General features: G+C 43.2%; 1 protein-coding gene across 1 annotated transcript; it reads right to left on the reverse strand.

The window, feature by feature from the left end:
* Positions 1-21,058: 21,058 nt before the first annotated feature.
* LOC121980232 (protein YIP4b-like) lies at positions 21,059-38,302 on the reverse strand. The gene is made up of 3 exons (XM_042532202.1): positions 37,716-38,302; positions 21,627-21,701; positions 21,059-21,507 (listed from the first exon to the last, which is right to left on the reverse strand). Exons 1-3 carry the CDS (start codon positions 38,202-38,204, stop codon positions 21,247-21,249), a joined length of 825 nt encoding a protein of 274 aa, XP_042388136.1. The 5' UTR covers positions 38,205-38,302; the 3' UTR covers positions 21,059-21,246.
* Positions 38,303-72,089: the final 33,787 nt, after the last annotated feature.

Below are 72,089 nucleotides of genomic sequence, written 5' to 3' on the forward strand. Positions count from 1 at the left end.
TGCGCTGCGCACGGTAAGGGGAGTTCATTAAATGCGGCTAGTATCCTGCTAACACGTGGTGATCGTGCGTTTGTCAGCGTATGGCGGTGGCGTCACTTCCGATGGGACAGCCACCTTTTGAAATGAACGGCTGGATGACGACCTTGATATCGGTGACCTGAATCGGACGGTGGAAATTGATGGCGGCCGCCCATATAAAGCTCCTAACCCCTGCTCTTCGCCGCATTTCGACCTCCTCGTTTCCAGACATCCCGCTGCTCCTCCTTTCGCCGGCGACCCTGTGTTTCGGCTTTCCGGCGACCCTACAGCTTCTTCAGACCATCTTCCTTGCTCGTAAGACCCTTTTTCTCACTCCCAACGTTTTCTTCTTTCTGTTAATCGTTTCCTTCAGTCGGTTTCCACCCATTCCTTGCTTGAACCTTCCCCTTTTGTCCCGCATTCTTGTCTTTCGACCATGACTAGCACCTCGCAGTCGACCAGCGGTGCTCCGGGTCTATGGTACTCGACCATGGAAAGCCGTTTTGATGAGGAGGACGTGTTGCGTCTCGCTCGGACTTACGACATTCCTTCCGACCACCAAATAGTATTAGCCACACCGGCCGATCGGCCTCATGAACCGCCGATCGGCACAGTTCTTTTTTTCCAAGACCAATTTCTGGCCGGACTACGCTTCCCACCCCATAAATTTTTCCTGCAAGTCTGCAATTACTTCCGCATTCCACTCGGCCAGGTAGTTCCCAACTCTATTAGGCTGCTGAGCGGAGTAATAGTTTTGTTCAAACTGAACGGCATCCCCTTAGATCCAAAAATTTTCCACTACTTCTACTATCCCAAGCAGGCCGAGTGGGGAACTTTTGTTTTTCAATCTAGGATAGGTTTCGTCCTCTTCGATGGCATGCCGAGCTCCAACAAACATTGGAAGGAGCACTTTTTCTATATACGTTTTCCCGAGCGGCCAACTTTTCGTATCAAGTGGCAGACGGCGATGCCAGCGCAGCCGGAGCTCGGCAAATTTAGAGACGACACGGCCTACCTTCATGCAGCCGAACGGCTGGTTGGTCAGCGTTAGCATATTGACAAGCTGCTCCTTCTGGGAGTAATGCACATATTTGGCTTGTCCTCTACCACAGCCGATCTGCCCTGCAGTATGAGTAAGTTCCCTTATCTTCCCGTTTGTTTTGTTCTAACTGATTTATTTTTTGCTTCTGCAGCTGAAGTCATGTGGCGCGCCAAGGCGACTGAGAAGCTCAAATTGAAAGCCGCTCAGATTGAGGCGGTGACGAACGAAGAGGTCGCCGAGCGGGGCCTTGGTCTAGCTGATCCGACCGGCGAAGCAAGTGAGGGGACTCAGAATGCCCCTGAAGCCGTAGCAGCTACTACCTCCCACGAGGAGGCAGCGGGCGACACAGAACCTCATACCCAAGCCGAGGTGGAGGGTCGTTCGGCCGACGATGTTCCGCTAGTCACTAGGAAGCGTCGCCGACCGGAATCTGCGTCTGCCTCCACTCCACTTGATGAGCCACCGCCCGAGCGGGGCGCGGATGCTCCGATGTTGTCCGGGACGGTTTCCCTCGAGAGTACTCCGACCCCACATGGCTCTCCGAGGGCCAGCTCTGAGGTGCCGTCATCCAGCCCTTCTAGAACTCTGCGCCGTATCAGGCGTTTGGGCGAGCTTCCCTCCTCGTCCACCGGTAAGGCCGATGCCTCTCAGAGCGAGCCGAGCGGCTCGAATTTAATTAAGACCGTTCTGCGCCTCCCCTCAGAGAAATACATGGCTGCTGCTGATCGGCCAGTGGTCCCCGAACAGCAGATCACCTTGACGGGCCCCCTTGCGAAAGATTGGGAGGACGCTCGGCGTCGCATAAAAGCGATGACTCCTGGGCAGCTTGGCGACAGCAACCTCCAACAGGCCACCGGGGTATGCTCTTCTTCTTTATTCGTGTAGTTGAATTAAGTTTTTAACCTATTCACCTTTGCTCGTAGAACTGGGTGGAGCAGATTGCCATTAGCAATCGGTTGGCCGAGTTGGAGGACGAACTGAGAAAACTTAAAGCCGCCGGGGACAACCAACAATCAACGGCCGCTCTGGAGAAGGCCAAAAAGTCACTGGAAGCCGAACGAAAAAGGGCTTCCGATCTGGCGAGCAAGGTCGTTCGGCTTGAGGCGATGATCAAGCAACGAGATAAGGAGATCAAGACGGCGACCACCCGGAAGCTCCAGGCCATCGATGATATGGACCGGATGAAGGTGGAGATCCGAGGGCTGGAGCAGTGCATCAAGGATCTGGATGCTCTGCTGGCTACCGAGAAGGAGAGCCGCTCGGCCGATCTCCAAAGATTTGATGGAGACTTGAAGGATCTCCAAGCCGCCAGCGACGCTGCCCACGCTACGCTCAAAGAATATCAAGAGGGGGAGTCGGCCCGTTCTGACGAAGTGAGGAAGGCGTATCTCCGCTCGGAAGATTTCGGAGAGAAGTTTACCGACAAGATATCCCTCACTTTCGAAGAAGCGATCAAGGCGGCGGTGGATTACCTGAAGACCAAGGGCCACCTGCCCGCCGAGCTGGCCATCCCCCCCCCCCCCCCCGAGGACCTTGCGGCCGTGATGGGCGCCATCCTCGACACTCTTTTTGACTTTGACGCGTGATAAGCGTTTTTTGTGTATGAACTTTTTTGTATTCCAGCCGTTCGGCCCAACTTTTTTGGTTCACCCAGTATAATAGATAATCTTTCCTGTTCCTTCAACTTCTGTTTTGGCAAGAAATTTTCCTCTCGTCACGACTGAAGTGTTCTTTAAAACTCTTCCGCCCGGCACCACGCTCGGCACCACGCTCTACCAGACAAGTCGATTGTTTTTAATGTCTTTTATTATGCGACTGAGCAGCCACTCGGCGCTCTAACGAAGCCGCTCGGCGTTTACACGCTAATATTTTTTAACTTCTACTGACCAACTTTTGCTCTGTGCCTTACCCCCAAAGGGGTTTTCCGTACACATTGGATAAGCGAGCCGCTCAGCCGTATGTTGGTCTTAACGACCAGGCTATCGTTGATCGTATCATGTGAATGGCTATCCGCTCGGACGTTTATAGACGCCGGCTCGTCTCTCGATATTTAACGTCGGAGCTCGATGGTCTTCCGCTCGGACGTTTATAGACGCCGGCTCGTCTCTCGATATTTAACGTCGGAGCTCGACGGTCTTCCGCTCGGACGTTTATAGACGCCGGCTCGTCTCTCGATATTTAACGTCGGAGCTCGACGGCGTCTCTCGATATTTAACGTCGGAGCTCGACGGTCTTCCGCTCGGACGTTTATAGACGCCGGCTCGTCTCTCGATATTTAACGTCGGAGCTCGACGGTCTTCCGCTCGGACGTTTATAGACGCCGGCTCGTCTCTCGATATTTAACGTCGGAGCTCGACGGTCTTCCGCTCGGACGTTTATAGACGCCGGCTCGTCTCGATATTTAACGTCGGAGCTCGGCGGTCTTCCGCCGACGCTTATAGACGCCGGCTCGCTCTCGATATTTAACGCCGGAGCTCGGCGGTCTTCCGCCCGGACGCGTTTATAGACGCCGGCTCGTCTCGATATTTAACGTCGGAGCTCGACGGTCTTCCGCCGGACGTTTATAGACGCCGCTCTCGATATTTAACGTCGGAGCTCGACGGTCTTCCGCTCGGACGTTTATAGACGCCGGCTCGTCTCTCGATATTTAACGTCGGAGCTCGACGGCCTTCCGCTCGGACGTTTATAGACGTCGGCTCGTCTCTCGATATTTAACGTCGGAGCTCGACGGTCTTCAAGGTTAATTTTGACGCTGCCGATCGGCAAATCCATTGGCCATCCTTTGCATTAATTTTGCTTCCTGCATTACAAGGACATGGGCGACTAACATATACAAAAATGATTTACATTCGTGCACCTTTCACCCCGCTCGATAAGGCTGGAGATGATTCGCACTCCACGGTCGATCCAGCTGCCGCCCGTCTTCATCCTCCAAATAATATGCTCCCGATCGGAGCTTCTCAATAACCTTGAAGGGGCCCGCCCAGGGAGCTTCTAACTTGCCGACATCGCCGACCGGCTTGACTTTCTTCCAGACAAGATCGCCGACCTGGAATGATCTGGGGATTACACGGCGGTTGTAATTTTGCTTCATCCGCTGCCGGTATGCCATCAGCCGAACGGACGCCTTGGCTCGCTCCTCGTCGACCAAATCCAGCTCCATGTTCCTCCGTTCGGCGTTGCCATCATCATAACTCTGAATCCGGACGGACTCGACGCCGACTTCAACCGGAATAACTGCCTCGCCACCATACACCAAATGGAATGGTGTGACGCCCGTCCCTTCCTTCGGAGTCGTCCGGATGGCCCACAAGACGCCCGGCACTTCATCCGGCCAACTTCCTCCCAAATGGTCGAGCCGAGCGCGCAGAATACGAAGAATTTCCCGATTGGCTACTTCGGCTTGACCGTTGCTTTGGGGATAAGCCACGGACGTGAAGTGTTGCTCGATGCCGTAGCTCTTGCACCAATCCTCCAGCACCTTCCCTGTGAATTGCCGTCCGTTGTCGGAAATCAGTCGGCGAGGGATGCCGAACCGACAAATGATGTGTTGCCATATGAACTTTTTGACCATTTGTTCGGTGATCCTGGCTAGCGGCTCGGCCTCCACCCACTTGGAAAAATAATCTACCGCCACTAGTAGAAATTTCCGCTGTCCGGTCGCCATAGGAAATGGACCAACGATATCCATTCCCCACTGGTCGAACGGACACGAGACTGTAGATGCCTTCATTTCCTCTGCCGGTCGGTGGTTGAAGTTATGGTACTTCTGGCATGAAAGGCACGTCGACATGGTCCGAGCGGCGTCTGCTTGTAAAGTCGGCCAAAAGTACCCGGCCAGGAAGATCTTCTTGGCCAACGATCGTCCGCCCGGATGCCCTCCGCACGATCCTTGATGTACTTCTTGGAGGATGTAAGCCGAGTCCTCCGAGCTTACGCATTTCAACAACGGGCGTGAGAAAGCCTTTTTGTAAAGCTGATCGCCGATGAGTGTGAACCGACCGGCTCTTCTCCTTAGCAGCTGAGCTTCATACTCATTGGATGGTGTGGCGCCCGAGCGGAGGAACTCTATGATGGGTGTTCTCCAGTCGCTCGGAATCGTGAGGCCTGCCATCCGGTCGACATGCGCCACCAACAATACTTTTTCAATTGGCTGCTGAATGGCGATCGGCGTTATTGAGCTCGCGAGCTTGGCTAACTCATCGGCCGCTTGATTTTCTGCTCTGGGTATCTTCTGAACAATAACTTCTCTAAAATCGGCTTTGAGCTTTTCGAAGGCTTCAACGTAGAGCTTGAGTCGAGCATTATTAATTTCGAAGATACCAGAGAGCTGCTGAGCGGCCAACTGCGAATCCGAATGAAGCGTTACCCGACCGGCTCCTACATGCCGGGCAGCCTGCAAGCCAGCTATGAGGGCCTCATATTCTGCTTCATTGTTGGTAGCTTTATAATCCAGCCGGACGGATAAGTGCATCTTTTCTTCTTGAGGGGAGAGCAACAATATTCCAATCCCGCTTCCAAGACGAGTGGGCGACCCATCCACATATATTCTCCACATAGCTTCCGGCTCCGGCCTTTGCACCTCCGTCACGAAATCGGCCAAGGATTGCTCTTTGATCGCCGAGCGGGGCTGGTATTGGATGTCAAACTCACTTAATTCCGTCGTCCATTTGATGAGCCGTCCGGATGCCTCTGGATTTAGTAGGACACGTCCGAGCGGGCTATTGGTTTTGACAATGATCGTATGCGCCAGGAAGTATGGACGAAGGTGCCGAGCGGCCAAGACCAAAGCGAAAGCCAGCTTCTCGAGCCCAGTGTAGCGAGATTCAGCATCTTTTAAAATGTGACTAAGGAAATATACAGGCTCTTCTCCGCTCGACCTCACTAAAGCTGAGCCGATTGCATGCTCGGTTGAAGACAAGTACATATGAAGTGGCTCACCCGCAGTCGGCTTGGCTACTACCGGGAGAGAGTTCAGAAATGCCTTCAAATCTTCGAACGCCCGGTCGCATTCTTCGTCCCAGTGAAGATCTTGAAAAAAGGAAGGCTTCGATTGGCGGTTTTGGAGATAAACCTGGACAGAGCGGTGATCCAATCGGTCAAACGCTGCACTTCCCTTGTATTTCTTGGAGGCGGCATATCTTGTAGAGCTTTCACCTTGCTGGGATTTGCTTCGATTCCCCGCTCGGTCACTATGTACCCCAGAAAGCACCCTCCTTTTAGCTTGACTCCATATTTGCGCAGTGTTCGGAAGGTTTCCTCCATGTCTTTGACGAGATCGATCGCTCGACCGGACTTAATGAGAATGTCGTCCACATAAACTTCTAGATTCCGCCCGATCTGCTCTCTGAATACTTTATTCATCAAGCGCTGATATGTGGCCCCCGCATTCTTCAATCCGAACGGCATTACATTATAGCAATAAGTGCCGTCGGCCGTCACGAAGCTAACCTTTTCTTGATCTTCACGGGCGGCACTTGGTGATAGCCCTGGTAGGCGTCGAGCATACAGATTAATTCGCAGCCGGCCGTAGAGTCCACCAGCTGATCTATCCGGGGCAGAGGATAAAAATCTTTCGGGCAAGCTTTGTTGAGATCCCGAAAATCAATGCACACTCTCCACTTGTTGCCTGGCTTGGAGACTAACACTACGTTAGCCAGCCAGCTCGGGAACTGCACCTCGCGTATATGGCCGGCTTTCAAAAGCTTTTCCACCTCCGCCCGGATGATGGCATTCTGCTCGGCGCTGAAGTCCCTTTTTCTTTGCTTCACTGGCCGAGCGTCCGGTCGGACATGCAACTCGTGCTGCGCTATGCTCGGCGAAATTCCGGGCAGCTCATGTGTCGACCAGATGAAGACATCATGATTTCTTCGGAGGCATTGGATCAGCTCATCTTTCTGTTTCTCCTCCAGATCGGACGCAATAAAAGTCGTGGCATCCGATCGGGTTGGGTGAATCTGCACTTCCTCTTTTTCTTCATAAATTAAAGAGGGTGGCTTTTCGGTGATGGCGTTTACCTCAATCCGGGGCACCTTCCGAGCGGAATTGGCTTCTGCTCGGACCATCTCGATGTAGCATCGCCGAGCTGCTAGCTGATCTCCTGGTACCTCTCCCACTTTGTCCTCCACGGGGAACTTGATCTTCTGATGGAAGGTTGAGACGACAGCTCGGAATTCGCTGAGCGCCGGTTGTCCCAAAATGACATTGTAGGAAGAGGGAGAGTCGACTACCACGAAGTTTGTTGTTCTTGTCCTCCTGAGCGGCTCTTCTCCCAGCGAGGTAGCCAGCCGGATCTGTCCGACCGGCTGAACTTCGTTACCAGTGAACCCATAGAGCGGAGTTGTCATGGGTAACAGCTCGGCTCGATCAATTTGCAACTGATCGAACGTCTTCTTGAATATGATGTTGACTGAGCTCCCTGTGTCAACAAATACGCGGTGAATAGTGTAATTGGCTATTACCGCTTTGATGAGCAGAGCATCGTCATGGGGTACTTCAACTCCTTCCAAGTCCCCGGGCCCGAAACTAATTTCGGGTCCTTCCGCTCGTTCTTGGCTACAGCCGACCGCATGAATCTGGAGCTGCCGGACGCTCGCCTTTCTAGCTCGGTTGGAGTCTCCTCCGGTCGGCCCGCCAGCAATAACGTTGATCTCACCTCGAGAAGTATTGCTTCTATTTTCCTCTTCCCGAGCGGATGGTCGAGACCGTTCTCTGGACGCTCGGCGATTCTCCTGCCTTGGAGAACGATGCCGGTCGGGGATCTGTTGTCGTGGCCTATCAGCTCGCGTCCGATCGGCGTCATGAGTTCTCCGTTGCCTGTCGACTGAGGGAGACCGTCGTCCGGCATTCCGGGGCGCAGGATGAGCCACGAAGGGAAGACTTCGACAATCCCTTGTGTTGTGCGTATCCGTCCGGTGGAAGGAGCAGAACATCGGGGTCCATTTCTTCTTTGGCTTGGGCCGGGCGGCGGCTACCTCTTACACGTGGGCCCTGGCATGGGGGGATCGGATTGATTCGGCCCTTGGTCCTCTGGGCAGCTGATGTGTGGCGTGTGGTTTCCGCTCGGCCGGAGGAGCCCTCTCGGTTGGAGTTTCTTTTTTCCTAGCCGCTTGCGCCTCTTCCACGTTGATGAATTTGTTCGCCCGGTGTAGCATGTGATCATAGTCTCGGGGCGGCTTTCGGATGAGCGATCGGAAGAAATCCCCATCCACTAGGCCTTGTGTGAAGGCATTCATCATGGTTTCCGAGGTGGCCGTTGGAATGTCCATCGCCACTTGGTTGGACCGCTGGATGTAAGCTCGAAGCGATTCACGGGCTTCTTGCTTGATGGCGAACAGGCTCACGCTCGTTTTCTGGTAGCGTCGACTGCTCGCAAAATGGTGGAGGAAGGCCGTTCGGAAATCTTTGAAGCTCGTGATGGATCCGTCCGGCAATCTCCGAAACCACCGTCGAGCCGATCCCGAGATAGTGGTAAGAAAAACTCGGCATTTTACTCCATCTGTGTATTGATAGAGAGTAGCTGTGTTATCGAACTTACCCAGATGATCATCTGGGTTGGTTGTCCCATTGTACTCGCCGATCGTCGGAGGCGCGTAGTGCTTTGGCAGAGGGTCTCGTAGAATAGCCTCTGAAAATTGGCGATTGATCCGCTCGGGCGATGCGTCCGCTCGGGGGGCTTTCCCCTTTCTGTCATCTCGCCTAGGCATTTCATCCGAAGAAGATCCCCTATCCCTATGAGCTGGTACGGCTTCAGGGGTGCGGAATAGAGCTCGATGAAATGCAACGGTGGTCGGTGGTGCTTCCGCTCGACCACCAGACGCCGATGTTGCTTGCTGCTCAGGGCGCTCGGCTGTGGCTTTTTGTTTTTGATCCACGAGCTTGGCGGCCCTTATCTCGATCAGAGCGTCAAGTTCCTCGTTCGAGAGCGTCACCACGTGTTGTCGTCCAGCCTCGTCCATGGCTGCCGATCGGATGCAGGAGCGTTCCCACAGACGGCGCCAAATTGATCCTGTCCGAATCGCCGAACCAAAGGACGCTGGGCACGTGGCGCACTCCTAGTCGAGGGTGTAGGCCTCCGTCTGGTCGCACGAATCTCCGGCGAACCTGCATAGAAGTCGGGCCGGGAAGGGGTTCCCGGCGGCGGGCCCTCCGACGCTCAAGTCAGGCAAGCAGATGGTGGAAAAAGTAGCTCCAAAGGCCTTGAACGCGTACCTCCAGCGAAGTAAGAGGCTCTTTATATAGAGCGGTGAAAGAACTAATGCACGTCCACCGAGGCGCATACGTGTCCGCAGCCCATACCTCGGTATGTACCTGTCAGAGAGTTTACCTGACACCATACTGCTACAGTCCCATCACGTCTTCGATGGGACAACAGAACACCTTGTTGTCAGACTTAGAATATGGCCTAGCCATAGGACTTGACGGCTGTCAAAAGATATTCCTATCCTTCACCCACCGCCCGGCCGGGACGTCCGTCCGGCCGGCCGGCGCGAAGAGCGTCGTCCGTACGGCCTTAATTCCCTGCGCCAGCCGGCCGGCACGCCCATTATGTCCTGCCTTCTCTTAGGTCTTCCGCTCGGTCATTATTTACTATTTCATTGAGCGTCGGAACCCCGACCCCTGTCAGGGCATCTTTCACTATCAGACGTTTACGGGCAGGCCGATCGGCCTGCCCTTTTCCGGTCGGCTCACCTTTCTTCGACAGACCACCTGGCCCTTTGACCTCCACGTGGCGTTGACCCCTCGTTAGGGGGTCCCGGGCTCTTACCACCGGATCAGAAGGAAAAGGAAGTTCGGGGTCAATACCAAATTATATGGGGGTTTGACTCAATCCTGCAACAAGGGGAGGTGCAGCCAGAAACTCCTTGGGAGCAAGATTCTCTTCCACAGCTATACATTTGTGTTGATACAATTTGCACTATTAATCAAACTTAGATTTTGATGTATGACAAAGGTTAAAGTTAGACTATAATTTAACCTATTTACTAAGTGTGCAGGACTAAAAGACTTGATAGGACCTGACACCAAGCTGAAGTCCAGTTAGGTCTGGAGGGTCTGATACCTGGCACAGGAATACTAGATAGGTTGATATCTGACAGGAAGTTCATTTGGGTCTGCGGGACCTGCCAATTGGCTGAAGTCCGGATGGAACATGTGACAGAAAGACCTAGCGGGTCAAGAGATCAAGGTTAAGTAAGTCTGCAAAGGGTAAGTGAGGTAAGCAACTATAGGAGAAATCCAGTGAAGATGAGTTCCCTGAGAATTTTAATAAAATTTGAAGTCAGGACCAAACAATTCTGAGACTATCAAAATATTTTTCATATTGTGCTTTTTGTGCTAAATTTGTGATGCATGAAATTGAAAGCTAGAAAAAGAACTTCCAAGTGCCCCGGAAGGGTCCAAGCACCCGGATGTCCAGGCACCCCTAGTCAGTCCAAGCTCATGGATGGTTCCGAACCCAGCCACTTGTGCAGATGAGTTGGTGCACTCCAATTGGCTGACGCACATTAGCATCCAGGCGCCCGGGGCTGGTCCAAGCGCTCAAGAGTGAATAGAGATGACTTGGATAGAGCTTCGCCGAAGTACAGTCACGTCAGCATTCTAGATGCCCGGAGGTGATCCAGGCACCCGAAGGTGGATAATCTAACGATGAATCAGGATCGGATAAACCTCAGTCCAGGTGCTCGGGGGTTTTCTAGGTGCCTAGAAAGGCTTATCAAAGAAGCTTTGACTAGCAACATCAGTACATCAATTGCTACAACTTTCATATTCGAACATTGCTCTGAAAAGCTCTCTACAACACCGAAACGTCATTCCGACGACTACGCCCAATCTTTAACACAAAGTCATCGGTATATTTGTATTTACTTGCACTGTAATTTTTTATAGCATTGTAATTATTTAAGTTTATAGTGGATTGTCTAACGAAAGCACTCAGCAAGTGCATACTTTGGAGTAGGAGTCGTAGAAGACTCCGAACCAAATAAAAAAACTTGTGTTAATCATGTTCTTTTTGTGTAATTCTTTTCTACTACTTTCTCTCATGTTTTTATAAAAAAATAAAAAAAAATGACTTGCACTATTCAACCCCCCCCCCCCCCCCTCCCCCTCTCTCTCTCTCTATCACTTTACGATCCTATAATTTGTATCTGGTTGCTCATTCTTTTACCACTGTCTTCATTGATAATAACCAAAGGAAAAAAGTAGATAGAAGTCAACAATTAAGACATGCAAGTTAATTAAAACGAAATCGAGCAAGAAAACTTACTCAAAAAGGTTTCGCAACTCGATTAAAATAGGGTGGCAATCAAAAAATACCACTTGTGTCACAAAAGTAAAGAGACGAACAATGGGATTTGGTACTCTTTGTAACTGAGGAAAATCTTAGACAGCCAAGATTTCACTTGCCTTTTCACTCTACCATATCAAACAGCTGTGGCGATGACTATTCAGAAACGGTGTCTTCCACATGGCAAAAGCAGAGGGCAAGAATATGAAATGGTAGATCGAACGGCCAAAATGGAGTGTATACAATGGAAACGTATTATGGGGTAGAACCTTGAACTCCGAGCTAGCTAACGCCGGCACCATCGACACCCAAGATTGAAGGATGGACATATGTGACATCGAAAGTCACAGGGACTCAAGCTGTGGGCACAAAGCAAGTAGTGTCCGAATGAGTAACATAAGAAAGACATGGTATACCAAGATGGCATCCCTCCCCGAACAAATAGAAAACAAATGTATCCTTCTAATTTGAGTTATTCTTGTTAGCTTGTATGATGATGATTATCCTCTAGACTTAGGCCATGGTCACAGGCTTGATGCATCCCTCACAATAGCTGGACTCCTACAACACCCAAACAGGAGGAACTTGTCCTAGGCTTAATAACCAAGCGGATGCATCTTAAGGAGTATAGTTCTCATGGTTTTAGGTCATCACAATCCTCAACCAGACTAAGGAAGCACTTCACCCCCGCTAACCAGGGGATGTTTCATGTTAGATACAAAGGTCATTCTTATTACTGGTCATGGGATTAAGCTCCCTTCCCCGATCCAAATACAAGGCTCATTTTTATTACTAGCCGAGGGATTGAGCTCCTCTCCCTAGTCTAGATACAAAGGTCATGTTAGAGCAATCTAGATGTCGTAGGCTTTGATATTTGAGCAAAGATTTAAGTTAGGTTTATTGTTGTATTTGATATACATTGTAAGTGTGCAGGATATAGGTATAACAAGAAAAGTCCAAGTGTGATCTTGACAAAGGAGGAAAGTCCAAGGATGAGTCTTGACAGTACAAGTCCAAGCATGTAGTCTTGGCAACGTAAGTCCAAGTGTGACTTGGAAATGTATGAAGTCTTGAAGGCGCAACCTCTTAACAAAGGAAGACCCGACAATAATGACAAGGCCGATGGAAGCTTCAGAAGACAAGACATGAAAAATGGGGAGGCATCCGAGGGACACAAGGCTGATGAAGGAGGCTAGAAGGCTAGGTCTAGGTTGGTCAGGCGAGGACGAGTGTTGAGTGAATGTACTCGGGGTTAAATCCTAGGATTAGGGTTTTACTGTAGCAGTATTGTAGCAGTCGACTAGTGTTTTCATCATTCGATTGGTAGCCGACCGTTAGCTTATAACAGTAGAATTTCACTTAGAACCAGTCGACTGGTGGTTGTACCAGTCGACTAGTGATTAAGAAAACAATAGATGTTTTCCTCCCGAGCTTTATTTAATAGAGCTCGGGTGTTTGGCCAAGGTTGACAAAAATAGAGGTGGTTAACCCATATTAGAGTCTCCAAGGTCTTAGCTTGTACGAGTTTGTGGCGAGGTTTCTCCACCTACAAGGAGCTACTCGAGCTAGCCGGAGGTTTTTCGAGGAGTCATCCACTGATGGATCGGGATCGTCCACCTTACGGACAACCATGGAGTAGGAGCTTCATCTCCGAACCACGTTAAACAACGTGTTAGGCTGGCCTTCTTTTGTTAGTGTTTGTCTTGTATTTCCGCTATGCACACTAACCATTGTAGGAAGCGACGTTTTGGGTGAGATGCTATTCACCCCCTATAGCGGGCGTCAAGGTCCCAACAATTGGTATCAGAGTGGGCCGCTCTTCTACGGACTAATCACCAAGGGAGCAAAGCACTAGAGGAAGATGGAGTCCGAAGAACCTCTAGGATGGGAAATCTGAGTCTCACCTCCAAACGATCGAGATGATTTTGAGTATTGGAGGAAGCGATTAGAGACTTAGTTCCAAATGGATTGGAACCAATGGATTACGTTGGAGGAACCATTTAAAGCTCCAACGAATAAGAAGGGAAAGTGTCTCCGACCTCAATATTAGACCAAGGAGTAAAGAGAGCAATCGGAGACGGATAAGGAGGTAACTAGAATTTTAATTAATTTATTACCTCCTAATGCGGTATTGAATGTAGGTGAATACGAGAACGCAAGCAACATTTGGAAAAAGGTAATTGCGCTTCATGAGAGTCCTACACAAATCTAAGAAAAGGAGGAGTCCAAGGAGAAAGACTCATTGGTCCAAGAAGAGAAGAACCAATCGGATGTTGACACGGGTTCAACATCCGAGGAGAAGGAAGATGAGGAGGTATCATCCACATCTTTAAGGGAGGACAAAGTGGAATCATCCACATCTTCAAGTGAAGAAGAATAAGAGCAATCGAAGGATGAGGAGGTCTTGGAAGCTCAACCCTCAACATCAACTACCAAGAAGAGTGAGAAGAGCCACATCAAATGCTTTGAGTATGGTAAGATGGGACACTACTGTTGATCGAAAAGAACTTAGATATCTCCACAATGGTATGATATTGTCCACTTTGGGCCTAAGCCCTCATGGTTTTGCTCTTGGGCTCTACCCAAAAGGCCTCATGCCAATGGAGATATGTTTTCTCTTATAAACTCATGATCTCTCCCATGTGTTTTCAATGTGGGACTATGTTTGCAACCTTACAACCTCAACAATCCCCCCCCCCTCAAACAAAGCACCACAAGCTTCTCATGTCCGATCATCGACCCACTAAGTCTTCCTGCCCCTCGGTCCACCCGACCTACTAGGACTTCCTTGCCTAGCCGCAACTAGGACTTTCTGCCTGGTGTCTAGTCCTCTTGATCCGAGCATAGGAGTCCCCACTTTCTTTGTTTGAGGTTAATATTGTACTCACATGGCTCAATCAGACTATAGCTCTTGTGCACAGTCGACGGTTAAACCTTCTGGCAGCCCGGACTCTGATACCAATTGTTGGATCGAAAAGAACTTGGATATCTCCACAATGGTATGATATTGTCCACTTTGGGCCTAAGCACTCATGGTTTTGCTCTTGGGCTCTACCCAAAAGGCCTCATGCCAATGGAGATATGTTTTCTCTTATAAACCCATGATCTTTTCCATGTGTTTTTAATGTTGGACTATATTTGCAACCTTACAACCCCAACAACTACAAGAGTAAGTGTCCTTCGCTCAAGAAGGTAAAAAAGGTAAACTCTAAACTCACTAAAGTTAATTTAGAAACTAATGTTACTTGTAGGAAGAAGAAGGAGAAGAAGCATATTAGATGCTTCACGTATGGTGAGTATGGTCATTACCACACAAAGTGCCCAAGGAAAGGAGAGCTCATGAAATTGACACATTTGAAGAAGTGGGAGAAGAAGAGAGCTTTAAGGGTAAGGGAGGTAAACCCTAACTTGAATTCAAGTTCAAATTTAAATTCTTCCATGCATTCTAGAAATAATTTTTATTATTTACCCAAACATAATCATGGATTTAGATATAATGATAGGAATAGGATTAATATAGGAGATAACCCTAGGAGACCTATTCATGCTAAATCTAGTAAGAGTAGACCTAATAAAACCCAAACCACTTTGCCAAAGGGAAGGAAAGTATGTGAAAACCTAAGCATTAATTTCAAGTAAGGGAGACATATACCTAGGAAGGTGAGTAGGTCTAGAGATGTCCAAGGTGGACATGTTGACTTTAGGGTTAGAATCCTAGAGTTGGAAAATCAAGTCTTGAAGACAAAGCTTGAGGAAATGAAGAAAGTCCTAAAAAGGTTCATTATTGGACCTAAAGGACTTGACATGTATTTGAGTGGTCAAAGACCTAAAAATGTCAAATTAGGTCCCTCTAAGACCAAAAGGAGGTCAAGTGCTAAGATAGCACATGACATTGGTAAGGGAGGTGTGACCAAGGACAAGGGAAAGTCATCCAAAGCCAATAAGAAGAAATATGTTAGGGTGACTTATAATTATGACAAGGATGAGGTGTCCAAGGTTAAGGAAAAGAAGAAACTGACCAAAGGCAAGGTGTCTAAGGTTAAAAAGGTGAGTTTTGTAGGTCAAGTGTCACCGAGGTGCACCGAAGTGGCCTGACCATAATAAATAAGTCACCTAGGAAGGTGGATAAGATTAAGAACTCAAGGGGGAGCTCAAAGAGCGTTTGGGGCATATGATAAATGATCTCAAGTGAACCAATATGTGCCAAAGGGATTAGAGATGGATTTAAGTCTCTACTGTAGTTGGTTGGCACAATTGGGTTAAGTTTCATGCATGAAAATATGAATGGTTTCATATTATATGAAAATTAATTTTTAATGTATATGTGTCATATAAACTAATGCAAGAGATGCATTATAGTTTAGTATAGACAGATGCATCAAAAGGAAGTCAAAACTAGGACTTTAGGTCAAAGTCCAATTGAAATATTTAGATAGTCTTGGATTTTGTATCAATCTTGAAATCCATGATAAATATATTTTTGTATATATTTTCCCCAAGTAGACATTGATAAAACAGACCTTTTCTTAAAATTTGAGAATTTTTGGAGATCTATGAAATTTCTTGTGCATTTCTAAAGTTGGGTCAAAAGGTTAATTTTTATTGAAATAGTGTACCAATCGACTGGTACAGTTACCAATCGACTAATAACAATATTTTTTAGCATAGAAGGTCTCTGTGAGCTCATTTTAACGAGGGCAGTCGACTGAGACTTACACCAGTCGACTGGTAACACTGTTCATAAGCACAGAATGTCTCTGTAAGCTTGTTTTGATTATGTCAGTCAACTAGGACTTATATCAATCGACTAATACAATTTGAAAATATTTTTCAATATTAGAAAATGACCAAAAGAGTTGTGAACATGTATGTAATCTTATGGGGGATTAATACCTGATGTTTTTTGTCATTAAAGGTCAAAGAATCCAATAATTGGGATATTGTTGGAGCTCTTTTTTATTTATGACAAAGGATGAGAAGTTTAGGTTTAAGTGGGAAATCTACACACCTTTGCAAGAAATCCTAGCTCAAGGGGGAGCTTAGGTGAAAGGGGAGCGATTTCTCATTTATTGGAAGAGGGGGAGAAGTTTACTTTTGCAGGAAATCCTAGCTCAAGGGGAGTTTAAGTGAAAGGGGAGCCTAGGGTTAGGTTCCATAACTTATGCATGTGTAGATTATATATTTATTTGCATATGTATTGTTATATTGTTTCTCTAACTTAAACGAATTGTCAAACATCAAAAATGGAGAGATTGTTGGAGCAAGCTAAGTGCCCTAGGTTTTGATGTTTGAACAAAGGTTTAAGTTAGGTTTATTGTTGTATTTGATATGTATTGTGAGTGTGTAGGATACATGTACAACAAGGAAAGTCCAAGTGTGATCTTGGCAAAGGAGGAAAGTCCAAGGATGAGTCTTGACGGTATAAGTCCAAGCATGTAGTCTTGGAAACGTAAGTCCAAGTATGACTTGGCAATGGATGAAGTTCTGGAGGCGCAACCTCTTGGCAAAGGAAGACTCGACAACAATGACAAGGCCGATAGAAACTCCATAAGGAAAGATGTGAAGGATGGGGAGGCATTCGAGGGACGCAAGGCTGATGGAGGAGGCTAGAAGGCTAAATCTAGGTTGGTCGGGCGAGGACGAGTGCTGAATGAATGTACTCGGGGGTTAAATCCTAGGATTAGGATTTTACTGTAGTATTACTGTAACAATACTGTAATGTTACTATAGCAGTACTGTAACAGTCGACTAGTGTTTTCATCGATCGACTGGTAGCTGACCGTTGGTTAATAACACTCGAATTTCACTTAGGACCAATCGACTGGTGGTTGTACCAGTCGACTGGTGGTAGGGAAAACAGTAGGTGTTTTCTTCCCGAGTTCTATTTAATAGAGCTCGAGGTGCTTGGCCAAGGTTGACAAAAATAGAGGTGGTTAACCCCTATTAGAGTCTCCAAGGTCTTCTTGAGTGATCAAGAGCTTGTGCGAATTTGTGACGAGGTTTCTCCACTCACAAGGAGCTACTCGAGCTAGTCGGAGATTTTTCGGGGAGTCATCCACCGACGGATCGGGATCGTTCACCTTACGGGCAGCCGTGGAGTAGGAGCTTCATCTCCGAACCATATTAAACAACGTATTAGGTTTGCCTTCTTTTGTTAGTGGTTGTCTTGTATTTTCGCTGTGCACACTAACCATTGTAGGAAGCGATGTTTTGGGTAAAACGTTATCCTCTCTAACGAGCGTCAAGGTCCCAATAGGTAATTCTTATTACTAGTGATACGATCGAGCTTCTCTCCCTGGTCAAGATACAAAGGTCATTCTTATTACTGGCTACGAGATCAAGCTCTTCTCCCGGGTTCAGATACAAGGGGCATTTTTATTACTAACCGTGAGATTAAGCTCCTCTCCTTGGTTCAGATACAAAGGTCATTCTTATTCTTAACCCCGAGATAAAGCTCCTTGGTTCAAATGCAAAGATCCTAAACCCTTATTCCAGAATTTAAATTCGTGACTATTTGGGATTCATGGAAAGATGACATCTGTGGGAGGTCAAGAATGTATTTCTTCTATTCACAAATGCTCCTTGGGCACCCTACATAGTCGAATCTAATCGCGTATAACATACTAAAGGAAAATTCTTTCCTTCACTCTTCGACTTATCGAACTTCATTTGATTTCACTCCTCGCACCGACTTGAAGGGGGGAGGGGCATATGATGTCGCTCGAGTAAACCCGGTCAAACTATCGACATCTCAGGATCAAATATACTCACCGAGCTACCTTTTCGCCCAAAGGAGCTCAGGTAGCTTAGCGTCGAATGGTCACTGGTTCGGGTAAGGGTCAATAGGACGCCACATAGATGGAAGGATGATGAAGCTGCCAGAGTGGTTCCAAAGACAAGTAGAAGGCCCAACTCTTGGCTCCTAAGCCCCTTGGGCTTCCCAACTCCGGAACCGCTTGGGCCTCTTGGCTCTGAAGTCCCTCGGGCTTCCAGGTTCCTAATCTTCTCGGGACTCCTGGCTCCCGACCCTCTCTGGACTCCCTGTTTCTGACCTTCTCAGGACTCTTGGGTTCTGATCTTTTCGAGATTCCTAACTCCAAACCCTCTCGGAACTCCTGGCTCATGACATTCTTAGGACTCTTGCCTCCCGATCCTCTTGGGACTCCAAGACTCCCTGCTCCTGACACTCTTGAGACTCCTAGCTCACCGGCCTCTCGAACTTCCCGTTTTCTCAGTAATATGGGATGAAATATCAAAATGGGAAGAAAGTCTATTAATCTTGTTATTTTAGGAAAAAGGTGATGACATGACTAAATCTTATGCTATTTAAAGAATAATCAACATAAAAATCAGAACGAAAGGAAAGAACCTATTGATCTAATCGTTTTAAGAAAAAAAGTGTTGGATTGCAATGATTGTAAACAAAGTCCCACGTTAAAAATACATAGAAAGGATCATGGACTTATAAGAGAAACATATCTCTATTGATATGAGACCTTTTGAATAAAATCTAAAAATAAAATCATAAGAGCTTAGACGTAAAGTGGACAATATCATATTATTATAGAAATATCTAAATTCTTTTAGTCCGAATAATTGGTATTAAAACCCTGACTGCTAGAAGGACTAATTGTCAATTGTGTACAAGAGTCATAATTTAATCATGTCATGTGAATGGAATATTAACCTATAACGAAGGAAGTGGGAGCTTCCACGTCTGGATCAAGACGACAAACACTATGCAGAGAAATCATAGTTGCGACTAGACAAAGAAGTCCTAATAGATCAGGTGAACCGAGGGACAAGAAAATCCTAATAGGTCAGTTGGATCGAGAGGCATGAAAGTCCTGATGGGTCAAGGATCAAATGACATCAAGCAAGTAGGCTTGAGGGGTGGTCTTTCGTTTGAGAGGGGAATTGTTGGATTGCAATAGTTGCAAATAAAATCCCACATTAAAAATACATAAAAAGGATTATGAACTTAAAAGAGAAAGATATCTCTATTGATATAAAGTCTTTTGGATAGAATTCAAAAATAAAATCATGAGAACTTAGACTTAAAATGGACAATATCATATCATTATAGAGATATCTGAATTCTTTTGATCCTTACATAGGCTACTTCTTTCCTTTTGGCTCTTTCGAGTTCTTCATACTTCTCCTTATCCCTTTACTAACTTGACCATCAGAAGGATAACACCAACCTCCAACTCTCAACTGATGTTCGCCTACTTCTTTCCGTCTTTCTCTTTCAAGTTCTTCACACTCCTTGCCCCTTTATTGACTTGACAGTCAAAGGGGTAACACCAACCCCTAATTGACGTTCGCCGATCATGCAAGCCTTATTTCCCGACAAATCCCTTGCTACCGCTACCCAAAGGAGGAAAGAATGATGAAAAGAAACACCATCACTTCCAATTTCATAGAAATAATAATAAAGCAGCTCCTCCTTAATTTTGCCATAAATTTTATTTTCTAGGACTGCACATGGCGCTCACTAACCTCAAAGACCAATAGAATTAAAGAAACTCAGGCTTACGTATTTTGATCTCCCTTTTCTGTGTGTATTCATTTTCTGCCGTCTCTTCACGTACGTGAACTTAAAATCACTTCGACAGCTTCATGGCGGTGCAATGAAAAGATTGAAAAATGTAAAATACATGGAATTCCTGATTTTTAAAAGAAAAAGAAAAGGAAACGAAATTGACAACAACGGAAAAAAGCTGTTGGCTTTAATATGCCTTTAAGTTATTGGAGAAACACCCGAAACAATTATTATTTTAGAAGTTGTAGTAAACGCCAATACACATACATCTTCAGAATCTAAATAAAGTTTCCTTCGAAACGATTTTGCAAATTCGTCAAGTAAACTTAGATTCAAAAATAGACAAGCTCGAGCTTGCGGCTGCAAAACCAGATCGCCAGTTCACAAACACCGCGTGTTCACAGCCACAGCACAAACTCACAGACTCCAAACTCACGGCTGTCACAAACACCGATGTTTGGTATTCACAGTCAGCTGGTGGAGTTAGTGTTCTCATAGTCAAAAAATTTCAAGAGGATGAAAAGTTTGTTCCGTCCGATTTTAAATGGATGAAAAGACAAGTCATCAACAGTCCACGGAGATCAAGAGACGAGATAACTTTCAATGTAAGAATCAAGACTCATCATAGAACTTACAGTTTTGGCATTAAATATCAAGCCAAAATTAAATAACAAGCTAAAAATTTCCTTTTCTAAAGAAATATAGGTCATAAAAATCTACAAACAATTCATAATCAGTTGTCATCCATAAGGAGAGCTTAGGTTCAAATAAACTAATAGGAAACCGAAATGGACGGATTTACTTATTTGCACAAAGGCAATATGTCGAATTGAAGCTAAATAAGGCTAAGGTCACACTTGATTGTTACCGGATAACATGTACTGGAGTTTCTTAATGAGATAAAAGTTTAACTGCATGAACAAGTAACCACTTGCCGTGCCAATAAGCAATGAAAACCAAAAGTCAATTAGAATGCAACTTAAATCAATTTGATCACTAGTGATTCAAACTGTTGAGCATAAACGGTCATATCAAGAAAAAAAACTCACATGCAATCTTCCAAGGTGCTAATTGTATGAATTGTTTAGTTTACAGAATACAATTATAGATTTATATTCTTATGGTTATTTGTGACAAGTATTCTGCAAACAGGAAGTCCTTATGATGAATCCAATAGAATAAACACACATTTCCACTCAACCAACGAGGACATAAGGTCTCTAAAAGTGCTAGAAACCTTGAAATAGCAAGCAAAATGAGCATTGTCATGGAAATCTATCTAATAGTACGTTTAGGTGGTTGGATGAAAGGCAGTTTAACTGATAACCACCAAGCACATAGATGTGAGAGGTCTTAATCTATTGCAATGATAAAAAAGCCAACAGATATATACAAAAGGAAAACAGGATACAAAGCCAAAGCTTTTCTTCTGGGATTTACTGCTGCACTCATGAAAGGATATGCTGCCCAACAGCTCCATGCCAATGTAATGGAGACCACCACTAACTTAAGTATAGCATTGCTTACCAACATGCCAACTAGGGCTCCTACATCCAGGGGGAAGAGGCAGTAGCCAAGAAGACTCAGACTTTGGAAGAAGATAATATGGCCACCCTAATAAACAAAAAACATATCATCACAATCCAATTTACCAAACAAAACTATAGGACAAAATAAAGCAAAAAAAAAAATGAAACAAAAAATAGGTATTGTAGGTATGCCAGGTTGCTCACCAGAAGTAGTACATTCGTTGTCAGAATAATAGCACCAGCAGCAAGGATTGCAAATGCAACAGCAAAGACTTCAGACTGTAAATATGAGCACAAAAGCATCAAAATATGCAATTTATCCAAGGAGAAGATTTTGACAACAAAACAACAAAATATTCGGAACCATTAGAATTAATCATAAAGGGACAGAAATCACAGAGAAATAAAACAGAAGCAAAGATAGAAAGTGAAAGTAAAAAAAAATACAGAAAACTGGGGTATGCCTACTCAATGGACCGCTCTCTTGAGCTTTGAATAAGGATCAAACAACTGTAAGGCAAAAATTTGAGCAACCCAGTTCATTTGTTGATGACCTGTTCTCAGCAAGTTCAAGAAAACTGGTTCAAAGCATAAGTCTTTCTCTGACATACTCATCTCCTGGCTCAAGAAAACTGGTTCAAAGCATAAGTCTTTTCTCACATACTCATCTTCCGGCTCTGTACAACTTTACCCTAGTATCTCTCCCACTAGTATCACAATAGATTTCTCATCCAAAGCAATGAACTGTTGAGATTAAGCACTGATGACAGCAAGTATCATAAAGTCTCTGGTACTGACTCCACTAGGGATTTAGCTTCAGAATTAGAAACACTCTTAAGACCACCAAACCCAACCAACCGGATGGTTTCTATAATCCATTTTGAATCCCAACCACTTCCCACCAATCGATTTGGCAGCCTTATGTTTCTTTAAACTTTTGTCAATTGATTGGCCAATTGATCCGGTGGTAAGGGCGGAGGACCTTCGTTGGCAGAAGGTCAACGACACGTGGAGATCAAAAGTCAAGAGATTCAATCCTGAGACCCGGCCGACCGGGCGAAGCAGCCCGAGCCGAATGAAAGACAACTCGACTAGGGGTCGGGTTTCCGATGCTCAAGGTAAAAAGGATTCAAGGGCCGAGCGGGTTGTCCGTTCGGCCGGTGCACAAGGCAACACAGGCAAGAGCAGTCTCATCCGAGCATATGACCGGTGCAGGAGGAATATGCCTGCTGAGCGGCCGACCCGCTCGGCCCTGGAACAGACAGGGAACGCAAGAGGACAAAGGAGACAGGGAATAACATCATCCTCAAGACACCTGCCGCCGACAAGCAGCAGAGTTGGCGGCCGAGCCGTACACAGGATCATATGGTGGAAGCTTCCACCGTCACATCCGGGATATGCTCGGACGATTGCGGAATGGCGCCAAAGGTACTTTTCTAACACAGGCTCGTTAAGGTATGTTTGAGAAGCGTGCACGCATCGGGAAGCGTGCCCGCATTTCCCCGGGGTCCTATATAAGGACCCCCAGACGTCGACGAAGGTATGCATTACGCTGCCTCTCTCGTTGCCTGACTTGAGCGTCGGAGGGCCGCCGCCGGGAAACCCCTCCCGGCTCGGCTTCTTTGCAGGTTCGCCGGAGAGCTACACCACCAGTCGGAGATAGCGGAGCGTGCCACGTCCCAGCGTCCGTCGACTCAGCGCTCGGACAGGATCAAATTGGCGCCGTTGTGGGAACGCACCTGAATCCGAGCCAAGAAGATAGAAGAAGCTGGACGTCAACTTCTGGTAACGCTCTCTCCCGAAGAGCTCGAAGCACTCGTCCAAGCGCGAGCCGCAAAAATCGTGGAGCAGCAACATAAAGCTCAGGCTGAGCGGGCAGCGCAGCAAGCGACATCAGCCTCGAGAGGCCGAGCCCCACCCGAAGACAGACAGGAGCAGCTCTCAATATGAGGGCAAAACAAGGGGTCGGCCGACACTCAGATGGGGGCGCCACCCGCCCCGATACCTTTTCATCGGGCTCTGTTCCAGACGCCCTCGGAGGTAGCACAAGCTAACCAAGACAAGGGATCTTCATCGGATGAAGTACCCATCCAGGACGTCAGAAAAGGAAAGGCGCCCCGATCGGACGCGTCTCCTGAGCGGATCAACCGGCAGTTCTCAGAGGTCATTCTTCGTGATCCACTGCCGAGAAATTATGTGCCCCCTGCGATCGGGGAGTACAACGGGACAACCGACCCAGACGACCACCTGGGTAAGTTCGACAGCACCGCCACTCCGCATCAGTACACAGATGGTGTGAAATGCCGAGAGTTCCTCACCACGCTTTCGGGATCAGCGCATCGGTGGTTCCGGAGGCTGTCGGACGGCTCCATCACAAGTTTCAAGGAATTCCGAACGGCGTTCCTCCATCATTTTGCAAGCAGCAGGCGCCACCAGAAGACGAGCGTCAACCTGTTTGCCATCAAGCAAGGCGTGAGGGAGCCGCTCCGAGCGTATATTCAGCGCTTCAACCATGTGGCCATGGGCATTCCAACGGTCACCTCGGAAACAATGATGAACGCGTTCACGCAAGGGCTCGTGGACGGTGACTTCTTCCGCTCGCTCATCCGGAAGCCGCCCCGGGACTACGACCACATGCTGCACAAGGCTAACGAATACATCAATGTGGAGGAAACCCAGGCGGCGAGAAGAAAAGAAGCCCTGAGTGACCAACCAGTTTCCGTCGAGCGGAAACAACCCATCAGTCACCAGCCACCCAGAGGACTGCGAGTCGAAGCCGCCCGTCCTCATCAGCACGCTCAGCCGCACGCCATCCAGCAAGTCGCGGCTGATCGGCCCAAGCCCAGGGGAAAGGTATGGACCTCGATGTTTTGTTCACTCCATCAGTCGGCTACTCACAACACCCGCGACTGTCGGAGCCTCCCCCCATCGCTCATCTCGCGCCGAGGAGTTACCGCCGCCGATCGCCTTCACCAGACCGGCAACATCGACAACGGAGCCCCGTTCAAAGGATAGAAAGGAGATCCCCCGAGCGGCAGCATCATCAGCAGCCCGGAGCTCACCATCGAGCATCACACGAACAACCTCGACCTTCCGCTCGGGAGGAGGAAAATAGGGGCAACGCATCTCGGGGAGAGATCAACATCATCGCCGGAGGCCCGACCGGCGGAGATTCCAATAAAGCCAGAAAGGCACACGCAAGGCAGCTGAGGATCCACGCGGTCGGCTGTAGCCAGGAAATGGCGAGCGGACCCGAGATCAGCTTCGGGCCCAGGGACCTCGAAGGAGTCGAAGTCCCACACGATGACGCCCTGATCATTCGAGCGGTAATAGTCAACTATACTATTCACCGCATTTTCATTGACACAGGCAGCTCTGTCAATATAATATTCAAGAAAGCCTACGACCAACTGCAAATAGACCGAGCTGAACTACTGCCAATGACGACCCCCCTCTACGGGTTCACTGGGAACGAAGTCTTGCCGGTCGGCCAAGTCCAGCTAGCTATCTCGTTGGGCGAGGAGCCGCTCAGAAGGACAAGGACTACCACCTTCATCGTGGTTGATGCTCCTTCTGCATACAACGTTATCTTGGGGCGACCGGCGCTCAACGAGTTTCGGGCGGTCGTCTCTACCTTCTGCCAGAAGATCAAGTTTCCGGTGGAAGATCAAGTAGGGGAGGTGCGGGGAGACCAACTGGCGGCTCGAAGATGCTATGTGGAGATGGTCCGAGCCGAATCCAAGTCCGCTCAGAAGGTGCCGCGAGTCGAGGTAAATACTATAACCGAGAAACCTCCTTCTTTGGTTTATGAAGAAAAGAGGAGGTGCAGATTGACTCTTCCCGACCGGAGGCCACCACCTTCATAGCATCTGATCTGGAGGAGAAGCAGAAGGAGAAGCTGATCAAATGCCTACGGTGAAACTGCGACGTCTTCGCTTGGTCGACCCATGAGCTGCCAGGGGTCTGGCCAAGCGTGGCGCAGCATGAACTTCACGTCCGGCCGGACGCTCGGTCGGTGAAGCAAAGGAAGATGGACTTCAGCGCGGAGCGGAATGTAATAATCCGGGCGGAGATAGAGAAGCTTCTGGAGACCGGTCACATAAGGGAAGTGCAATTCCCAAGTTGGCTCGCTAATGTGGTTCTGGTCTCCAAGCCGGGCAACAAGTGGAGAGTCTGCATCGACTTCCAAGACTTGAACAAGGCATGCCCGAAGAACTTCTACCCCCTGCCTCGGATCGATCAGCTGGTGGACTCCACGGCCGGGTGCGAGCTGATATGCATGCTGGATGCATACCAAGGCTACCATCAAGTGCCGCTCGCCCGAGAAGACCAGGAGAAGGTCAGCTTCGTAACGACGGACGGCACCTACTGCTACAATGTAATGTCGTTCGGGCTGAAGAATGCAGGAGCCACCTACCAGCGTCTAATGAACAAGGTGTTCAGAGAGCAGATCGGACGCAACTTGGAAGTGTATGTGGACGACATACTTATCAAGTCCTTCCGGGCGGCCGATCTCTATGCGGATGTGGAGGAGACCTTCCAAACATTGAGAAAATATGGCGTCAAGCTTAATCCTCATAAGTGCCTATTCGGAGCAAAAGGCGGGCGCTTCCTAGGTTACATCGTGACCGAGCGGGGCATAGAGGCGAACCCCAGCAAGATAAAGGCACTACAAGACATGCCGCCCCCCAGAAATCTTCGAGAGGTACAACGTCTCACCGGGCGGATAACGGCGCTGTCAAGGTTTATCTCTAAGACCGCCGACCAGAGCCTGCCATTCTTCAAGATTCTCCGTAAAGCCACCAAGTTTCAATAGGACGAGGAGTGCGATTAGGCATTCGAGGAACTGAAGACTTACCTGAATTCCTTGCCCGTGTTGGCGAAGCCGGCCGTAGGTGAGCCACTCCGCATTTATTTATCTTCAACTGAGCATGCTGTGGGCTCAGCATTAGTAAGGTCGAGCGGCGAAGAACAACCAGTGTACTTTTTAAGCCATATCTTAAAGGATGCTGAATCTCGCTACACCGGTCTCGAGAAGTTGGCTTTCACCTTGGTCCTTGCCGCTCGGAGGTTGCGCCCTTACTTTTTGGCGCACACCATTATTGTGATGACGAATAGCCCGCTAGCAAGGGTACTCCTGAACCCTGAAGCATCCGGACGGCTCATCAAGTGGACAACGGAGCTAAGCGAATTTGACATCCAATATCAACCCCGCTCGGCGATCAAAGCACAGTCCTTGGCAGATTTCGTGACCGAGGTACAAAAGCCCGAGCCCGAAGCTATATGGAAAATATATGTGGACGGATCGTCCACTCGACTCGGAAGCGGAATTGGACTCCTGCTACTTTCGCCTCAGGGAGAGCGGATGCATTTGTCCGTCCGGCTGGACTATCGGGCAACAAATAATGAGGCAGAGTACGAAGCCCTTATAGCCGGACTGCAGGCCGCACAGCATGTGGGAGCCAGTTGGGTGGTGATTCACTCAGATTCCCAACTAGCCGCTCAACAGCTCATGGGTGCCTTCGAGATAAACAACGCAAGACTCAGGTTGTACACGAACGCCTTTGAAAAACTCAAGACTAGCTTCACCGAAGTGGTGGTCCAAAAGATACCCCGAGCGGAGAACCAGGCGGCAGATGAATTAGCCAAGCTCGCAAGCTCGATATCGCCGGTAATCATCCAGCAACCAATCGAGCAAGTATCCTTGGTAGCACACATAGACCGGATGGAAGGCCTCACATTCCCGAGCGATTGGAGAACAGCCATCATGGAGTTTCTGCACTCAGGTGCCGCGTCGTCCGATCGGGACGAAGCTCAGCTACTGAGGAGGAGAGCAGGCCGGTTCACGCTCATCGGAGATCAACTTTACAAAAAGGCGTTCTCCCGACCTCTGCTGAAGTGCGTCAGTTCGGAAGACGCCGAGTATCTCCAAGAGGTACACCAAGGATCTTGCGGAGGTCATCCGGGCGGTCGGTCTTTAGCTAGGAAGATCCTGCTAGCTGGATATTTCTGGCCAACTCTGCATGAGGACGCCGCTCGGACCGTTGCAACGTGTCTTTCCTGTCAGAAGTACCATAATTTCTCGCATAAGCCGACGGAGGAAATGAAAGCGTCCACAGTGTCCTGTCCGTTCGATCAGTGGGGCATGGACATCGTAGGACCCTTCCCTATGGCGACCGGACAACGGAAGTTTCTATTGGTGGCAGTAGATTACTTCTCCAAGTGGGTGGAGGCTGAGCCATTGGCCAAGATAACCGAGCACATGGTCAAGAAATTCATCTGGCAAAACATCATCTGTTGGTTCAACATTCCGCGTCGGCTCGTGTCGGACAACGGGCGACAGTTCATCAGAAACCAGCTCGAGGAATGGTGCAAGGGATATGGCATTGAGCAGCACTTCACGTCTGTGGCGCCGAAGTAGCCAACCGGGAGATACTCCGAATTCTTCGGGCTCGGCTCGACCACATGGGAGGAAGTTGGGTGGACGAACTGTCGGAAGTCCTATGGGCAATCCGCAAGACCCCTAAGGAGGGAACGGGAGTAACGTCGTTCGACCTAGTGTATGGAGGCGAGGCGGTCGTCCCAGTCAAAGTCGGCGTAGAGTCCGTCCGAATCAAGAACTACGACGAAGATAATTCCGAGCGGAGGCAGCTAGAATTGGACTTGATCGACGAGGAGCGAGCCAAAGCGTCTGTTCGGCTAATGGCCTACAGGCAAAGAATGAAGCAGAACTACAACCGCCGCGTGATTCCTCGAGCATTCCAGGTGGGCGACTTAGTCTGGAAGAAAGTGAAGCCGGTCGATGACGTAGGCAAGCTGGAGGCTCCCTGGGCGGGACCCTTTAAGGTCGTCGTGAAGCTCCGATCTGGAGCCTATTACTTGGAGGATGAGGAAGGACGGCGGCTGGATAGGCCATGGAGCGCAAACCATCTCCAGTCCTATCGGGCCGGATGAAAGGTGCGCCGATGTAATATATTTTCATGAGTATTCTGTTCGAATGTATCTTTTGGCTGCAAGAATGAAAGTTATAAGAACAAAGCAAAGGCATGAGCATTGTGCGCCCAGCGGATAGTTGTATAAAGGCATGGTGAAGACCCCGTGTCGTTTGGCCGGGCGTATATTATCCGAGCTATAAGCTAATTATTGAAGACCGTCGAGCAGCGACGTTAAATCTTAGAGTCGAACCGACGACTATAAACCCTCCGGCCTGAAGACCGTCGAGCAACGACGTTAAATCTTAAAGTCGAACCGGCGACTATAAACCCTCCGGCCTGAAGACCGTCAAGCGGCGACGTTAAACTCTAGAGTCGGACCGGCGACTATAAACCCCCTAGAGTCGGACCGGCGACTATAAACCCCCCGGCTTGAAGACCGTCAAGCGGCGACGTTAAACTCTAGAGTCGGACTGGCGACTATAAACCCCCCAGATGAGTCAGCGTCGCGTTGAAGCACTTCAGCAAGACATTAGCAAAGAATCTATGAAAAAGGGAGAATCATTTGACCGATCGGCGCAGTAAAGGGAAACACTAAGCGAAAAGCTTACAAAAATCCCTAGTGGAAGGTCGTCTAACCGATCGGCACAGTAAATAAAAACACCCCAGCTACAAATTCATAGAAGTCTCAGGCATAGCGGGAGGTCGTTTAACCGGTCGGCGAAATTAAGAAAGCCTCTGCGGATAAAGGTCTAGCGACCGGTCGGCATAGTCAAAAGGAACACTCGAAAGTAAAGGCAAACGCAACAAGAGTAGGCATTCATTTAAAATTAGCATTTGAAGGTTACAGACGCCACATGAAAATTGAAGACTCGCGAATCGGAAGCATTATTGAAAATACATCATTCAAGGAAGTCAAAGATATGCTTTGGGATGGTAGTGAGAAGCGCTGCATGCTCCGTCGCAGGGATGACCACTGACTCGGGGAGCTGACCCTTGGTCTTCAGATAATCCGCCGTGGCTGTGATGGCCAACTCGAAGGCGATGACTAGCCGATCGCACACCTTCTCTACAAACTCCGCCGAGCGGATGTAGTTTTGCCTCAAGACGGCGACGCGGCCCGGCTCCGCCTCTTGGTACTCTTTGAAGGCAGCACGGGAAGCATCAAGAGCTTCCTGCAGGTCCTTCAAATCGCCCTTGAGCTTAGTCACCTCCTCCGAGCGGCCTTTCTGCTCGCCTTGTAGCAGCTCGGCTAGCTCATTCACGCGCTGCTCCAGAGCGCGGGCTTCCACGTTCTTCTTGTCCAGATCGGCGATGGCGGTGTTCTTCCGAGTGGTGGCCAGCTCAATCTTGCGGTCGTAGGATTTGACCTTCTTGTCTAGCTGGTCCAACATGTAGGCATGATCGGTCGTCTTCTTCCTCTCGGCCTCTAACAGAGCCTTGGTTTTGTCGAGCTCCTTCTGCAGCTCAGCATAAGAAGGGCCTCGGGAAGATGACGGGCCGCCCTGACTCTTCAGTCTCGTCAGCTCGTCCTCCACCATCGCCAAGCGGTTGGAGACAGCAATCTCTTCCACCCATCGCTGATGTACAATAAAAGGGTAAGGAGGCCGATCGGGAAAACTACATAAAGAAGTAAACCTTACCCCGGTGGACTGCTGCATGTGGCTGTCAGCCAGCTTGTCGAGCGGTATCATGGCCACACGGGCCCGAGCGTCCGCCCACATCTCAGCTAGGGGCCCCTTCATAGTAATCATATTCTCGAGGGACGTCGGCAGATCGGACTCGGCTATGAACGCCTCGGTTGGGAGATGCAGAGTGGCCCTAACCGTACGGCGCCGGCCCGGAGTCGTCTGAGCGGACACCAGAAGATCAGAAGCGGGGTTGGACATGGTGGACAAAATGCCCGAGCGGAGGACTTGGCGTGGTGCTGGAGGAAGGGAGGCAACCGGAACCGCTTCGAGGGGAGCCGCAGGCGCCTCCAGTTGAGAAGGAGTCCGGTCGGAAGATAGAGCCTCGACCGATGGTGCTTGGCCGCGTGGGGAGGCGGTGCCCATTCGCTCGGACACTTGCACGGCGGAGGTTGCCGAACGGAGGGGCTTCTCAACTCTCCGTCTTTTCCTATTGAGTGGGAGCTCGTCCTCCGGATCAGAACTTCCCTCCCGAACGGTCGGTTCCTGGCCAGAAGTTGCACCGCCGGCAGCATCCATAGGCGAAAGCTGAGCGGCCGACTCGCCTGCCTGCGCTTCGCTCTCGTCCTCATGAGAGCCGACCGGAGCAATGCCCAGTTGCTCCATTTCCTTGGTCGTTGCCGCTTCGAGCGCGGCCGCTTTCTTCTTCAAAATTCCGAACAGCACCGACTCCATTACGATGTTCGCTGCAAAGAAAAGAGAAGGAAATCAGTTAGAACTCAAGGCAAATATACAAGTGAAGTTCTTACCGAAGCTGCTCGGAAGGGGGGTCCGGCTCGGACTCAAACCAAATATGTACATCACTCCTTCAGGTAGGAGCTTGTTGATGTCGAGCTTCAGACCGGCTAGCAGATTCGCGACTTGAAGATAGTCCGGTCGGGTCTTATATTTCTTCAGCTCGGGAGAGATGGGCGGTCCGACCTGCCATTTCGTACGGAAGGGGAGCTGCCCGGGAACACGAAGGTAGAAAAAGTTCTCCTTCCAATGTTTGTTGGAAGAAGACAACTTATCAAAAAAGACTAAACCGGGTCGAGCTTGAAATAGTTAAGTGTCCGGCTCGGACTGCTTGGGGTAATAAAAATAATAGAAGACCTTCGGGCGGAGGGGAATGTTGTGTATCTTAAACAAGACCACAACCCCACACAAGAGGCGAAAGGTGTTGGGAACCAGTTGGGCGAGCGGAATGCCAAAAAAGTTACCGACTTCGATGATGAAGGGGTGGAGGGGAAACCGCAGACCGGCTACGAATTGGTCGCGGAAAAGACAAAAGGCGCCGCTCGGAGGTCTATGCGGCTGAGCGGAAGGTGAAGGTAAAATTAGCTCAAAGTCGGAAGGGATATCAAAGGCGTTAAACAGGCTCTCGGCATCGCGCCGATCGAACCGCGACTCCATGGTGGTATACCATGGGCCGAGAGCCGGGTCCGCAGGTTGAGAGGAGCTTGCCATCGCCAAAGCAATGGAGGAGGCAGAAATCGAAAAGGAAAGCAAGTGCGCAAGCGAAAAAAAAGGAGCAAAACAGCAACCGAAGGACAAAACGAGGCCGAGAACGCGAAGAAAACACAGGAATGAATGGGAGAAAGGAGAAAGAACCTTACAAAGGAGTTGAGGATCGAGGGAGGAAGGCGGAGAATCGCCAGAGAAGGGAAAATCGGAGTCGCCGGAACGCCGGAACGCCGGAACGCCGAAGCACCGAGGAAGGATACGGGACACGCGAAGGCAAGGGTGCGGCGGAGGAAGAGGGTGAAGCCTTTATAAGGTCGAGCCCGAGCGGCCCCAACCGTCGGATGCAGGTCACAAGAACCGAGGCCCCCATCGAGCCGTTCATTTCAAACCGCCGGTGACCCCTCGGACACATCGCCGACCCGTACGATGACGCCAGCAGAGGCGCCACGTGGCACCGTGCCAAGGGGCGCATTTAATGAGCGTCATTACGATGCGCAGCGCGCGTGCTCGGTCTTAATGGAAAGGATTTGCACGAATTCCAAGGAGATCCGAAGGGTGTTAGCGTTGACCGTCGACACGTTTGCAAAGCCAGTAGCAGTAAGAGGCCGAGCAGCCGTGAGGGGGAACATTCCCGAGTGGCAGGGCGGTATCACTTAGGCTGACCGGCGGTCCAGTCAGTCGGACTTAGCGCCTCCTTCGACTAGACTTAAGAGGGAGGCATGTGATCCGGTGGTAAGGGCGGAGGACCTTCGTTGGCAGAAGGTCAACGACACGTGGAGGTCAAAAGTCAAGAGATTCAACCCTGAGACCCGGCCGACCGGGCGAAGCAGCCCGAGCCGAATGAAAGACAACCCGACTAGGGGTCGGGTTTCCGATGCTCAAGGTAAAAAGGTTTCAAGGGCCGAGCGGGTTGTCCGTTCGGCCGGTGCACAAGGCAACACAGGCAGGAGCAGTCTCATCCGAGCATATGACCAGTGCAGGAGTAATATGCCTGCCGAGCGGCCGACCCGCTCGGCCCTGGAATAGACAGGGAACGCAAGAGTACAAAGGAGACACTGCCGCCGACAAGCAGCAGAGTTGGCGGCCGAGCCGTACACAAGATCATACGGTGGAAGCTTCCACCGTCACATCCGGGATATGCTCGAACGATTGCAGAATGGCGCCAGAGGTACTTTTCTAACACATGCTCGTTAAGGTATGTTTGGAGAAGCGTGCATGCATCGGGAAGCGTGCCCGCATTTCCCCGGGATCCTATATAAGGACCCCCAGACGTCGGCGAAGGTATCATTACGCTGCCTCTCTCGTTGCCTGACTTGAGCGTCGGAGGGCCGCCGCCGGGAAACCCCTCCCGGCTCGGCTTTTTTGCAGGTTCGCCGGAGAGCTACACCACCAGTCGGAGACAGCGGAGCGTGCCACGTCCCCAGCGTCCGTCAACTCAACGCTCGGACAGGATCACCAATCAATTTGGCAGCCTTCTATGCTCTCAAAGAAAGAAAGTCAATCAATTGCACCAATCGATTGGCAATGCCCATCGATCGGCCAATCGATTTGGCAGCCTTTTGTGCTCTCGAAGAAGGCCTGCCAATCAATTGCACCAATTGATTAGCAATGCCTACTCGATTGGGTAATCAATTTGGGAAGCAACTGTGTGCTCGGACTTGGTTACCAATCGATTGGCAATCCTTGCCAATAGATTGATACACCATTTGGCCAAACCCAAAATTCCAGGTTTACACCAATCGGTGATGCCAATCCAGGAATTTGAGGTTTAGGGTTTTGGGTTTTAGCTCACCTTTCACCAATCTATCGATGAACCCCAAAATAGGATTTTTCATCCCTAAACCCTCAAGCACATACCTCCCTTTAATGTACCAAATGAACCCAATCTACCTCATGTCAGATGAACCTCCTGTTACCTGGACTTTACACCTGGAGCTTCCTCATTTCTAGGTCTTCATTTACCCTTGCATCCGATCTCGCAATCTACTCAGGTTTTCACCTGTTGTCAAAAATTCGGTACTCGACCTTCTTGGTCTTTCCTCACCTTGTACCCGATCTTCCAACCTACATGAACTTCTTGCCAAGAACTCAGTCCTCGACCTTCTTGAATTTTTCTTTCCTTGCTTCAGTCTTCCGACCTGCATGGACTTCTTGCCATGATTGCACCGACAGTTTCAATGATCTGCTCTGAAGAAAAATTAGTTGAAAGCAAAAGATTCTCCCCATGGACATTTCAATCTTTAGGTTTTGAGAAAATTACCCCAATACCACCCCCCAACTTTGTCATTCCTCCTTGTAATCAGTATCACCATTAAGTCATTGACTAATAGTCCAGCAACTTGGAAGATGGAATGATGTAAGATGCAGTGACATGTGCCATCCATAGTAAAACAACACTGTCCCATTTTAAGCATAAGCAAGCCAGAAGACACAGGGTTGCCACAAATTGCTGCCTGATGAATACTAATCCATAGAGACAGGGGAAATTTTGATTAAAGATATTACAGAAAACTCCTATAAGAAAAAGAGAAATACAATCGTGAAAGAACATAAGTATATAATCCAAGGTTTGAAGTGCCGTTCCGTGCCGCCCGGCACGGACGGTTTTTACCGTTCCGCCGGGCGGCCGAAACCGGCACGGGAGGCGTCCCCGTCTCGGTGGCGCCGGAGGAGACGCGGGACGCCTCCGGCGGCGTCCCGCGACACATTCGGCAGCGAAGGCGTCGTGCGCGACGCCTTCGGCGTGCAGAAGGCGTCGCGCGCGACGCCTTCTGCGGCGCCGAAATCGTCCGGCAGGGTCGCCGGACGCTTCCGGCGACCCTTCCGGCGTCGCCGGACGGCCCCCGCGAGATCGATCGCGGGCGGGCGCGATCTCGTGTACGCCGTTTTTTTTTTTTTTTTTCTGTTTTTAATAATTATTTATTTTATTTTATTAATTTAAACAATTCCTAAGGAGGATGGGTAGAGGAGATGTGATATTTCAAAGAGGCTTTTATAAACCTAGTTAAATTATCCTAATAAAATATATAAAAAATATATTTAAAAGTAAAATAAATTAAATAAATTTTATTAATTAATATACTGAAAAAATAATATTTTAAATTTCATTTAAAAATTTTAAAAAATATATAATAATTCTTATTTATATTCTAATATATTTTTATTATTTTAAATTTCATTTAAATTTTTAAAAAAATGTAAAAAAAATCTTAAAAAAATTTAAAAATTCTAATAAATTATATTTGTATTCTGTTTTTTTTTTTTATTTTTTACTTGATATTTTTTACTATTTAAAATATATATTATTTAATTAATAATTAATTAAATGAATAAATAGTTAATTTATATAATTATTATTAATATAAAATAATATCTTGTATTATTATTATTATTATTATTATTATTATAGATACTTCCATTTTAATTTGAATTATTGATATATCAATTCTATTTAAATAAAATTATTTTAATTATTTTTTCTAACAATATTAAATTATTCAATAATTGAGAACTTATAATAAATCAATATACAACTTATTTTTATATACACAATAAACATATTTATCTTATCATTATTATAGATAAATAAAAAATACCGAAACTATATCGGCACGGCACGATACGATACCGAAACCGTATCGTTCCGGCCTGAGACCGAAACCTCGGCACGGGTCGAAATTTTAAACCATGATATAATCCTTAAATATTTGCTGAAAACAATGGAACAATGAGCAGAGAAGAGATGAAAAAGAAAGAAGAGGATAGATGGAAGAAGGAAGAAAAGAATGGAAAGAAAAACTTTTTCAAGTTATCTGCACCAGATTCATGCTACCAAAAAATTACATGTCTACATAAAAGCACTAGCACCCAAGTTGGAAAAAAGTCAAGATGTAAAGATGGAGGCCTGAATGCCATTAGTAAGAAAACAATTCCTCTAAATTGAAATTTGTATTATTTCTTAAGCAAGTTGCCAAGTTAAATAAATAAACAAATTTCATCATGGTATGACCTAATAAAATGGCCGACTCTATATAGTGGGATAAGACTTGGTTGTTATTGTATGACCCAATAAAATGGACAGAGGCTCTTAGGGGAGTTTTTATTTGACTATTTGACAAATGCAACAGTATAAACAATATTATCATCATATGCTCTGATAACTATGACCACATGTAATTTGTTTCCTAAATCTGGCATATATCTCCACTTTCTGATAATTATTATTAAGAATAATTTCCTTTCTAACACTGACATATATCTCTCACTTATGCTTAGCGGAACTCTCAGTTTAGTGCACACAAGTAGATAAGAAAATTGACTCTCTAGGATGACAAACTTCAAAATCATAAAGTGTTTTCAAATGTATCCAAGGTGTCCGCTTAGATTGTTTGCTCAAGGGACTGCTTCGCCTACCTCATGCGGCCCCTTACATGTGGTCATTTCAAAAAAAAAAAAAAAGATCTAAGTGGACGATACATATAGTTTGGGCAAGCAACTGAACAGGAGGTTAAAATAAACCAGATTTGTTTTTTAAACAAAATTAATTTACCTTAAAGTTATTCTCCTCACATGAATTCCTCTCTCATGTGGACAACTGGCAAACAACAGAAGAAAGCAGATTTCTTATTCTTCCTCCTCATTTTACTACTGTGAATTCTTCTCTTCTTTAAGGTGAGGTCTCCAACTTCTAATTCTTACAACTTTTTCCATTAAAATATCTTCTGAAATAGTCATTGGACGCTGCAAATTTCTTCCCCCTCCAAGGTAAGACCACTTTCTTCATTATTTTCTCTTCCATAGTCCTCATATCCTTTAAACATTCCAATTCTTTCCCTTCAAAGGAGCTGCTAAAATAGTTGTTGGAGACTACAATTTTCTTCTCACTCTCCAAAGGTCTCTCTATCTTCTTCTACATATTTCTCTTATCTATTATCTGTCCACTCTAATCATTACACCGTTCTCCTCAAAAACAACAGATGAAATAACTAAAGATGTAGAAATCCTCCATTCTACAATTTTTGTTCAACTCCACACTACTCTCTCAAGTTTGTGCCAACTATTCTTGTTCCCATTTCTCAAATTGCTTAATTTGATATTTTAATCTTCTTTAACTTATTATTTCTTTGAATATATTTATTTTATATAGGATCCAATAAAAGTCTCTAATTGTGTCTATTTGTTTAGTGTTCATTATTTAGTCAATTAGAGATTGGCAACATTGACATGTGAACCTTGATTAGATGTAGGCAAACAGGGTCAACCGATCCTGCATGGAGATATGGAAAATATCTACCTAACAAAAAATATGCTAATACCGTTGTACGCAAGCTTTTTGGGAAGATAATCAAGTTAGAAGTCCATAGATTAACACGATGCCTTGCTCATATTCAGGGTAATTTTTCTTGATGTCTAAAATTTGCCTCTGTGACTATGAAAGTTTGCTTTGAATATGTAGAGAAGACTGAAAAAAAATGATCACAAGGAAAAGCTATTTGATGAAGGAAAGGTAGAGGTAAATATTTGTATGAAGCAAGAGATTTAAGAAATGGGTAGTAAATGGTCAAGAACTAAAGGAGTAATGAATTTATTCACAACTAGTGATCCAGAAATAATAGTGATGTTACAAGACTCAATAAGCCAGAGCAACATAAATGATAAATTTGCCCAGGAAAAAAGAGCTCAATAAAAAAAATGTGGATAAATGATTCGATGAAGTAGGCCCCCAATTTCATTTGACTACTTTAAAGACTTCTGGATCATGGTAGAGACAATTGGTCCATATCATCCCAGGCTACATCGCTCCAACTTAACATGAGCTTGGTGAACCTTTGCTCAAAAGTTGTAGTAAGGCAAAAGAAAATTTGCAAGCACATATAGATGCTTGGTAAAAAACTGGTCACACAACCATGTTCGATTCATGCCAGATAAAAAGGATCAGGACAACAATGAGCTTGTGTGTAAATTGTGATTACGCACAATTGTCAATCCTAAAAAAACAAATTAATCTTGTGAGGCTACAGTTATTTTGGGTATGTAAAATGCTAGCGTGTGCGTTTTGAAAATTTTCAAACTAGAAAGCATGATTTTAGGAAAGTGAAAATCAGGTCCGCGATTACAAAAATGTCATTAAAAAAAACCAATAATCCGTGATACCGTGATCGATATCCAAAGGAAGAAAACTATATTAAACTATAAACAAATCAACGCAGGAGCTGGAGATCTGCTGTTACCTTCTTCACCGATGCAGACCAAGAAAGTGTTAATCCGAGAAACACGATGAAGAAGAATGGACCCCAAAGATCCCAATCCCTGAGTGCCCTTCCCGGATCCTCTCTAAACGGATTCGGGAATACAACCAGCTGCAGATTGCTCACGATCCTCGCGAGATCCCGCTTCACGGTGTCCCAAACCGGCTCCGTTAGCGTGTTGGCGGGCGAGCCGAAGGCATCTGCAGAGACGCCGGTCCTAGATCTTCCAGCCGGAGCAGCATCGACCGGCACAGCCGGTACGACCGGGGGCGGGGAGGAGGATGGGAGCACCTTCTGGTAGGGCGGCAAGGAGGTGGAGGAATGGGAAACGGGGATGGAGGCGCGCGGGGGGCTGGGCGGGCGGGCAGGGAGTACGGTGGCGACGTGGACGGGGGCGTTGAAGAGGTTCTCGATCTCGTCGATGTCGGACTGTGAAGAGTGATGAAGGGGGATGGTGTCCTCGTGCGACATCTTCGCTGGCTACAACGGTGGGGCGGCGCGACCGCAGGGCCGCAGGACGAAGAGCAAAGCGGAGGGTTGAAATCCGGCTACCCAGATGAGGGAGCGAGAATTGCGTTGTCTTTACGTTGACGAGGGAGACAAAGGGGTTGCGGGTTGCGGGTTGCGGGTTGAGGATTGCGGGTTGCGGGTTTCGGCACCCGCCAGAGGAGGAAGGGAAAAATAAGAAATGTATGGATCCGACCCGCCGAAAGTCTTCACGCGGCTGCGAAGTCCGAAGGAATAGTGATCCGAACTCCGACTAGATGCTGTGTTTTGACCAGAGGCTCTCTGGCTCTGTTTTGTTTCAAATAAATAAAATATTTTTTAAAAAATAATTATTTATGATTTTTTTTAATATTTAATATGATATAGAATTATTGTCAATTGAATTGTTTTTATTGGTCAATAGAAAATATTACATTTTATATCAAAATTAGTTTTAAATAAGCCATCTGTTTACACCCTCTAGTGTTATTGATAAACCTTTTCGTCCTCCTTAGGGATATAAACAATTGGAGTCTAGTTAAATTTTATAGTGTTCAGACCTTGAAATGTTTGTTTATATTTTTTAATATTTATTTATATGTTATCGAATTTTTCATATAAACTTATTTAATTATTTAAAAATTTTATATTTTTAAAGTTATTTAATCAACTATTGAGTTTAATAATATAAATTGTTTATCTATTTTTTATAAAAAATTATTTATCTATTTTTAAAATTATATTATTTATAATAATATAAATTTGTTTATCTATTTTTAATAAAGTTTATTGATGAATTTAATTTATAAATTTTGTTCATGAATAACTCATAATCTCTATTTTATGAACACTAATGAATGGAAATGTATATTTAAATTTATTCATTTAGTTTAATAAATTATTTAAATTTATTTATTTAATTAAGTTTATATGTATTAAATAAATAAATAAGTTTTTTTAGCAAACCGAATACTAAGTTTGACATGAATATTTGATTTATTTAAAGTTTCATCCTTCACCTTTATCTCTAATTTTTAAACATGATTAAAAGCTCTTTGTTTTTGATAAAAATAGGTGGATACACAACTTCTTATACCAAGAGTTTCAGCACGAGATCTATCAGTGATGTGGTGAATATACATTGACTGTTGTCATTTAGAACTATCAGAAGAAGGAGAACAAAGAGAAAAATCGCTATCCTCATAGAACTTGAAGAATAATAAATTGAAAATAAGAATTAAAATGATGTTGGATATTCCAGTGTTGTCATTCCGGCACCCAAGTCAAAATCAGTCAAAGGAAAGGAACAAAGTATAAATAAGGAATAGTTGAGAGTTATTTTTTAGAATTATAAAAAAAAAATCTGCTTACCTGACTCCTCCTTTTATACTTTTTCCAGTAGTTCCTTATTTTCCTTGTATTAATAGTCCTTCACTTATACTTTACATCTTCTTGGTGTTTTAATGGTTATTAATGATTTATCATTAACATCTAATGATGATTATCATTAATGCCTAATGATTATTAACATCCTCAACCTTTTATCTTCAATCTATTTAATGTTGTCGCATACCGATAGATTATCAGTCTGATGGAATCGTTCACGGCAAAGGCATAACTACTTAAGAGTACTTGGGCATTGCCGGTCCAGGGTCTGGGATATAGTCAATCAGAGTAGTCACGAATGAGCATTTAGGACGGCTCAGTGATCCTCACCTTCAGGGGCGGATCTAGTAGGGGGCCAGCATCGGCGGTCACCCCCCTTATCGACGGTGAAACCCCTAGTATTATGGAGTTTCATTGGTGGAGATGGAGGATATCATCCTTTGTTTCGTGTAAAAATCGCCCCTCCATTCTTAAATTTCTGGATCTGTCACTACTCACCTTGGTCGACAGAGTGAGCATGACTGATCACCATTTTGATCAGCTAAGCAATCTTCCTCTCGGTCAGGAGGGATCAAGCTCGACGTTCTCGTCCCGGTTGGCTTAGCTATTCTCGTCTTAGTCGGCCGAGTTATCCTTGTCCCTATCGGTTGAGCTATCCTCGTCCCGGTCAACTCAATGATCCTCATCTCAATCGCCCGAGCGATCCTCGCCCCGGTTGGCAAGTTTTAAGCCGGTCTATCTTTGACTTCTCCATCTACGTAGATAGATATCTTGGCTTGTGAAAAATAGTGGAGGAATTTACCATTCCCTCACATCAACCACTTATCAATTTAGTTTGCTAAACTCATCTAGTTGTCCGGCCAATTGAGCTTAAACCCAAAGTAAACTTGCTTAGTTTGCTTAGACTCCTTGACTTCATCCAAAGTATTTGATTCACCGAGATTTTCCTATTGGATTTAGACCATCCACACCAGCATTCTCATCCAAAATCTAAAATTTAGGATAAAATAACTACTTTATTAAATTTAAATATCCATTTTGTACCACATGATACATCAGTTTCCCTATAATTTATCATATATTTTTTTTTTTTTATTTTTTCTCTTTCCTTCATATTTTTTATTATTAGATGCAGGAAAGAGATAGAGAAGAGAGAAATTTTTTATTATTAGAAGAAGGAGAGAGAATTTTTTTTATTATTAGATGGAGGAAAAAGATAGAGAAGAGAGAAATTTTTTATTATTAGAAGAAGGAGAGAGAATTTTTTTATTATTAAAGGGAGGAGAGAGAAATAGTATTTTAATATTTAGGGAATGGATTTCATTCCCTAAATTTAAAGAACTACTATTCATAAAATGTATATTTAGAGAATGAGTAGGGTACCATGTGGATATTTTTTTAATACAAAATATAAAATTTAAGGTAAAAATTTAATTTAGAGTAATGGATGTGGATGTCCTTAAAGGGGGAAAAGACTTATAAAATAGAAAACAACACATAGACCGTAAGCCAGTTCTTTTTATCGGGGCACTGATGACAACATGTTGCACTTCAAGCCATATGCAGTAGAAAAGCATTGATACCATGATGATATCGATTCCATGGACCAAGTGTGCAACAGTGAAGCAAGATATAATTAAATAAATATGGAAGTTGTTGCATTAATGACTGTTTCTTTCAGGATTAAAAAAAAAACAGTTGTGTTTATCCAGCAATGTGTAACAGGGAAGATTATGAATACGATTAGGGCTCTTGAATCAGAGAAGATGGAGGAAGTGGTCAGCACTTACTTTCATTTTCCGCAAAAGGCTAGCAGGGGACCGAATTCTCTGGTCCCTTTATCCTAGTCCGCTCCTGGACCGGGACAAGAGGATTGGTGGGAGGTAATGTTCCTCACCTGTTAATAGGTGGAGGTTTATTGCCCTCCACCAATGTAATGGTTGGACCATGAATTAATTCAATTTTTACGGACCAAAAGATCCGCCCCCAGCTAGCAGCTTCTGGCTTCCAAAACACGCACCAACGGTAGTGAACCGCGGCAGATCTGACACCGCCAAGGTTTGCTAAATCCAGAAAGGGGATCTCAAAGTATAAGCATCATGGCCACTGGGCTGGGCTCAGTCAGGGTCCAGTGTGCCATCTGAGTGGCAAAATTTGTGCAAGTTCAACAGCTCGTGAGTAGAGGAGGGCAAATGCTAATTATTAGAGTAAAGATGATATAATTCCAAGTGGTTTAGTATGTTAAATTCTATGGTAATACATACGTAGATAAATTATGAGGATATTTTATTCTAGTACAATGACCCTTTATAAGTGAAAGATCAAGCATCCAATAAGATATTTTGTACCGATTAAAAATTAATCCTAAAATTTATTAGAACAAATATTTACATAAGTATCAATTATACTAATCCATGGGGGCGTGAATACTGATTATTGATTTTGAGAGTATGCCTATTGTATAATTTAATAAAATAGTAATGTGTTATATTATTATAAAATTGAAAGAATATTGATGGTGTCCTTTTCATTGGTTCGTGCTCCTCCTCTATCAAAGCTACATCCACCTCTCCAAAAGCTCAAGATCCGGTGGCTTGAGAAGTAAAGCATGTTAGGATCATTTCGACGCTCAGATTAGGACTTGATCCCAAGAGTAAAGAAAACAGGAAGAAAATGATAAATCAAAATACTAGAAAGAATTTGGTGGAGAAGAGTCGCCTCTATGCATGAGAAGAAAATGTAGGATCGGTGCACGTGATAAAGAAGTGAATCATGTATATTTTTTTTTTAAAAAATAACCTTTTCAATTTTATAAAATAAGTACACAACAGAAGAAAATAATACATAAGAAAAAGATAAGACACAAGCGGTTTACTTGGTTCGAGACCTTCATCGATTCTGTTGGATCGTAAAAACACTAGGGGGATGAATAACATTCTTAGTTTTTTTGAAAGTCACAAGCATATACAGCGGAAAAGAATCACGAAAATACAAACACTAACACAAGTAGTTTTACTTGGTTCGGAGCCTTCAATGACTGTTATTCCAAAGCTTGCACTCATTGAGTGCTTTTATTAGACAATCACTATCAGTTCGAATATTTGAGTTATAAAATTTAAGTACACAAATTATAAAATAAAAAGTTACCGACAAGAAGAAAGTATGAACAGAGACCCTTAATCATTGATTGTCGGAGCAGCTTTTCAAAATCGTCAGAGCATTCTCAGAGCAGCGTGCAAGAACGAAAATGTCATGCCCCAAAAGAGTCCCTGCCCGACAAACGAACAACATTTTCCTTGTAACAGTGACAAATGAGACATGTATATAATGTCACAAGACTACTCACAAGCTATCAAAACAGCCTACACGGTTGAAACATACACAACCACGCAGTTATATACACAACCCACATGGCTGAAACAAAAAGAGCACAACCACACAATTTTATAATAAGCAGCACACACGGTTGTAATAAAACATAGAGGAAGTCACAAAATAACGAACGCAAAACCACAAAACAACTAATTGTGAGCCGACCCAGCTTAATACAACCACATCAAAACAATTACAGGAAGCCATAAAGATAAACTTCATACAAAAGATACATATACACGAACAAGTTCAAAGCCAATAATGCAAACAGAAGCAATAACAGAAGAAGTCGCTCGATGTGACATGAGACTAGTAGACAAGATCTCCATGCGACTTCATAAATCCTTTACCTGCTACGTGGCGAAAGAAAACCAGCTTATGGGGTGGTGAGTGCTGGGACTCAGCAAGTAATAGACAGATAGTACATGAGCATAATATATATCTAGAGATTCAAAGGTATACAGTCTCATAAGAAAAATTATCTTGAACTACAGAGATATCATACTAAGTATTCATATCTGAATCCATATACTAAGTTAGTAATAGAAGGTCAAGGGTAGTGAGGATCGACAATAGTTTTACTCATAACTACAAGGATAACATGTGAGGTATATATATACTACTAATAAGTAAGTCAGTAAACCCATGAACTAAGCATATAACTCAACATATGTAAGCATATCACATTGATATAATAAAACAACTACATAAGTAAGCAATCAACAACATTAATAGGTATAATAATAACAGCGTATCCATGGATGGTCACCCCGCCCATCCCTCTGCACCACAACCCATGAATGGTCGAGAGGTCGGATCAATGACAACTATACAACACTCCAGCTGTCACTACTCTCAAGTGATCGAGTAGACAGTTTGCGTAGTAGCTAACTAGCCACGTAGCAACCGGAGTCTCTGCTACTCGCATCTCCAGCCGCCACTATCCATGAGTGACTGAGTGGGAGCACTATAGGACAAGCAACACACTCCAGCTACCACTACCTATGAGTGACCGAGTGTGCGGGCCTGGTCAATGACTCTCTCGACCACAAGAGAGAATTTGTCGTTGGCATGCATGGAATGATAAAATGCGTAAGATGCAACAGTCATCACATATATATAAACAGAAATCATGTATGCTACAGTAAGCCAACATGCTCAATAAGATACATGAATAAACAACAATCAAAGCAAGCAAACACGGTATCTAGTATATGCTAAATATCATGGATGGTAATAGGAGATTGTATAGATATTGAAACGATTATCTCAAAGATCAGGTGGATAAATATCAAGCTCAGGAAATTACTAGTGGAGTCAAGGTAAATACAACATCTATTCAAACATAGTTCATACACTAAGGTCAAAAAACTAAAGAATCAAGGTAAGAAGTACCCGCTTTTATCTGTCAAACATGCTAAATAATCTCACATTGAGACGCTCATCTCGAATTAATGTCCTGAACTATCTCCAAGTCAGGACGTGTCTCTAACCAGTATCCGACAACACATAATACATAATATAGCTAAATTTTATCATAAACTAAATGGCTAAACCTAATCCTAATCTAGTTAGGAAACCATATTTTAATTCCATTTAATGATCCAACACTTCTTTCAAAGCTAATCCCCTTATGAATTAATCCAATTCAATTAGTTAACCCTTCTTGTTAACATGCTTCAATTATCCAATAAGATATAAACTAACAATCCAACTAATATAATCAATCATGTATTAATAAATTCACAATTAACACAATCATCCTTTAGATTAATCAATCCCAAGCTTAAATACTCATACTAACTAGTTAAATCCACAATCCACTGGATTAAACAAACTCTAACCATTCCACCATCCAATTAGATTTAATATATACATAAATCAACCCAAACTCACCCAAATATAGATGCTGCCCTGTTGATTCACTGTGAAAGGAGATGGTTGCTAGGAAAACAATGGCCAGTGCTAGCAGAAGCTGTTGTCGTCCAAACTAAGTACCAGAAATCAATAATCCAACATTTAATTACCAAAATCAATTTCTAAGGTTAGTGATTACCTCTTATTTGGCTACAAGGAGTATGAGGGAAGAAGCTCCCGTGAGTGTGTGAGAGAAGATAGGGGATACTGACTGCCCGAAAGTCTGTGGTTGGAACACGAGGTGGCTCTCATAATAGCCGACGACTGGCTCTTTAGGATGAGCACGGCCTAGCACAGGGGATGAATCTAGCACAAGTAGAAAGATGATGGCTCATAGTGAGGGGAAGAAGCAATCACGATTGCAGATAGCAATAAAAACGAAGGATAAGCTATAGATAGAGATTTAGGGCACAATCGCGTGTCCCCATTCATACCTAAGAGTTGTTGGCTCAGAGTAAAGTGACGACAGTCGGGTGAAGGGAAAAGTCCCAATGACAGTCAATTGAAGAAGGTCAGATGACTATCCATCGGAGGAAGATGATCGACCAGCGATGAAAAGAAGATGAAGAAGGGCACGGTGGTGGATCTGCACTAACGAGATCAGAAGGTGGTGACGAAAATCCGCGAGAAGGGGTTCGAGCAGAGGAGAGACCAAGAGGACTCTCGCTCGGGCCGACAACGTCGCCTCTCGTCACAATTGCTACGCCGCTGCTGGGTCTTGCATGAATGGTCGACGACGAGCAAGTGGAGTCGAGTGTGTTGTCAACGACATCGTGTTAGGGGAGGAAGTGACATCAGGATTGGGAGAAATGTACAACAAACCTAAGTTTATATACTTAGGTTTAATAATCTAACTTTAGGTTAATCAATCAATCAACTCCTACTAAAGTGATAATCCAAATAAGCTTTTACTAAGTCCAATATGCCTATCTCCTCAAAATATATCATCCGAGCTCGTAATAAATCTCAGAAGATTTTTAAATTAAGGTTATTTTTCCAATAACCCTTATTATTTAATTTACCATATCTTACATAAAGTTGTAACAAATGTTATCTTTGAGCTTCTAGTCGAAGGCTCCTTTTATAGCCCTGTCCGAGCGTCTGGATCTCCTCCTAGGCGCCTAGACTGTGCTGACGTTGTGAGTTCTCGTTGAAATTTTATCCTCGAAGTTTACCCACCTTTGGACACTTGGACTGTTGGCGTGGGTCAACCAGTCGTCACGTTTCAACTCAACGTGTAAATAGAATTTCCCTTATCTGGAAGCCTGGAGTAACTCCAGAAACCCGAACCGCCCGAGTACCTAGCTAGACACCCTTCTGGAGGTGTTCCTAGATAATTAATTTTAAAGTAAAATTTTGTAAATGCCAAGTTAAGAGAGAGGATTTGAAAATTTATTTCTTCAAATAGAGTTTTAAAAAATTTTATTTAAAAATCTTCTTTTTAAAAAATACTTAGAAAATCTTTGAAAATTTTTTGACAATATTTAAAAAATATTTTGAAAAAGTCGTACAGTTTCAAAAAAGTTTTTGAAATACTTGAAAATTTTCACTTAAACTATATTTTAGTTCCCAATTTACTTAATCTTTATTTTTGAAAAGTCTTTGAAAATTTTTAGATTGCTTCTCCTTACTTTAACAAATTTTAGAACATTTTTTTTCAGAAAAGTTTCCTCAGTTGAAAACGTTCCTTAAGTACTCAAAACACTTCTTCTTTTTTTTTTAAGTTCGAGTACTTCATTATTTCAAAATGTCAAAAAAATTGACTATAACTTGATTATTGATTTGTTTTGTTTTTGCTTTGATGAATATCAAAGGGAGGATAACAAAATTAAAATAAGAAAAAACATAACCCAATAAAAATAATAATGTTAAGAGAACGAACATAATACTAATTAGTATTCTCATAAATATATTAATACTACTACTTTTTTTACATATTTTTCTAACTTTAATTCTGATTATCATTACATAAAAAGGGAAAGATTATTAGTGTAATGAACACTAAGTGAACTCTAATAATCAAACTCTGGTTTTGATATATGACAAAAAATTAAAGTTAGATGTTGTGTGTTCTAATATATTTACCAAGTGTGCAGGACTGAAAGACTTGATAAGGCCTAACACCAAGCTGAAGTCCAATTGGATCTAGAGGACCTAATAATTGACAGGAAGTCCAAATATGTTGCTATCTGGCAAGAAGTTCAGTTGGATCTGTGGGACATGACAATTGGCTGAAGTCCAAATGGGGCATCTGGAAGGAAGACCTGGTGAATCAAGAGATCAAAGTCAAGTAAGACTATAAGTGGTAAATTAAGGTAAACAACTGGAAGAAGATCTAGAGAGAATGAGTTCCAGTGGTGATATAGGTACTGGTCCAACTGTGATCCATTTTAGAAGTATGAGTTAAGACTAAAACTAGATCCTAGTCTTGATAAGATAGATGTAATTCATAAATCTTATTATATTTCATACTATTGTCTATTATACTAACTCTGTGATGCAAGAAATTAAAATTGGCGTTAGGGCATTTTAGGCACCTGGAAGGGATCCAAGCACTCAGAGGTCCGAGTGCCCCAAGTGAGTCCAGGAGCTCAGAATAACCTGAATCCAACTTTGAGAGAAGATGAGTTGACAAACACTGGTTGACTATCCTACATCATCATCCAGGCACCCAGGAGTGGTCTAGGTGCTCTGGAAGGGATAAAGATGATTTGGATAGAGCTTATCTAAGGTGCAGCCACGTCAGCAATCCAAGCACCCGGGGGTGGTCCAGGTGCCCGGAGTTGGGTAATTCAGCGTTAACGCAGGATCAGATATGCTTTAGTGGAGGTGCCTAGGGGTGGTCTAAGAGCCTGGAAAAGCCTATAAAAGAAGCTCCCCCCTCTAACGTTTTTCGGTCCTACAAAGACTGGTCTTACTCTCCTATCTCGTGCCTCTTTGCCTCTTACCTTCTGGTCATATGCCTTCTCCACTGCAACCTACCTCATCAATTGCATGCCCATTGCAACTCTTAATATGATGTCTCCTTACCACAAATTGTTTGGCTCCCCTCCAAATAACTTCAAATGACGTGCTTTTGGGTGTCTCTATTATCTCTAGCTTCGTCCCTACTCTTCTCACAAACTTAATCCTTGTTCTACATCTTGTGTTTTTCTTAGGTATTATCGCACTCAAAGTGTCTATTTATGTTATGATCTCATCACCTTGAAAGTTAATATCTTTAGTCATGTTTGTTTCGACAAGTCTATTTTTCCTATGTTTGGTCGACATCCTGTTAGATATACCTGATGCGGTGTGTGCTAAAACACGTTTCGTAAACATGCGCAACGGAAAATAAAACAATAATAATTCCTAAATTATTACATCACACTCACCACATGTATACAAGAATATAACATGTCAAACATGATCACATAATTAAATTCTTATGGAAAGTAAATTTATGCTAGGTGTACCTTACGGATGACCTATAACAAGAAGGATATCAATCATAGCGACGTTGTCGAACCTCACCTCTATTCGTATCCATGCCGAGTTCCTCAAGACAACTCCTTGAGTACAAGCCTCTCCTTCGGAGGTTACTAGCCATGGGCGAAGAAGAGGGATCAAGAGGAAGAGGAAGAGAAGCACACAAGGGAGAGTTTTCTCCCTTGTGGTGGTCACGACAACAAGGGGAAAGACTTCCCCTTGTTAGCGGCGGCAAAGAGAGAGGGGAGAGGAAGAGGAGAAGAGAAATTGGATTAAGGTTTTCCAAAGACCTTACAAGCCAATTAATGATCTCATGTGTATAATTTTCTCTCAACCATATCAATATATATTCCTCATTAATGAGTTGGATTAGAAAACTCAAATCTAACATACTATCCCTTAATTAAAAATTAGTCCATTAACCTCTTGGTTTGGTTCACAACTAAACCAAGTTAGTTCATGACTAATTCATGATTAAACCAAATATGGTTCAACTCTTCCATAAGAGATGTGTCCTATCCATGCTTCCTTTGCAACAAATATTTCCATATTTGCTATGTATGGTTCAACCAAACATTTATCTCTTGATCTAAAAATCTTATTCTTTAACTTGTTTTACATCTTTTAGAGACTCATTAATGCGTGTAGCCCAATAGGTTCTCGGTTTATCTTGGTCGTCCATAATTAACTACTTAATTATAGAACGATTATAAGTGACACCTAATAGTACATCATGATCCCAATTAGCCAAAAAATCATAATTGAGCTTATAATTAATTCTAAACCCTTCAGCAAGTAAAGTGAGTCGTGCCTCGTTCCTTTCACTCATCTTATACCCACTTGGTTCAGGACATGATCTATGTGTCTTGTCCCCACTAGGCTCACTACGTCACACCTAATTCAAGTAATACTTTCTCGTTCTGCAGATTCAAATTACTCGTACATGTGTACAAGTGTCTCGCACTCTTAACATATGATTCTTTAGCCAAAAACTTTGAGTAATAATCCTAATGAGTGGACATAGGATATATGTCTCATCGCAAGGAGCGGTGAATCCTCTGTGGGCTATTCAAACACCTTCGGGTACTTCAACTTATACCCAATCATCCCGGGCCCACACCTCAATGAGATGTTTGCTTAAGATGTCAAAGTATAAGTCTCTATGACCAAGATGACTTGTATACCTCAAGTTGAATGAAACTTGTACTCGTGCTGCAGTAAGAACTTCACAAACATATCTATATATATATATGTGTGTGTGTGTGTGTGTATAGAGAATCATATGAAGTCTTACAGTGAGGTACTCCAATAAACTAGTTACTATAACCAGCATCCACGTTTAACTCTCGACATCCCAATATCTCTAGCTAGTGAGAAAATAGTTATTTGGCCGAACCAAGGAGTATAACCCGTGCTAGTCTTACAGAATTGATGGTATCCGAATACATCAATTTGACGACTATTCATAATTGCATATGTAAAGATAATCACTAGTTGTAATCCAATCACAAATTCTTTCATGCTATGAATTATATTACGGGCATTCAGTAAATGAGTTTAAGACAATTACTCTATTGGATTGATTACGCACGTGAGAGGGGAGGTGAATCACGTGGTTTTCAAAAATTCTCTTTTTGTAGTTTTGAAATCACAAGTATGTACAGTGGAAATTAAAAAAAATAATACAAGAAAATACAGGCGATTTTACTTGGTTCGGAGCCTTCGGCGACTCTTACTCCAAGATCGAGGTCTCGTGGACCTATCGACCGGTAATTCATTAAAAATCTCTTTCGGTACCTTTGGAAGAGGGAATCAAATATAAAGAAATTTAGAACAAGTGCAACACCCTGCACTTGTCCTTTTGCAGTAATTAAATACACAAAAAATAAATGTTACCGACACTTAGAGATTGATGTTGAAGTGCTCGTGTCGATATCAATTTGTCAGCCATGATCAAAACTCCTCAGAGCAATTATTGGGTGTAGCAGATTCGCAGTAAAGTAATAGCAGGAGCCCGGAGCAGTCAGAACCACAAAAGAACGTGTAGTAGCTCGTATGGTAGTTGTTGTTGGTTGATTGGTCGAGCCTGCTTTATATAGGTTGTGGAAGGCGTCTTCCATAGCCATGGAAGGTTCCTCTAATGAGGCAAGTTTGATCCCGAACAGCCCAGCACTTATCCGCTACGATGCCAAAATTTTATCCTATGGAAAGCTCCTTCCATAGCCATGGAAGGTGCCTTCTATGAGTAGCACGAAGGCACCTTCATTGCTTGAAGTCGCCTTCGACACTACTCATCCGAAGGAAAATCAACTCCTTTTATCTTACAAAACCACGTTAGTCCAAATAGCCTGCAAAATAAGTATTAGGACAAATAATAAATGATAATAAAGGATAGTAATTAGTTCCTATCCTCCCAGGACTAGGAACTAGTCAAGGTCTTAGTTTAGGGATCCCAAATGGGCCTAAACTGGACCAACGCCTACTGTCCCTCTAACCGGGATGCATCCTCACTGGGCCACTCTCTTCCAGTGACTTACCTTAACTTACCAATTCGCCAGACATCTGGTCAGCTCGTCGACTTGTCTGGACTTCGTGCCAACTATTCAGTCGGCCCGTTGACCTAGTTAGACTTCGTACTAGCTATCCGGTCGGCCCGTCGACCTAGTTAAATTTTGTACCAGTTATCCGATCGACCCGTCAACCTAGTTAAATTTTGTACCAGTTATCCAATCGGTTCGTCAACCTAACTGAATTTTGTACTAGCTATCCGGTCGGCTCGTCGACCTAACTGGATTTCATACCAGTAATTCAGTCGGCTCATCGACCTAACTGGATTTTGTGCTAGCTATTTGGTCGGCCCATCGACCTAGCTAGATTTTCTGCACACTCGATCAAGTGGTTAGATCAGACAGAACCTAACTTAACTTACTTATCATTCACTAAAACCCGGGTTAGACCGTTAGTGTGAACCACACCAACAATCTCCCCCTATTTGATGTGATGACAACTAAGGTTAAGTTAGAGAAAAAAATACAAGTATGAATAGACATATGATTTGGTTTAAGTTATTCAGATTTCAATTTGTTTCAACTTAACCCTTTAACCCTCCCCCTTTGACATTCATCAAAACAACATGAATAGAAAAAATTGCTAGGGAAAGTAAGAAAATATTTTTTACAATCATTCTCAGGATTCCTTTGAGGGAGGAAGAAGAAAAAATGTATAACCATGAAAACTTGTACAAAATATGTTTAAAGATAGTTTTGAAATCACTTAGCCTTTCAAAATGATAAAAAAACAACTTAAATATTTCAAAGTTAAAATAAGTTTTGAAAAGAACATATTCAAAACTATTTTCAAAGTGTTTTGTATAGCAGATTTTAAAAATATTTTAAAGACATTTTTTAAAACAAATTTTAAAATACTGTATGTTAGTATTTTCACAATAGTAATAAAGTTGAAAATACTTTTAAAATTTATTAATTTTAGAAAGTTTAAAGTTTTCAAAAAGAATTTTGAAAATGCTAAGTTCTCCAAAAGAAACTTTAAAAGTTTAAAATTAAGATTTGTCAAAACAAAAATCAAAATACTATATACTGCAATATTTAAAATTGTTTTAAAGTAGTTTAACAAAATTGAAACGGTTTTCAAAATAATTTTTCAAGACATTTTAAAATGACTTTTTGAATAAAAGAAATGTTTTCAAAATTTATTGACTTATTAATCCTTCCCCTGAACCCGATATTTGCTTTTAAAATAATCGAATCAACTATAAATTATTCTTAACTGGCTATCAGAAGATAGTAGTGTTCATTTGGTTAGTCAAGTTAAGTTATTTTATCCAGTTAGTATTTGACTAACCTGAATTACTTAACCTGATTGTTGTAAAGTTGATATTTAACGCCCAGACTTATGTTGATGCACTGATATAAGCATCTTAAGTCCAGACAATCTGTCTATGCATCTCACCCCTTTCTACGTTTGGAATACACAAACAAGGTAACCCTAATGTGTTGGTAGAGCATGCTTTCTATGGGTTCGATCTAGGCTAAAGCTAAAATTGATTTTGAAAATTCTAAAAATAAGGGAATTTTGAGAAAAATAAATAAAGAATTTTGTCCTAGAATTTGGAAATGTTGAAAATAATATTGAAAATATTGATCCTAGTGTATGAAATATATTCCTAATTTTGACAATTAGACTAAAGAACAACTACTGAAAATAGTGAGTCAAGTCATATAATAATGTATGTAACATGATCAGGTCTGATCATCATCAGCAGGTGGTGGTAGGGGTCGCTTAAGAGCACGTAGAGCCTGAAGAATCTGCTCAAATTTGGTGGGCATATCATCTCAGAGGGAAGTAAATCCAGTGGTCATCTCCCCCCAGAGTGTGATGAATCCATCCGAGACTGATTGTCGAAGCTGAGTGAAGGACTCCTCAAGTCGAGCTAATCAATCCTCGACGGATAGAGAAGTCGAGGGCTGGGTCAAGGTCGAAGGCTGGTCCAAAGTCGGAGCATACCCAAACATCTCCTCAGCTGTAAACTCTGGCCACTCCTCTCCCTCGGTTGGAATAAAAGGTGGAAACTCCTCCTTAGCCCTGACTGGTATGACTGGATGAGGCACACCTCTCCAAGCTAGAGTCCCCTGAGCGGTGATGTCTATATGTGCTAATGCTAGCTAACGCTGACCAAACTCGTCATATGCACTATGGGAAGTAGTCCTCCCCTGGGTTATATCTATCTCTAAGGTCGAAAATATATATGTCAAAATGTGACAATAGGGCATGTGGACCTCAAACCTAGTGATAAGACCGGATGCATGTATGACATTATGAAACATATGTAATGCAATGTCGATGTCTAGACGCTGACAGAGGGCATATAAAAAGAAGGAGTGGGAAGGTCACATCGTCACAACGTCGCGAGATGTGATCGGCAAAATGCATGTAGTCAGGACTCGATACAAGATATAATCCTGGACCCTGAGGGAGAGTGGCCTAAAGTCAGTTACTGTAAGGCACCTTGTTGTTGCTGATTTTGCGAACAGAACTCGGTTCTGTTCGTTGGAAAAAGCTAGTCGAAAGTGTCTTCAAGCTTCATCAAAGGTGCCTTCACTGGGTTATGGAAGGCGCCTTCAAGCGGCTGAAGGCACCTTCCAGCGCTTAGGCGAAAATTTTCCCGCCTCTCCAGAGGGTGCCTCGATGGTGTTGGAGGCGCCTTCAGGAATTTATTTATTTTTAATTAAGGTTTAAGTTTTTCTTCTTTTTTTTTTAATTTAATTTTTTTAAGTTTAATTTTTAATTTTTAAGTTTAATTTTTAATTTTTAAGTTTAAATTTATATTTAAATTTTTAAAATTTTAAATTTTAAGTTTAAGTTTTAATTTTAAATTTTTAAGTTTAAATTTTAATTTTAAATTTGTTAGTTTAATTTTTAATTTTAAAATTTTAAGTTTAAATTTAATTTTAATTTAAAATCTTTTTTAAGTTTAATTCTTAATTTTGATTTATTTTTTTTTTTAAAAAAATAATTTTAAATTTTAAATTTTAAATTTTTAAATCCTTAGTCATTTCACCCGATCTACATTTCCAATCAGGGAATCCTATAATTTTGTGAGATGAGTTAAGTTCAATTTCAGGGTTGGGTTTAACTTTGTGTTAGATTCAGGTTTAGTTTTGGGTTCAACAAATATGTATTCTTTGGATAAATTTCTAGGCTATGGCGAGTCACCTAGACATCATTAGAGTAACCATGCTTTCGAGATTTTCTAAATAGTCCTATCTATTGAACTTAGTACAAAACCTTGGTCTAACTAGTTATGATCCATAAGGAGTAGCTTCAGTTAGTTCCACTAAGCCAAATGCACCAGGTCGAAATCATATCTTCCTAGACATGCATAGACATAGTTTCCCTAACCTACTATCATCCAAAACTTCACAAGTACTTTTGTCAAGTTAAACTATTGTCCCTATTTTAGCTAGTCCTAATTACCCTACCGGGTAAGTTATTATTTTGGAGGTGCCAACTAATTTGGAGCCTCCCCTTGAATTGTTGAATATTTTGAGTTTAGGTTTTGAGTTTATATCGATTACTTTTATAATTATAGTATACTTGATTATAATTTTTGTTTATATTGTATTTGTTCAAGTTAGGTTTGAATAACTTAAGGTTTTTTTTCTTTTGTATTTATTTTTGAAGATTTAACTTTAGAGTTTAAGGGAGATTATTTATTATGATTTGTATAATAAATTTTATCTTTAGGTATATAATATTGATTGAGTCATACTTGAGTGGTTAGACACGCTTTCAAAACCCAAGATTTACTCTGATTTTTATTTTGGTTAACTAAAGATATAAAGGATTTGTTGGTTGAACCGGACTTATATCCAAGTCCGGACTTATTATACATAGCTCTTTGTGATCCAAGTATCATGTCAAGATACTTGGATCTAGTTGTGAAATTTTCAAGTAATTCCTTTATTTTAACTATTTCATTTTTCAATATGAAATTATCCTCCTCAAGTCTTGTGACTTGAGTTGGGATTTCAGTTTGAATTGGTTTAGTTGTTGAGTTCGATTTTAATTGTTCATTAAGTTTAATATTTTCTTTTGTTAGTTCGTTTATTTGATTTTAATTTGGTATTTTCTAACAATTTAGAAAACTTTCCAAAAATAGAATATTTTAATAAATTCAAAAATTTCAGAAAAGATTAATTCTATAATTTAATTTTAAATATCTCAAATCTGGTTTTTTTAAAAAAAAAAATCAGAATCTTTCCATATTTGATATTACCTAACAAATTAGAAAATTTTTCAAAAAATAGAATATTTCTTAAAATTTAAAAAAAATCTAAAAATGTTAATTTATAAATTAACAGAATATTTATAAATTTAATTTTTCAAAATTATATCAAAAAATTTTCAAAAATAGAATTTCCTAACAATTTAGGAAACTTTTCAAAAATAAAAAAATCTTAATAATTTCAAAAAAATTCTAAAATTAATTACAATAAAAATTATGAACTATAAAATAATTTTACGATCATATCGAAGCACGATCAAGCTCTGATACCACTGTTGGGATATGCCCGATATGGTGTGTGCTAAATACATTTCGTAAACATGCGCAATGGAAAATAAAACGATAATAAGTCCTAAATTATTACATCACACGCACCACACACATACAAGAATACAACATGTCAAACATGATTGCATAATTAAATTTTTACGGAAAGTAAATTTACTCTAGGTGTACCTTACGGATGACCTGTAACAAGAAGGGCATCAACCGTAGCGACATTGTCGAACCTCACCTCTATTCGTATCCATGTCGAGCTCTTCAAGACAACTCCTTGAGTACAAGTCTGTCCTTCGAAAGTTACTAGCCACGAGCGAAGAAGAGGGATCAAGAGGAAGAGGAAGAGAAGCACACAAGGGAGAGTTTTCTACCTTGTGGTGGTCACGACTGTTAATACAGTCTGACCTGGCTGTTGTTTTGATGTTGACACTGATTTAAGTTTGTATCAGATATTAATTAAACTCAGACTGATTAATGATCAAGGTTGATCATGTGGAGAGGAAAAGTCCAAGCACGGATACTTGGCACGCGAAGTCGGAGAGGGCTCGGCAGCTCGTTCTCCGGACTAGGTCGGAGAGGGCTCGGTAGCTCGTTCTCCAGACTAGGTCAGAGAGGGCTCGGTAGATCGTTCTCTGGGCCGGACGAAGTCGGAGAGGGCTCGATAGCTCATTCTTCGGACTAGGTCAGACAGGGCTCGGTAGCTCATTCTCTGGACCGGACGAAGTCGGTGAGGGCTCGGCAGCTCGTTCTCCGGACTAGGTCAGAGAGGGCTCGGTAGCTCGTTCTCTGGACCGGACGAAGTCGGTGAGGGCTCGGTAACTCGTTCTCCGGACAAGGTCAGAGAGGGCTAGGTAGCTCGGTCTCTGGACCGGACGTGGAAGTCGGAGAGGGCTCGGTAGCTTGTTCTCCAGACTAGGTCAGAGAGAGCTCGGTAGCTCGTTCTCTGGACCCGGAAGACGTTAGGGTTTAGGGCTGGGAAGCTCTAAAACTAACACAGAGACATTGGATCGGTCTGTTGACCGATCCAGTGATACTTTGGTTGACTGGATCGGTCTGTCGACTGATCCAGTGATACCTGGGTCATCTGATCGGTCTAGTGACCGATCAATAACCACACAGAAGCAATCTGTGGATTATCTGATCGGTCTCGTGACCGATCAGTAACCACACAGAAGAAATCTGTGGGCTATCTAATCGGTCTGTGGACCGATCAGAAGGAAGCAATGGGATGCGATGGGATTCAGAGCGATAGGGGGGATCGGTTTGTGGACCGATCCACCCATAGGCTGATCGGTCCACAGACCGATCAGAATCATCCCAGACCGATCAGGGTGTGTCCTGATCGGTCCGGAAGGCTATGGATCGGTCTGTTGACCGATCCACAACAATGTTATTTGTCTTCTGCTGTTTCTCTGCGATTTCTGATTCACCTGATCAAATCATCTGCTGTGAGATTTTTGAGTTACAGGTTGTAGGTGTCGTGCCAGTGCTTAATTTCAAATTAAGCTACATCAGAAGAATAAGACCAAATGCTCTTTCTACTGTGTTTCGCTGCAAATGGTGCAATTGGAGCGTCAACGTTCACCGGCTGCGATCAGTTGGCAACAGCTTGACTCTTGCTTATTGGTTCGAGCTCAAAGACACCAGTGAAGACCATGGATGGTATTGGCGTGAGTTCAGAGAACCAGATGAGGAGGAAGAGTGATTGGTGACGCCTGAGTTGGTCGCAATGATTCGATACAGGTGACAGTGATTCGGCTCTGGCTGAAGACAGTGAGAAAGCAGAATAAGAAGAAGGCAGAAGAGAGGTTTGGTAAGATTTTTGAAACTCTCTGTCGACCGAAGCAAGTGTGTTGTGTTGTTAAGCTCTTGGCTGAGGAATCCCTTCTTTCTTTGCGTTCTACTTCGTGGCTGTAAATTTCATTGTTCATTTCTTTTGGCCACTGAATTCTGTAAGTCCTGTGCTTCATTTCAAATCTTTTCTGTGACGTTGTGGAGAGGTTACTCCACCGAGAAGGAGAAATACTTAGCTGGAATTTGTCCGGGGTGTGATCTACCGAAAGATCAAGGGATCGTCCACCTTACGGACACGCCGAGGAGTAGGGGCAAGTTATCCCCGAACCTCGTACATACTTGTGTAAGTTGTGGGTTGTGTTTCTTTCCTTGCATCAGTTTTCTTGTTGTTTATTTCCGCTGTGCTAACAAGCTTTTGTGAGGAATTGATTGAGTTTTTAGTGGAGGCTATTCACACCCCCCCTCTCTAGCCATCCGAAGGTCCTAACAAGTGGTATCAGAGCAAGGCGCTCTTCATCCGGATTAACATCCTAAAGAGCAAGAAGATGGCTATGAAGGAAGGTTTTAGCACCAATCGTCCACCCTACTTCGACGGAGCGGACTTCCAATATTGGAAGAGTCGTATAGAGTACTATCTCAAGACCGACATCTCCATGTGGTTCTCGGTCAAGGAAGGGTTCACACCTCCGAAGGACGAAGAAGGTAAGGAACTAGAATCGTCAAGGTGGTCCGCCGAGCAAACTCGCAAAGGACAAGCCGATGCCAAGGCGGTGGTCACTCTACAATGTGGGATAGCCAAAGATCAACTTGTCAAAGTAGGTCCATTTGTGAGTGCAAAAGATTTGTGGAACAAGCTCATCGAGCTCCAAGAAGGAACCTGAGACTCTCGGATCGCCAAGAGAGACTTGTTCCTAAACCAACTACAAAATCTCACCATGAAGGAGAACGAAACGGTAAGTGAACTACACGGAAGGTTCAAAGAGATCATCAATGGTCTTCATTCCGTCGATGAACGCGTAGAGAATCGCGATCTTGTAAGGTACGCTCTCAAAGCCTTTCCGAGGAATGCCTTGTGGTCATCTATGGTAGATGCCTACAAGGTCTCCAAGGACCTTTCAATTGTTAAATTAGATGAATTTTTTTGTGAAATGGAACTTCATGAACTTTCAATTGTTAAAAAGAGAAAGGTATTGCCTTAGTTGCAGGAGAAAAGAGCAAGGATGGAAGAAGGAAGAAAGAAAAGAAGAAGGAGAAAGAAATTCCTACATCCTCATCCTCCTCCGAGTCCGATGATGAAGGTGAATCATCATCAAGCGAGATGGCCAACTTCGTGAGAAGAATCATGAGAAGGAGCCAGAGATACAAAGGGAAAGGTAAGTCTATTGATCAAAATGTTGATAAGACTAATGTTACATGTTATGAGTGTAGCAAGAAAGGCCACTATCGGAGCGAGTGTCCAAAACTCAAGAAGAAGGAGGAAAGGGCCAAGAAGAAGAAAGCTCTAAAAGCTACTTGGGATGAATCCTCCTCAAGCTCATCGGAGGAAGAGAAGAAGGAGAAAAGCACTCGCCAATTAGCGCTCATGGCAAGGGAGGAATCGGACTCCGAAAGTGATACATCAGCCGCGGCTTCATCATCTTCGGATGATGAAGAGGTAACTTCTCCTCACTTAGAAAAATACTATAAAACTATTGCACATTTATCTACTTTGCTTAAGAAATCAAAAACAGAAATTAAATCATTAAAAGATGAAGTAGAACACTTGAAGACTCTTAGGGAAGATGAGGTTGATGACCTACATAAAGAGCTTCTTGAAGATGAAAACAAAGCCCTAAAGAGCGAAGTTGAGAAACTCAAGAAAATGCTTGAGAAATTCTCAACTAGCTCTAAGACCTTAGATATGATTCTAAATGCCCAAAGGGCGGTCTACAACAAGGCTGGGTTAGGATATCAACCTAAGGAGTCAAGTTTCATTTTCCTTAGTGTCTAGAACCCAATTTCATAGATCACATGCTTCTAGGGTTCATGAGACTAGGAAGGGTGTGACTAAGGCATGGGTTCCTAGGTCTTTCATTGTAGATGCATTAGGTCCCAAGATTTGGGTACCTAAAACATCTATCTTTCGTGTCTTGTAGGCATTTGTCAAGGGGGAGCATCTATCAACTTGGTTTGTTGATAGTGGATGCTCCAAGCATATGACCGGGGATAAGTCACTCTTTACTACCCTTCAAAACAAAAATAGAGGTAATGTGTCCTTTGGTAATAATGATAGTCTTAAGGTGATAGGAGTTGGAGATATTCATATATTCGAATGTCTCCAAATCAAGAATGTCCTTCTAGTCAAGGGGATGACCTTTAATCTCCTAAGTGTCAGCCAATTGTGCGATACGGGTTACACAATTGAGTTTCATTCAAGTCAATGTCTGGTCAAACACATTGACACACTTGACACGGTACTAGTAGGCACAAGGGTAGACAACATTTATCAAGTATCTTTTAAAAGTGCTACTAATGTCTCTGCTAAGTGTTTCATGTCAAAAGAAGAAGAATCATGGTTGTGGCATAGAAGGTTGGCCGACATAAACATGAAGAATATTCGAAAGTTGGCCAACAAAGGATTAGTGCGAGACTTACCAAGCATCAAGTACCAATAGACAAAATTATGTGATGCATGTCAAAAGGGTAAGCAAACAAAAGCGTCTCATAAAGGTAAAAGCGCTGTAAGTACATCTACTGCTTTAGATTTATTGCATATGGATTTGTTTGATTGCAGTAATGTTATTTCATTGAATGGAAGTAGATACTGCTTAGTGATCATTGATGATTTTACTAGATATACATGGACTTTCTTTTTGAAAAATAAGGATCAAACCATAGATGTTTTTGTTTCTTTTTGTAGAAGGACTGACAATGAAAAATCAACAACAATTAAAACAATTAGAAGTGATCATGGTGGAGAATTTCAAAACCATAGATTTTTAGAGTTTTGTCAAGAAAAAGTATATAGGCATGAGTTCTCTACTCCAAGGACCCCACAACAAAATGGGGTTGTGGAGAGAAAGAATCGAGTCTTGCAAGAGGTTGCACGAAGCATGCTCAATGAGTACTCACTACCGAGATACTTATGGGCTGAAGCTGTAAATACCGCTTGCTATGTGCAAAACCAAGTCTTGATACATAGGTTTTTAGGAAAGACTCCCCATGAACTTTGGTTTGGGAAACCCCCTACAATTAAACATCTTAGGATGTTTGGTTGTAAGGTGTTTATCTTGAACACCAAGGATCATCTTGGAAAGTTCACGGCTAAGGCTGACGAAGGGATACTGGTCGGGTACTCTCTCATCAGCAAAGCCTATCGAGTCTACAACAATAGGACTAAATTGATTGAAGAGTCCTCGGATGTAGCATTTGAAGAAATTCCTAAATCAAATGATCAATCAAGGGATGTAGGAGAAATTCAATTTGAACTTAGAAATCTAAGTTTAAATGATCAAAACATAGAAAGATTCGAAATTGACTCCGATGATGATGAGCAAAGGCAAGAGAGGGCTCAGTCTGATCCTTTACCTGATACTGAGCCCTTGCCTGTGTATAGTGAGACCACTCATGAGACACCGCCAACACCAAGGCAATCTAGGATAGCCTCTAGTCATCCCCAAGACCAGATTGTGGGAGACATTCAACAAGGGGTTAGGACTAGATCATTCTTTAGAAATGAGTCTAATGAGGTCGCCTTGATCTCAGAAATCGAACCAAAATTAGTTGATGAGGCATTGCACGATCCTGATTGGATCATAGCTATGCAAGATGAGTTAGGTCAATTTGAAAGGAGCCAAGTGTGGGACTTAGTTCCTAGACCTAAGAAGACCACCATTATTAGAACCAAATGGGTCTTCAAAAATAAGTTAAACCAAAAGGGAGAAGTCGTAAGAAACAAGGCAAGACTTGTAGCCAAGGGCTATAGTCAAGTCGAAGGCCTCGATTATGATGAGACTTATGCTCCCGTGGCCCGACTAGAGTCCATTCGTTTAATGCTAGCTTTTGCTGCACATAGAGGTTTCAAGCTCTATCAAATGGACGTTAAATCGGTCTTCTTAAACGGTTTCATTAAAGAAGAGGTCTATGTTGAACAACCACCGGGGTTTGTGAATACCGAAGTTCCAAACCACGTGTACAAGCTCAAGAAAGCTCTTTATGGGCTTAAACAAGCACCTCGAGCTTGGTACGAAAGGTTGTCAACTTACTTACTAGAAAAGGGTTTTGTAAGAGGCCAAATAGACCCAACACTATTTCTGCATAGAGATGGTGAAAACATATTTGTAGCTCAGGTGTATGTCGATGACATAATTTGTGGCTCAAATAACAAGGGTTATTTGAATGAATTTATCACTCACATGGAAAGTGAGTTTGAGATGAGTCTGGTGGGAGAATTGACATTCTTCCTTGGACTTGAAATCAAACAAACTCGAGATGGCATCTATGTCCATCAGACGAAATACACTCAAGAGATGCTCAAGAAATTCAAAATGAGTGACTCTAAGGAAGTATCCACTCCAATGACGACGAACACTCGCCTTGACAATGATGAGAATGGAAAACCAGTTGATCTAACGCAATATAGAAGCATGATCGGTAGTCTTCTATATCTCACAGCTAGTCGACCGGACATACTTTTTGCTGTGGGCATGTGCGCTAGATATCAAGTATGTGCCAAGAAATCTCATTTAATTACAGTTAAGAGAATTCTAAGATACCTTAAGGGCACAATTAGAGTAGGTCTATGGTACCCTCGTACGGAGTCTTTTGACTTGATAGGTTATACCGACTCTGATTATGCTGGGTGCAAATTGGATCGGAAAAGCACTAGTGGGGGTTGCCAATTTTTAGGTTCATCATTGGTTAGTCGGTCAAGTCGGAAGCAACATTGCGTTGCTCTCTCCACAACTGAGGCTGAATACATTGCCATGGGAGAGAGTGTATCACAATTGTTGTGGATGATCCACACCCTAGAAGATTATGGGCTTTCATATAAGGGAGTGCTAGTGTTGTGTGACAACATCAGCACAATAAACCTAACGAAAAATCCAGTCCATCATTGAAGGACCAAACATATTGAAGTGTGTCATCACTTCATTAGAGATCACGTAGCTAGGGGAGATATTGCACTCACATATGTTGAGTCAAAGTCAAACCTAGCCGATATTTTCACCAAACCTCTTCCAGAAAATGAATTTAGTCATTTGAGGAGAGAATTGGGAATGTGTTTGGCTCAATAAGCCTTTAGGACCCCATCATGATCGATAAGGACATTAAAACGACAAGAGGAATTGGGAAATTAATTTGGGCAACTTGGGAACATCTCACACAAACTATAAGGTTAACAAATGATTTTTGTTTGCTAGAAATGGGGTGAGATGCTAGGATCAGCCGAATTATTCAAAATGTATCATGCATCCCTTGAATAATTAGGTTGAAGAGACATAAATTGAGTATGGGGAAGACCATTACATAATTTATGTGTATTTGGTTTCTAGATCTTACTCATATATTCCAACCAAGGAAACTTGGTTGGGCTTTTACCTAGATTTTATCTAACCTTGGTTAATGAGTTGATTGATATTTTTGATCGATACCGTTCATGATTCTGATTGAAAATAAGACAAGCTATTGAAGTAATGATAGCAATTTGAATATATTTTGACAAATTTGAAACTGTACATAACAAAGTCGGAAAATTTCAATTCTCAAGCCTTGAGTTATCTGTTTTTCGAAATATCTGAAACTCTCGGGCTATAAACAATCTCAGACCATAATCTTTAGGAAATAGTTATGCTTGTAGATTCTTCAGGGTCTAGGTACTGGACTTGGAAGTTTTACTGGAAAAACTTCTATCGAACACCTCTACGAATTTCAGTTACTAAAATTCCTGGAGAAACTTCAATATCAGACACTGATCGGTCTACAGACCGATCAGAAGGTTCCCTGATCGGTCCGGGGACCGATCAGGTCAGTCTGGTACGCAGAGAGGGCCACTGATAGCTTTCTGATCGGTCTACAGACCGATCAGAAGGATCCCTGATCGGTCCGGGGACCGATTAGGTCAGTCTGGTAAGGGAAGGCCACTGATCGCCTTCTGATCGGTCTACAGACCGATCAGAAGGTTCACTGATCGGGCCAGGGACCGATCAGTAGGCTACTGATCGTTCCCTGATCGGTCTACGGACCGATCAGAATGTTCCCGGATCGGTCCAGGGACCGATCAGGAGGCTCCTGATATCTCCTGATCGGACAGTCGTCCGATCATTTCAACATCTAACACCCATCTCCCTTAAATCTTTCCAATCCTTTCTTTTCTCCTTTCACGCGGAAGCCCTAGCCGACTCTTTCCTACACCTCCACTCTTCTCTTCTCTTTGCCCGCCGAAGCCCTAGCCAAAAGACACTTCAATGGCACCAAGGTAACTCCATACTTCCCTAGAACTACTCACCTTGGCATTTCGGTTTCATTTCTCACCGTATCTGTGCTTTTTGTGTTGGTGACTCCGGTGCTCACTTACTTGCCCCATTATATCACATTGTTAACCCTTAGGAAGAAACTAGTGGGTGAAGGAACCTCCAAGTCTAAGTCACCTGAGAAGTCGAAGTCTAAGGCTCCCTCCCGACCTCAACCATCTGTCTCCAGAAGATTTCCAAACCACCATTTTGAGGAAGCCTTTAGACAAAGAACCTTTAAATTACTCCCTTGTAGGTCTATGGATCGAAAATTCATGGACGAATTTTGTCCAACTGTGTCAGAAATCATTGCCTACTACAAACTTGATACACTTGTCTATTTAGAACGAGATATCAATTATGACTTAGTATCTGAGTTTTATAACAATCTTTATCAAACTAATGATGTAAGTTATAAAACAAAAGTTGCTAAGCAGACTCTTGATTTCAGTTTCTCAGCCTTCTTTGACTATCTAGGTTGCCGGAGGTGTTCCGGAAATGTCTTTTCGATATATCCTGACTTACCAGACCCCTTACCTTCACCTTTTGATGTCACATCTGACTCTATTTATGAGTATTTCTTCAGACATCCTAGACCAGGTGGGCTAGATGAATTAGATGTTGATTTTCCTACTTTTGCAGCCTTGAGATTATCTGCCCAAGATTACATCCTCTTTAAGATTGTCACAAACTGCCTTCTGCCAATCACATCTAAACCCTTGTCTGAAATCCGACCATATCATTGTCTGATGCTTTATGGATTGCGTCGGCGTCTCGACTTTGACATCATGTCCAGCATCTACTCTTCGATCATTTCCTATAGTAAGCCAAACAGCTTCACTGTTTATATGCCTTATGGGCATATCATTACAGATTGGCTCGAGACCCTTCAGATTGATGTCTCCAAAGGTAGAATAGTCAAGATGGTCAGGCAGGACTGCAGACTTGGGAAATGGGTATTTTCCAAGTCTGGCATCATAGGACAGGATGGGGACGTTCGGTGGAAGGATGGGAGAGCTCTAGATGAGTTATCAAGGGGACCTCCACGACAGGTTGCTGCTGCGCCTGTTGCTGCTCCTCCTGCTACTGCTGCTGACGATGGAGAGGCAGATCCTGATCTGCGCTAGCAGATCGCTGAGCTGGAGAGTCGCATTGATCGGCACGATGAGCTGCTGGTTGCTGAGCTCCACGGGCTGCACGTTCGGATTGACCAGCATTACGATGATCTACGCAGTCAGCAGTTGGCGACACATCAGGCGATTATGGGATGGATGGCCAGATACCCACCTCCGCAGGATTTCCCGGGCTATCCATCCTCCAGCAGCGACATGCCACCTCAGGGACCCACTCCTCCCGTTGATGATGCTGATGCTCCTCATGATGAGGAGGCTGAGTGATACACATTGTTCTATGATATCATTTTGATTATATATGTTTTGGATATTGTTTGTTGGATACTTATGTCTGACCTGGATACTTGCTGATTTCATGCTGCTCATTTTCATATTTTTCTTTATGTTTCACTTCCTATTGTCTATTAATTTGCTGTTCATATGCCATGTCTTGTATGTCTCTTATTTCTTTATTACTGTCTTATAATACACTTAGAGGGCATTCTAGGAGGATTGAGAAAAAGACAGTATGGGTTAAGGGGGAGTCATTTAACGTTTTCTTTCCTAATTTGCACCTTTCGGTGTTTGACAAAGGGGGAAAAGATAACTAAGTTTAGAGATAAATGAAAGTTTGGCTTTAGGGGGAGGATCTTGATTCCCCTATCCTTACATGGTGTTGTATCTGTCTTAGGGGGAGGATCTTGATTCCCCTAAAATTAGGGAAATATGAACATTTCTAATCTAAACTTAAATCGTGTTGTCAAACAACAAAAAGGGGGAGATTGTTAATACAGTCTGACCTGGCTGTTGTTTTGATGTTGACACTGATTTAAGTTTGTATCAGATATTAATTAAACTCAGACTGATTAATGATCAAGGTTGATCATGTGGAGAGGAAAAGTCCAAGCACGGATACTTGGCACGTGAAGTCGGAGAGGGCTCGGCAGCTCGTTCTCCGGACTAGGTCGGAGAGGGCTCAGTAGCTCGTTCTCCGGACTAGGTCAGAGAGGGCTCGGTAGCTCGTTCTCTGGACCGGATGAAATCGGAGAAGGCTCGATAGCTCGTTCTTCGGACTAGGTCAGAGAGGGCTCGGTAGCTAGTTCTCTGGACCGGACAAAGTCGGTGAGGGCTCGGCAGCTCGTTCTCCGGACTAGGTCAGAGAGGGCTCGGTAGCTCGTTCTCTGGACCGGACGAAGTCGGTGAGGGCTCGGCAGCTCGTTCTCCAGACTAGATCAGAGAGGGCTCGGTAGCTCGGTCCCTGGACCGGACGTGGAAGTCGGAGAGGGCTCGGTAGCTTGTTCTCCAGACTAGGTCAGAGAGGGCTCGGTAGCTCGTTCTCTGGACCAGGAAGACGTTAGGGTTTAGGGCTGGGAAGCTCTAAAACTAACACAGAGACATTGGATCGGTCTGTTGACCGATACAGTGATACTTTGGTTGACTAGATCGGTCTGCTGACCGATCCAGTGATACCTGGGTCATCTGATCACTCTAGTGACTGATCAGTAACCACACAGAAACAATCTGTGGATTATCTGATCGGTCTCGTGGCCGATCAGTAACCACACAGAAACAATCTGTGGATTATCTGATCGGTCTCGTGACCGATCAGTAACCACACAGAAGCAATCTGTGGGCTATCTGATCGGTCTGTGGACCGATCAGAAGGAAGCAATGGGATGCGATGGGATTCAGAGCGATAGGGGGGATCGATCTGTGGACCGATCCACCCATAAGCTGATCGGTCCACAGACCGATCAAAATCATCCAGACCGATCAGGGTGTGTCCTGATCGGTCCGCCCTGGTCGGTCTGGAAGGCTATGGATCGGTCTATTGACCGATCCACAACAATGTCGTTTGTCTTCTGCTGTTTCTCTGCGATTTCTGATTCACCTCATCAAATCATCTGCTGTGAGATTTTTGAGTTACAGGTTGCAAGTGTCGTGCCAGTGCTTAATTTCAAATTAAGCTCCATCAGAAGAATAAGACCAAATGCTCTTTCTACTGTGTTTCGCTGCAAATGGTGCAATTGGAGCGTCAACGTTCACCGGCTGCGATCAGTTGGCAACAACTTGACTCTTGCTTATTGGTTCGAGCTCAGAGACACCAGTGAAGACCATGGATGGTATTGGTGTGAGTTCAGAGAACCAGATGAGGAGGAAGAGTGATTGGCAACGCCTGAGTTGGTCGCAGTGATTCGATACAGGTGACAATGATTTGGCTCTGGCTGAAGACAGTGAGAAAGCAGAATAAGAAGAAGGCAGAAGAGAGGTTTGGTAAGATTTTTGAAACTCTCTATCGACCGAAGCAAGTGTGCTGTGTTGTTAAGCTCTTGGCTGAGGAATCCCTTCTTTCTTTGCGTTCTGCTTTGTGGCTGTAAGTTTCATTGTTCATTTCTTTTGGCCACTGAATTCTGTAAGTCCTGTGCTTCATTTCAAATCTTTTCTGTCACATTGTGGAGAGGTTACTCCACCGAGAAGGAGAAATACTTAGCCGGAATTTGTCCGGGGTGTGATCTACCGAAATATCAAGGGATCGTCCACCTTACGGACATGCCGAGGAGTAGGGGCAAGTTATCCCCGAACCTCGTACATACTTGTGTAAGCTGTGGGTTGTGTTTCTTTCCTTGCATCAGTTTTCTTGTTGTTTATTTCCGCCGTGCTAACAAGCTTTTGTGAGGAATTGATTGAGTTTTTAGTGGAGGCTATTCACACCCCCCCCCCTCTCTAGCCATCCGAAGGTCCTAACAACGACAACAAGGGGAAAGGCTTCCCCTCGTTAGCGGTGGCAAAAAGAGAGGGGAGAGGGAGAGGAGAAGAGAAATTGAGTTAAGGTTTTCCTAAAATCTTACAAGCCAATTAATGATCTCATATGTATAATTTTCTCTCAACCATATCAATATATAGTCCTGATTAATTAGTTGGATTAGAAAACCCAAATCCAACCCATTATCCCTTAACTAAAAATTAGCTCATTAACCACTTGGTTTAGTTCACAACTAAACCAAGTTAGTTCATAACTAATTCATGATTAAATCAAAAATAGTTCAACTCTTCCATAAAAGATGTGGCTCATCCGTGCTTCTATTGCGACAAATATTTTCATATTTATCTTATGTATGGTCCAACTAAACATGTATCTCTTGATCTAAGAATCCTATTCTTTAACTTATTTTATATCTTATAGAGACTCGTTAGTGTGTGTGACCTAATAGGTTTCTGGTTTATCTTGGTCGTTCATAATTAATTACTTAATTATAGAACGATCATGAATGACACCTACTAGTACATCATGATCCCCAATTAGCCGAAAAATCATAGTTGATCTTAGAATTAATTTTAAACCCTTCAGCAGCTACAACGAGTCGTGCCTCGTTCCTTTCACTTGTCTTATACCCACTTGGTTCAGGACATGGTCTATGTGCCTTGTCCCCACTAGGCTCACTACGTCACATCTAGCCCAAGTAATACTTCCTCATTCTACGAATTCAAATTACTCGTACATGTGTACAAGAGTCTCGCACTTCTAACATGTGATGTTTTGGCCAAAGACTTTGAGTAATAATCCTAACGAGTGGTCATAGGGTATATGTCTCCTCGCAAGGAGCGGTGAATCCTCTGTGGGTTATCCAAACACTTTCGGGCACTTTAACTTATACCCAATCATCCCGGATCCACACCTCAATGAGATGCTTACTTAAGATGTCAAAATATAAGTCTCAAGGGGTGTAATCGAGCCGAGCCGAACTCTTGAATGTTTGAATTTGGCTCGTTTAATCGAGCCGAGCTTGAGTTTTATTTAACGAATATATTCATGGCTCACGAGCTTATTCGAGCTTTTATCGAGCTTAAACGAGTTTAAATATAAATTATAAATTTAAATATTTTTTTATTATTTTAAAATCTTTCTAAATTTAGTATTTCCTAACAATTTAAGAAACTTTCCAAAAATAGAATATTTAAATAAATTTGAAAATTTTAGAAAAATTAATTCTATAATTTAATTTAAAATATCTCAGATCTGGATTTTTTTTAAAAAAATTCAGAATCTTACCATATTTAATATTACCTAACAAATTAGGAAATTTTTCAAAAATAGAATATTTCTTAAAATTTTAGAAAATTCCAAAAATAATAATTTCTAAATTAATAGAATATTTCTAAATTAAAATTTCCAAAATTATATCAGAAACTTTCCAAAAATAAAATTTCCTAACAATTTAGGAAACTTTTCAAAAATAGAAAAATATTAATAATTTTAGAAAAATTCTAAAATTAATTATAGTAAAAATTACGAACCGTAAATTAATTTTATAATTATATCGAAGCATGATCAGACTTTAATATCACTATTGGGTTATGTCCGATGTGGTATATGCTAAAACACATTTTGTAAACATGTGCAACAGAAAATAAAACAATAATAATTCCTAAATTATTACATCACACACACCACATGCATACAAGGATACAATATGCTAAACATGATCGCATAATTAAATTCTTACGGAAAGTAAATTTATGCTAGGTGTACCTTACGGATGACCTCTAATGAGAAGGACATTAACCGTAGCGACGTTGTTGAACCTTGCCTTTATTCGTATCTACGCCGAGCTCTTCAAGATAACTCCTTGAGTACAAGTCTCTCCTTCAGAAGTTACTAGCCACGAACGAAGAAGAAGGATCAAGAGGAAGAAGAAGAGAAGCACACAAGGGAGAGTTTTCTCCCTTATGGTGGTCACGACAACAAGGGGAAAGGCTTCCCCTTGTTGGCGATAGCAAAGAGAGAGGGGAGAGGGAGAAGAGAAGAGAAATTGGGTTAAGGTTTTTCAAAAATCTTACAAGCCAATTAATGATCTCATGTGTATAATTTTCTCTCAACCATATCAATATATATCCCTCATTAATGAGTTGGATTAGAAAACTCAAATCCACTTGGTTTGGTTCACAACTAAACCAAGTTAGTTCATAACTAATTCATGATTAAACCAAATATGGTCCAACTCTTCCAAAAGAGATGTGGCTCATCCGTGCTTCTATTGCGACAAATATTTCCATATTTGTCTTATGTATGGTTTAACCAAATGTTTATCTCTTGATCTAAGAATCTTATTATTTAACTTGTTTTATGTCTTTTAGAGACTCGTTAATGCGTATGACCCAATAGGTTCCTAGTTTATCTTGGTCGTCCATAATTAACTACTTAATTATAGAACGATCATGAGTAGCACCTAGTAGTACATCATGATCCCCAATTAATCGAAAAATCATAGTTGATCTTAGAATTAATTCAAAACCCTTCAGCGGCTTTAGTGAGTCCTGCCTCTTTCCTTTCACTCGTCTTATACCCACTTGGTTCAGGACATGGTTTATGTGTCTTGTCACTGTTGGTTGCTACTCGAAACACCGTTCTGTTTCCCCTATATAAAAATTTGTACAAGCACAGAACTTAACCTAGCTATCCTGTGCTCTACTAAAGTTAATCTTGGATTGCAAATGATGCTTAACATTATTAATCTAAGTTGCTCTTCAGAAGTTAAACTTGGATTGAAAATGATACTTAACATTTTTACTCCAAGTTTAACCGATGTAATCTTCCTAAGTTAAACCATATTACAAAAGTTAATTAAATGTCTATTTCAAAGATTGGCTTACAGGTTAAACATGGAGAGGCACTAGGCCTTCTTGGGTATGAGATCATCCACCACTTCCTAGATAAAGCCTTTCAAAGAAATTGGATATTTAACTTCTTACAGTAACTCTAGGTTTAACTACAGAGACCACAATAGAAACACAAGATCGAAACGCTAAATCGAAATACAAAATCGATAGCACAAAATCGAAACATAAAACTGCTAGCCTCTTGTGTTGGTGTTTCAGAATCCATGCAAAGAAAACTAACTAATTAATTCGAAAGGGAAACCATTAATTAGTTATACCTTTCTTTTTAGCTAAAAGACCTCTTGATCTTCTATTTTATTCCTCTCATTCTCTTGGGCGTCGTGTGGGCGACGATCTACCAAGATAACTTCACCCAAACCACTTATTTGCCTCCAAGAAACTCGTGCCACCAAGGGATGCCAAAATAGGAAACTTCCTTTCTCTTCTTCTTCTCTTCCAAGTATCCGGCCACCAAAGAAAAGGAACTTCTTGATGTGTCGCCGGCCTTGAGAGAAAGAAACAAGGAGCAAGGGAAGAAGCAAGAGTTGGCCACACAAGGATCAAGAGAGGAGACTAAGGTTATGTTCTCATGAAGGCTCCCTCTCCCTCTCTTTTATAATCCTTGTTAAAGGCAAAAAATGAAAGTTTTAAAACAAAATTAAAACTTCCTTTTAATCCTTGCTAATGACTAAAAGGGAAAGTTTTAAAACAAAAACATTAAAACTTCCTCTTAAACAATACATGACCGACCACACAAAAGCAAAAAGGAAAGATTTAAAACAATTAAAATCTCTCTCTTTTTAAATTTCCTATTGTACATGGCAATAAAGGAATGTTTTTTTTTAAAAAATAATCTCTCTCTTTTAAAACATGTAGACAACTACAAAAAAGGAAAGTTTAATTAAAACTTCTCTTTTTAAATTATAGTTACAAAAAAGGAAAGTTTTATCAAAAATTAAAATCTATCTTTTAAATATTATAGATAACTACAAATAAAGAAAGATTTTAACAAAATTAAAATCTCTCTTTAATCTTTTGTAGAAATCTATAAAAGGAAAGATTTTAAAATTTTAAAACTCTCTTTTAAAACCATGAGGATGGCTATAAAAGAAAATTAAAATCTTTCTTTTAACCATTGTAGATAATTACAAAAAAAAAGGAAAGATTTTAACAAAATAAAATCTCTCTTTTAACCATTATAGATAACTACAAATAAGGAAAGATTTTAATAAAATTTTGTTTTAAAACAAAACTTCCTTTTCCTTTTCTAGTGGTTGGCCCCTAGCTTGGGCACCAAGCTTGGCCGACCACCTCTTGGCTTCCAAGCCTATGCTTGGCCGGCCCCTTGCACCAAGCAAGGATATGGTCAACTCATTACTTGGGTAAGAAGTGGACTTTATGAATACAAGGATTTATAGAGGCTACAACAGGGACCGAGAGGAGAAATTGGTTTTGGTCTCCCGATGAGCTTGAGCTTCCTGTGTTCGCCCCGAACATCTAACTCAAATTCATCAATAATAACTCATACCACTAAAGAGTTATTATTGAACTACCGCATCAATCCCAAATTAGATTATGGCTCCTTCTT

The sequence above is a fragment of the Zingiber officinale genome, chromosome 5A (genome assembly GCF_018446385.1).
Source record: "Zingiber officinale cultivar Zhangliang chromosome 5A, Zo_v1.1, whole genome shotgun sequence".
NCBI lineage: Eukaryota > Viridiplantae > Streptophyta > Magnoliopsida > Zingiberales > Zingiberaceae > Zingiber > Zingiber officinale.

What these genes read in the sequence shown, in the direction of transcription:
- LOC121980232 (XM_042532202.1), bottom strand. Translation starts at nt 38,204, where the DNA reads ATGTCGCACGAGGACACCATCCCCCTTCATCACTCTTCACAGTCCGAC. An exon ending in GGTCTGCATCGGTGAAGAAG is followed by an intron (nt 21,702 to 37,715) that starts GTAACAGCAGAT and finishes TCATATTTACAG; the next exon opens with TCTGAAGTCTTTGCTGTTGC. An exon ending in CAACGAATGTACTACTTCTG is followed by an intron (nt 21,508 to 21,626) that starts GTGAGCAACCTG and finishes TTTGTTTATTAG; the next exon opens with GGTGGCCATATTATCTTCTT.